The sequence below is a fragment of the Vulpes lagopus genome, chromosome X (genome assembly GCF_018345385.1).
Source record: "Vulpes lagopus strain Blue_001 chromosome X, ASM1834538v1, whole genome shotgun sequence".
Lineage (NCBI taxonomy): Eukaryota > Metazoa > Chordata > Mammalia > Carnivora > Canidae > Vulpes > Vulpes lagopus.
Window position 1 is genome coordinate 48,012,414 of NC_054848.1, and position 72,089 is coordinate 48,084,502.

A 72,089-nucleotide genomic window follows, 5' to 3' on the forward strand; every position below is an offset into this window, starting at 1 on the left:
TTTTACAGCTACTGGTGGCTCTAGAAAAAATCATAAAGGACTCAAGAGACTTCATGACTGCAGAATTTAGATCCAATCAGGCAGAAATTAAAAATCAATTAAATGAGATGCAATCCAAGTTAGAAGTCCTAACGACGAGGGTTAACGAGGTGGAAGAACGAATGAGTGACATAGAAGATAAGTTGATGGCAAAGAGGGAAACTGAGGAAAAAAGAGACAAGCAATTAAAAGATCATGAAGATAGATTAAGGGAAATAAATGACAGCCTGAGGAAGAAAAACCTACGTTTAATTGGGGTTCCTGAGGGCGCGGAAAGGGCCAGAGGGCCAGAATATGTATTTGAACAAATCCTAGCTGAAAACTTTCCTAATCTGGGAAGGGAAACAGGCATTCAGATCCAGGAAATAGAGAGATCCCCCCCTAAAATCAACAAAAACCGTTCAACACCTCGACATTTAATAGTGAAGCTTGCAAATTCCAAAGTTAAGGAGAAGATCCTTAAAGCAGCAAGAGAAAAAAAGTCCCTGACTTTTATGGGGAGGAATATTAGGGTAACAGCAGACCTCTCCACAGAGACCTGGCAGGCCAGAAAGGGCTGGCAGGATATATTCAGGGTCCTAAATGAAAAGAACATGCAACCAAGAATACTTTATCCAGCAAGGCTTTCATTCAAAATGGAAGGAGAGATAAAGAGCTTCCAAGACAGGCAGGAACTGAAAGAATACGTAACCTCCAAACCAGCTCTGCAAGAAATTTTAAGGGGGACTCTTAAAATTCCCCTTTAAGAAGAAGTTCAGTGGAACAATCCACAAAAACAAGGACTGAACAGATATGATGACACTAAACTCATATCTATCAATAGTAACTCTGAACGTGAACGGGCTTAATGACCCCATCAAAAGGCGCAGGGTTTCAGACTGGATAAAAAAGCAGGACCCATCTATTTGCTGTGTACAAGAGACTCATTTTAGACAGAAGGACACCTACGGACTGAAAATAAAAGGTTTGAGAACCATTTACCATTCAAATGGTCCTCAAAAGAAAGCAGGGGTTGCCATCCTTATATCAGATAAACTAAAATTTACCCCGAAGACTATAGTGAGAGATGAAGAGGGACACTATCTCATACTCAAAGATTCTATCCAATAAGAGGACTTAACAATCCTCAATATATATGCCCCGAATGTGGGAGCTGCCAAATATTTAAACCAATTAATAACCAAACTGAAGAAATACTTTGATAATAATACACTTATACTTGGTGACTTCAATCTAGCACTCTCTATACTAGATAGGTCTTCTAAGCACAACATATCCAAAGAAACAAGAGCTTTAAATGATATACTGGACCAGATGGATTTCACAGATATCTACAGAACTTTACATCCAAACTCAACTGAATACACATTCTTCTCAAGTGCACATGGATCTTTCTCCAGGATAGACCACATACTGGGTCACAAATCGGGTCTGAACCGATACCAAAAGATCGGGATAGTCCCCTGTATATTCTCCGACCATAATGCCTTGAAATTAGAACTCAATCACAAGAAGTTTGGAAGGACCACAAACACGTGGAGGTTAAGGACCATCCTGCTAAAAGATGAAAAGGTCAACGAGGAAATTAAGGAAGAATTAAAAAGATTCATGGAAACTAATGAGAATGAAGATACAACCGTTCAAAATCTTTGGGATGCAGCAAAAGCAGTCCTGAGGGGGAAATACATCGCAATACAAGCATCCATTCAAAAACTGGAAAGATCTCAAATTCAAAAGCTCACCTTACACATAAGGGAACTAGAGAAAAAGCAACAAATAGACCCCACCCCCAGCAGAAGAAGACAGTTAATTAAAATTCGAGCAGAACTCAATGATATCGAGACCAAAAGAACTGTGGAACAGATCAACAGAACCAGGAGTTGGTTCTTTGAAAGAATCAATAAGATAGATAAACCATTAGCCAGCCTTATTAAAAAGAAGAGAGAGAAGACTCAAATTAATAAAATCATGAATGAGAAAGGAGAGATCACTATCAACACCAAGGAAATACAAACGATTTTAAAAACATATTATGAACAGCTGTACGCCAATAAATTAGGCAATCTAGAAGAAATGGACGCATTCCCGGAAAGCCACAAACTACCAAAACTGGAGCAGGAAGAAATAGAAAACCTGAACAGGCCAATAACCAGGGAGGAAATTGAAGCAGTCATCAAAAACCTCCCAAGACACAAGAGTCCAGGGCCAGATGGCTTCCCAGGGGAATTCTATCAAACGTTTAAAGAAGAAATCATACCTATTCTACTAAAGCTGTTTGGAAAGATAGAAAGAGATGGAGTACTTCCAAATTCGTTCTATGAGGCCAGCATCACCTTAATTCCGAAACCAGACAAAGACCCCACTAAAAAGGAGAATTACAGACCAATATCCCTGATGAACATGGATGCAAAAATTCTCAACAAGATACTAGTCAATAGGATCCAACAACACATTAAGAAAATTATTCACGATGACGAGGTAGGATTTATCCCCGGGACACAAGGCTGGTTCAACACTCGTAAAACCATCAATGTGATTCATCATATCAGCAAGAGAAAAACCAAGAACCATATGATCCTCTCATTAGATGCAGAGAAAGCATTTGACAAAATACAGCATCCATTCCTGATCAGAACCCTTCAGAGTGTTGGGATAGAGGGAACTTTCCTCGACATCTTAAAAGCCATTTACGAAAAGCCTACAGCAAATATAATTCTCAATGGGGAAGCACTGGGAGCCTTTCCCCTAAGATCAGGAACAAGACAGGGATGTCCACTCTCACCACTGCTGTTCAACATAGTTCTGGAAGTCCTCGCCTCAGCAATCAGACAACAAAAAGACATTAAAGGCATTCAAATTGGCAAAGAAGAAGTCAAACTGTCCCTCTTCGCCGATGACATGATACTCTACATAGAAAACCCAAAAGCCTCCACCCCAAGATTGCTAGAACTCATACAGCAGTTTGGTAGTGTGGCAGGATACAAAATCAATGCCCAGAAATCAATGGCATTTCTATACACTAACAATGAGACTGAAGAAAGAGAAATTAAGGAGTCAATCCCATTTACAATTGCACCCAAAAGCATAAGATACCTAGGAATAAACCTAACCAAAGAGGTAAAAGATCTATACCCTAAAAACTATAGAACACTTCTGAAAGAAATTGAGGAAGACACAAATAGATGGAAAAATATTCCATGCTCATGAATTGGCAGAATTAATATTGTAAAAATGTCAATGTTACCTAGGGCAATTTACACATTTAATGCAATCCCTATCAAAATACCATGGACTTTCTTCAGAGAGTTAGAACAAATTATTTTAAGATTTGTGTGGAATCTGAATAGACCCCGAATAGCCAGGGGAATTTTAAAAAAGAAAACCATAGCTGGGGGCATCACAATGCCAGATTTCAGGTTGTACTACAAAGCGGTGGTCATCAAGACAGTGTGGTACTGGCACAAAAACAGACACATAGATCAGTGGAACAGAATAGATAACCCAGAAGTGGACCCTGAAATGTATGGTCATCTAATATTCGATAAAGGAGGAAAGACTATCCATTGGAAGAAAGACAGTCTCTTCAATAAATGGTGCTGGGAAAATTGGACATCCACATGCAGAAGAATGAAACTGGACCACTCTCTTTCACCATACACAAAGATAAACTCAAAATGGATGAGAGATCTAAATGTGAGACAAGAGTCCATCAAAATCATAGAAGAGAACACAGGCAACACCCTCTTTGAACTCGGCCACAGTAACTTCTTGCAAGATACATCCACAAAGGCAAAAGAAACAAAAGCAAAAATGAACTATTGGGACTTCATCAAGATAAGAAGCTTTTGCACAGCAAAGGATACAGTCAACAAAACTAAAAGGCAACGTACAGAATGGGAGAAGATATTTGCAAATGACATATCAGATAAAGGGCTAGTTTCTAAAATCTATAAAGAACTTATGAAACTCAACACCAAAGAAACAAACAATCCAATCATGAAATGGGCAAAAGACATGAAGAGAAATCTCACAGAGGAAGACATGGACATGGCCAACATGCACATGAGAAAATGCTCTGCATCACTTGCCATCAGGGAAATACAAATCAAAACCACAATGAGATACCACCTCACACCAGTGGGAATGGGGAAAATTAACAAGGCAGGGAACAACAAATGTTGGAGAGGATGCGGAGGAAAGGGAACCCTCTTACACTGTTGGTGGGAATGTGAACTAGTGCAGCCACTCTGGAAAACTGTGTGGAGGTTCCTCAAAGTGTTTAAAATAGACCTGCCCTACGACCCAGCAATTGCACTGTTGGGGATTTACCCCAAAGATTCAGATGCAATGAAACGTCGGGACACCTGCACCCCAATGTTTCTATCAGCAATGGCCACAATAGCCAAACTGTGGAAAGAGCCTCGGTGTCCATCGAAAGATGAATGGATCAAGAAGATGTGGTTTATGTATACAATGGAATATTACTCAGCAATTAGAAACGACAAATACCCACCATTTGCTTCAACGTGGATGGAACTGGAGGGTATTATGCTGAGTGAAATAAGTCCATCGGAGAAGGACAAACAGTGTATGTTCTCATTCATTTGGGGAATATGAATAATAGTGAAAGGGAATATAAAGGAAGGGAAAAGAAATGTTGGGAAATATCAGGAAGGGAGACAGAACATAAAGACTCCGAACTCGGGGAAACGAACTAGGGGTGGTGGAAGGGGAGGAGGGCTGGTGTTGGAGGGGAATGGGTGACGGGCACTGAGGTGGACACTTGACGGGATGAGCACTGGGTGTTTTTCTGTATGTTGGTAAATTGAACACCAATAAAAATTAATTAAAAAAAATAATTTCTGAGTAGCTAATATACAACCTGGTGACCACATTTAATAATGCAGTTTTGTGTACTTGAAATTTGCTGGGAGTAAATGGTAAATTTTGTCACCATAACAAGAACAACAAAAAGTTAATTATATGAAATAATGGTTGTGCTAAATAATTTTATTTTGGTAATTGTTTCACAATGTATATGTATATCAAATTTTACTGTTTAAGGATTTGCAATTGTATTTGGCAATTATTCCTTTATAAACCTGAATGGATAGGAGGGAAGATGACATCACAATAGGAAGACTGTAGGCTCATCTTGTCCTAGGAACAAACTACATAACTATCAAATCATCCTAAATATCAGAGAAATTGACTTGAAGACTGACAGAACAAACTGCATAACTATAGGGAGAGCAGAGGTCACAATGAATAAGGTAAGAAGTGTAGAGACATGGGTTGGGGAAAAACAGAGAGAAGGTGCTTGCTGCAGAGGGGAGGGAGCCATGGTTGAGGGGAAGGGTGAGACAGAGAGGTGCACACAGGGAAAAGCACAAGGGAAACATTTCTCCTAGCCATTGTCTTTTGAAAATGAGAGGGGCTAAATTCCATGAGTTCTTGCAACCAACAAGGCTGAATAACTGGATTTTTTTTAAAGATCTTATTCATTCATTCATGAGAGACACAGAGAGAGACAAAGGCAGAGAGAGAAGCAGGCTCCATGCAGGAAGCCCGATGTTGGACTCGACCCTGGGAATCCAGGATCACACCTGGAGCCAAAGACAGAGGCCCAACTGCTGAGCCACCCAGGCATCCCTTATACCTGGGGTTTTAAAGGTCAGCAAGACTTGGCTGTGCTAGAGCCCTCAGGGCACATTCCTGCTCCTGGAGAGAAAGCACACAAACAGCATAAAGGTAGACATTGTGGAAACAGCAATCTGATGAATGTCTGAGGCACACAAAGGGGAGATTATTCACTCTTCTAGGATCTCCTCCCTGAGAGGCACCCTTCACAGAGATGCCTTTCCATGAAGAAAGGACCTGGCTGGTGCCATGTATCCCCCCCTACTCCTACCATAACCACAAAACCACTTGTGGGAAGCACTGCAGCACCTACACTGGATACCTAACTTACTTACAACAAGCCATACACCCCTGTGCTCAAGTGGGACTGCCTTTCTCAGTCAAACTTACCTCAGTCCCAGCATGGCAGGTTCTTCCCCAAGAAGCCCAGCAGAACCCCATGCCCACACCAATTTTCCTAACTAGAGAGTTCTACAAGTCTTCAGTTCCTGTGAAAGTAGGATTAGGTCTCATTTCAAAAGCAGACCAAAGCACACTTAGTTAAAACTCACCATATTAAGGTCAAGGATGAAGGATTACCCACGGCAAGCAAGGAAAGCCTCTGCATATGACAGGCATGAAGGATAGAGCAGCCAAAACACAATAGCAAAACTCTGCACACACATCAGAAACATTCACTGAAGCACCAGGCCTGGGACAGTACATGATCTTTTCTTCATAAAACCATTACTCTCTGGATCAGGAAATATAACAGACTTTTCTAACACAGAGGAAAAGGCAGAGACTTATACAAAATACCAAGACAGAGGACTTCAACCCAAATAAAAGAACAACATAAGTCCATGACCAGAAGTGTAAGGAAAAAAGATGTAAACTACATGCCTGATGGAGACTCTAGAGCTAAAATCATAAGGATACACAATGGACTTGAGGAAAGAATACAAGATATCAGGGAGATCCTTACCACAGAGATAAAAGAGTTAAAAAAGAATCATTCAGAGACAAAGAGTACAATAAGCAAAGTAGAAAATAAGCCTAATGCAGTGAACAGCAGGCTAGAAGCCTGCTGAGGAATGAATTAGTGCCATAGCAGAGGCACTAATGAATTAGTGCCATAGAAGTAAAAATAATGGAAAGTAATGAGGTAGAACAAAAGACAGAAACAACAATTATACAACACAAGAATAGATGTAGGAAAATCAGTGAGGACATCAAACATAATGACATTTGCATTACAGGAGTCTCAGAAGAAGGAGAGGGAGAAAAGGGGGCAGAAAATTTATTTGAAGGAATAATACATGAAAACTTCCTTATTCTTGGGAAGGAAATGGGCATCAAGATCTGGGAGGCACAGAGAACTGCCATCCAAATCAATGAGAGCAGGCCAACACCAAGACATATTATAGTTAAATTTGCAAGGTATACTGATAAAGAAAAAATCTAAAAGTCCTTAATTTATAAAGCAAGACCCATAAGGCTAGATAGAAATTTCTCACAGAAATGACAAGTCAGAAAGAAGTCTGATTCTATACACCATTCAAAGTGCTAAATGGGAAAAACCTGTATCCAAGAATATTTTTCCAGCAAGAATGTTACTCAGAATACAGGGAGAGAGAAAATTTCCCAGACCAACAAAACCAAAAAAGAGTTAGTGACCACTAAATGGGTAGTGAAAGACATATTAAAGGAAACTCTTTGATTAAGAAAGAGCAAAACTGAGAACGACAAGAAAGGAACAAAGAAAAATCTCCAGAAACAATGACAAAACAACTAATAAAATGGCATAAAATTCATATCTATTTATAATTGCATTGAATATAAATGGACTAAATTCTCCAATCAAAAGACATAGGGTGTTAAGTTGGATTAAAATAACAAGACCCATCTCTATGCTGCCTACAAGAGCCTAATTTTAGACCTAAAGACACATGCAGATTGAAGGGATGGAGAAACAGTTATTATGCAAATGACATCAAAGGAAAGCCCAATAGCAATACTCATATCAGAGAAACTAGATTTTAAACCAAAGCCAGTAACAGAGACGAAGGAGGGGAATGATACCATAATAAAAGGGACAATCCAATAGGAAAGTCTAACTATTGTAACTATTTTTGCCCCCAAAATGGAAGCATCCAAATATATGAAACAACAAACATAAAGGAACTCATTGATAGTAATACAATAACAGTAGAATACTTTAATACCCCACTTACATCAATGGAAAGATGATCTAAGCAGAAAATTAACAAAGAACCAATGGCTTTGAATTACACACTCTACCAGAGGTTCTTAAATTATATTCAGAACGTTTCATCTTAAATCAGCAAGATACTTATGCTTTTCAAGTGCACATGGGACATTCTTCAAAGTAGATCACATATTAGGTCACAATACAGGCCTCAATAAGTTAAAAAAAAAGATTGAGATTACACCATGCATGTTTTCTGACTGCAACACTATCAAACTTGAAGCCCAAAAGAAAAAAAAATGGAAAGTCCACAAATACATAGAATTTTAAAAATATGCTCCTAGAAGAGATAGGAAAGATGGTGGAAGAGCGGGGGACCTTGTTTCACCTGGTCCCTTGAATTTAGTTACATAACTGTCAAAGCATTCTGAACACCCATGATTTCAAACAAGGATATACGAAAAGATTATCTGGAACTCTACAAGTAGAAAAACGAACACTATTTGCAAGGTAGCAGTTGCAGAGAAGTGAATCAGAGGGGAGATATTGGAAGATAAGACTCAGAGGACAGGGAGACTTCAAAAGCCAACTACTGGAACATGACATAGGCCAGGAGGGCAAAATCATAAGCATTAGATATCTGCTCCAGTGAGAGATATCCCTGCCTACAGGTGTTCAGGTGGTGAAACTAGCAGAATTATACATGGGAGAGTGTGTTCTCAGGATCTCTGGAATCATAGAATTAACAGGTGTGCCTGAGCTGGTAGATATCCTAAGCAGCAGAGTGTGGAAACTGGTTATGGTCAGCAAGCCCAGAAGGGGTTCCTCAACTTGCTTAGCCATAAACCACAAGGAACGGCCTATCAAGTGACTGCTCTAAGCCTGGGAACCATGCAGAAAACTGAAATGAGGGGAACCTTCACAATCCCCCAGGAGGGGTAGAGTGGGTGTGCACATGATCTGGTGACCACTCTCAGTACCAGAACCCTACAAAGTGCAGTAACCCTGAACTCTTTGACTTTCCCTGGGAGGATCATTGTGGGCATGTATCCCAGGAGTCTGCAGTGTTTGGCACACAAAAAAGTGAAGACCATTTATCCCAGAGGGATTACTAAAGAGAGGAGACCACAATCTTTTGGATTAGAGGCTGGAGATTGGGGCATTTTTATTTTCATTCTCTAGAGAGGCTTAGAAAGTTCAGGGGGAAAGAAACCACTGAGAGGACAAGCTTACACTGAGTCTGGGCCCCTGGCAAGGGGCTGTGCAAATTGGCCCAGGAAAAGACACCTGAAAGCAGCACAGCAGATCCCTCCCCCAGAAGACCAACTGGAAGAACAGATGCACAGCAAATTTACAGACCCCAAATACTGTAAAACCCCAACCCCAGGGAAATATAATATGTATAATTCAAGATTTTTTCTCATGATTCATTTATCTTTCAATTTAAAATTTTTCATTTCTTTTTTTTCTGTTATCCCTTTTCAACTAGCTTATTTTATGAACTCTTTATTTAAGTCTTTCTTTAGCTTTCGATTTTTTTTACATTTACATTAGATAAATATTTACTTCATTTATGGCTTCATTTCACTGTAGTCAATTTTATGTGTGTGTGTGTGTGTGTGTGTGTGTGTGTGTGTGTGTTTTGCTTTCTTTACAGTTTTGGGATTTAGTGTCTTCTGACATAGAGAACAAAACACACTCAGAAATAAGTGGATTTCCCTGTTTTATCCATCCTGTGAGATTATATTCTTTCTTCCTCAGTTTTAAATTTTATTAAATTTTTAAATTTATTAAATTTTAACCCCCAGTTTTAAATTTTATTTCTTTTGATTTTCTCTTTTGATTTCGGAGCTCATCAGATTTGTCTAGTATGTATTTTACCTGTGTAGTCATTGATATTTTTTATTCTGTAATTCATTCACCCATTCTTCTCTGGACAAAATATCTAGAAGGAGGAATTCACAACAAAAGAAAGAACCAGAAGTAGTACCCTCTGCCACAAATTTACTCAATATGGATTTAAGTAAAATGTCAGAGTTTGAATTCAGGATAATAAATATAAAGTTATTGGCTGGACTTAAAAAAAGAATAAAAGACACTTGAGAATCTCCTAATGCAGAAATGAGATCTAATCAGGCCAAAAATTAAATACTCTGAGATTCAGACTACATTGGATGCTCTAACAGCTAGAATAAATTAGGCAGGAGAGAGAATCAGTGATATAGAAGACAAGTTGATGGAAAGGAAGGAAGCTGAGGAAAGGAGAGACAACCAACTAATAGTCCATAAGGAGATGCTTTGAGAAACCAGTGATGCCATGGAAAGAATCCATATCAGAATTATTGGAATGCCTGAGAGTAAAGAGAGAGAGGGAAGCAAGAAGCTATATATGAACAAATAATATCTGAGAACTTCCTTAATCTGGGGAAGGAAATAGGCATTCACACTCAAGAGGTATAGAGGACGTCTCCCAAAATCAATTAAAATAGATCAACACCCCAACATATAATAGTGAAGTTTCCAAATTTCAGACATGAAGAGGAAATCCTGAAAGTAGCACAAGGCAAGAGGTTTTTAACCTACAATAGTAGACACATTAGACTGGCAAAAGACCTATCCACAGAGAACTGCCAGGTGACAAAGGGCTGCCATGATATATTCACGGTACTAAATGAAGATACCATGCAGCCAAGAATGCTTTATCCAGCAAGGCTGTCATTCATAATGCAAAGAGAGATAAAGAACTTCCAGGAAAGACAGAAACTGAAATACTATGTGATCACCAAGCAGCCCTGCAAGAAATACTAAGGAGGATCCTGTAAGGGAAGAGAACCCAAGAGTAATAAAAACCAGAAAGAAACAGAGACGATCTGCAGAAACAGGGATTTTACAGGTAATACAAATGCACTAAATTCATATATTTCAATAGTTACTCTGAATGTAAATGTGCTAAATGCACCAATCAAAAGACACAGAGTATCGGATTGGATAAAAAAGCAAGACCCATCTATATTCTGTCTACAGGAGACACATTTTAGAAATAAAGACAGCTCCAAGGATGCCTGGGTGGCTCAGGGGCTGAGCATCTGCCTTCCACTCAGGGTGTGATCCCAGGGTCCTGGGATTGAATCCTGCATTAGCCCTCACAGGTGGACTGCTTCTCCCTCTGCCTATGTCTCTGCTTCTCTCTGTGTCTCTCATGAATAAATAAACAAATAATCTTTTAAAAAAAGAAAGACAGCTCCAGATTGAAAATGAGGTGGCAGAGAACAAATTACCATGTGAATGGACCTCAAAGGAAATCTGGGGTATCATTTCTCATACCAGAAAACAGATTGTAAAACAAAGACTATAATAAGAGATAAAGAGGGACACTATATCATATTTAAGGAATCTATGCAACAAGAAGATATAACAAAAATATTTATGCTTCTAATTTGGGAGCAGCCAAATATATCAACCAATTAATAACTAAAGTAAAGAAACACATAGACAATAATACGTTAATAATAGGGGACTTCAACACCATACTCAGAGCAATGGACAGATCTTCTATGCAGAAGATCAAAAACGAAACAAGGGCTTTGAATGACACACTGGACCAGACGGACTTCACAGATATATACAAAACATTCCATTCTAAAGCAACAGAATACACATTTTTTCTCAACTGCACATGAAAATTTATCCAAATACTGGGTCACAAATTAGATTTCAAATGGAACCAAAAGTTTGGAATTATTCCCTGCATATTTTCAGACCACAATGCTTTGAAACTTGAACTCAATCACAAGAGGAAATTGAGAAGGGACTCAAACACTTGGAGGTTAAACAGCATCCTACTAAAGAATCAATGGGTGAACCAGGCAATTAGAGAAGAATTACAAAGTTTCATGCAAAGTAATGAAAATAAAAGCACAACTGTTCAAAACCTTTGGGATATAGCAAAGGTGGTTTAAGAGGGAAGTACGTTGTAATATAAGCCTCTCACAAAAAATTAGAAAAATCTCAAGTATACAAACTAACCTTACACCTAAAGGAGCTGGAGAAAGAACAGTAAGTAATACCTAAACTATGTAGAAGATAAATGATAAAGGTTCGAGCAGAAATCAATAAAATAGGAGGCAGAAAAACACTAGAATATATGAATGAAACTAGGAGCTCATTCTTTGAAAGAATTAATAGCATCAATAAAACCCCTAGCCAGACTTATAAAAAAAAGAAAGTAGAAAGGACCCAAATTAATAAAATCATGAATGAAAGGCAATCTGGAAAAATGACTGCATTCCTGGAAACTAATAAACTACCAAAGCTAAAACAGAAAGAATACCTGAACAGACCAAAAATCAGCAAGGAAATTGAAGGAGTAATAAAAAATATCCCCAAAAAATTAGAGTCTAGGGCCAGTCTAGCTTCCCAGAAAAATTCTACCAAATATTTAAAGAAGAAATAAGAAGCACTCACCAAGATCTAGCCAATAGGATTCAACATTACATTAAGAGGAATATTCAACATGACCAAGTGGGATTTATTCCTGGCCTGCAAGGGTGGTTCAACATCTGAAAATCAATTAACATGATAGAACAGATTAATAGAAGAAAAGAACCATATTATCTTCTCAACTGATGCATTAAAAACACGACAAAATACAGCATCTATTATTGATTAAAACTCTTCAGAGTGTAGAGATAGAGGGAATATAACTTAATATCATAAAAGACATCTATAAAAAGCCCACAGTGAATACCATTCTCAATGAGGAGAAACTGAAAGCTTTTCCCCTAAGGTCAGGAACAAGAAAGGGATGCCCACTCTCATGAATTTTGTTCACCATAGTACTAGAAATTCTAGCGCCAGCAATCAAACAACAGAAAGAAGTAAAAGGATTCAAACTGACAAAGAATTCAAACTCTCACTCTTCACAAATGTTATACTTTATGTGGAAAACCCAAAGAATCTACCCCCAAATTGCAAAACTCATACAGCAATTCAGCAATGTGTTGGATATAAAATCAATGCATAGAAATCAGTTGCTTTTCTATACATTAACAATAAGACAGAGTAAAGACAAAATTAGGAATGGTTCCCCTTTACAATGGCAGCAAAAACCTTAAGATACCTAGTAATAAACCACGCCAAAGAGGTAAAATATTGGTACTCTAAAAACTACAGAACACTTATGAAAAAAATGGAGGAAGATGAAAAAAATAGAAAAACATTCCCTGTTCATGGATTGGAAGGACAAATATTGTTAAAATGGCTATGCTACCCAAAGCAATTGGCACATTCAATGCCATTCATTTCCAAATACCAGTGACATATTTCACAGAGCTGGAACAAATAATCTTAAAATTCATATGGAAACAGAAAATACCCAGAAGAAAGTTGAAAAAGAAAGGCAAAGCTGGTGGCATCACAAACCTGACTTCAAGCTATATCAGAGAACTGTGATAATCAAGACAGCATCATACTGGCACAAAAAGAGACTCAGAGATCAATGAAACAGAATGGAGAATCCAGAAATGGACCCTGAATTCTATGTTCAACTAATCTTCGACAAAGCAGAAAAGAATACCCAATGGAAAAAACTCAGTCTCTTCAAGAAATGGTGCTGGGAAAATTGGGCAGCGACATTCAGAAGAATGAAACTGGACTATTCTCCTACATCACATACAGAGATAAACTCAAAATGGATGAAAGACCTGAATGTGAGACAAGAGTCCATCAAAATCCTAGAGGAGAACACAGGCAACAACTGTTTTGATCTCAGCCACAGCAACTTTGTGAAAAACATGTTTAAAGGCAAGGGAAACAAAAGCAAAAATGCACTATTAGGACATAAAGATAAAAGGATTCTGCACAGCAAAGGAAGCAGTCAACAAAACTAAAAGGCAAACCATGGAACAGGAGAAGATATTTGCAAATGATATATCAAATGAAGGGGTAGTATCCAAAATCTAAAAAGAACCAATCGAAAATAATACCCCAAAAAACATTCAAGAAATGGGCAGAAGACATGAACAGACATTTCTCCAAAGAAGATATACAAATGGCCAACAGACATACAAAATAAAAATGCCCCACATCACTTGCCATCTGGAAAATGCACATCAAAACAAAATGAAAGACGCTTGGGTGGTTTAGCAGTTGAGCATCTGCCTTCAGTTCAGGGCGTGATCCTTTGGGGTCTGCGGATTGAGTCCCTCACTGGGCTGCCTGAGAGGAGCCTGCTTTTCCCTCTGCCTGTGTCTCTGCCTCTCTCTGTATGTCTCTCATAAATAGATAAATAAAATCATAAAAACACAACAACCACAAAAAAATTGAAATGACCTGCCACTTTACACCAGTTAAACAGCTTTAGTTAATAAGACAGAAAACAATAAATTTTGGTGAGGAGGTGGAAAACGGGGCCTCCTCTTACACTGTTGTTGGGAATGCAAGCTGGTACAGCCACTCTGGAAAACAGTTTGGAGGTTCCTCAAGAAGTTAAAAGTAGAGCTACTGTATGACACACCACTTGCACTACTGGGTATTTACCCCAAACATACAGACCATACAGATGTTGTGAAACAAAGGGGCGCCTGCATCCCAATGTTCATAGCAGCAATATCCACAATAGCCAAATGTGGAGGAGCTGATATGTTCTTTGACAGATGAATGGATAAACCAGAAGTTATATATAATATATATATTATATATATTATATATATAAAATAAAGTATATATATAAAATAAAGTATATATATAAAATAGAATATTACTCATGCATCAGAAAGGATGAATGGCTACCATTTACATCAACACGGATGAAACTGGAGTGCATTTTGTGACATTAAACAAGGGAAAGACAATTATCATAGGGTTTCACTCATAGAATATAAGACATAGTTTACTCATAATTGGAATATAAGAAATAGTGAAAGGAATTATAAGGGAAAGGAGGGGAACTGAGCATGAGAAAATGCTTCGCATCACTTGCCATCAGGGAAATACAAATCAAAACCACAATGAGATACCACCCCACAGCAGTGAGAGTCGTGAAAATTAACAAGGCAGGAAACAACAAATGTTGGAGAGGATGTGGAGAAAGGGAAACCCTCTTGCACTGTTGGTGGGAATGGGAACAGGTATAGCCACTCTGGAAAACTGTGTGGAGGTTCCTCAAAAAGTTAAAAATAGATCTGCCCTACGACCCAGCAATTGCACTGCTGGGGATTTACCCCAAAGATAGAGATGCAGTGAAACACCAGGACACCTGCACCCCGATGTTTATAGCAGCAATGTCCACAATAGCCAAACTGTGGAAGGAGCATTGGTGTCCTTTGAAAGATGAATGGATAAAGAAGATGTGGTCTATGTATACAATGGAATATTATTCAGCCATTAGACACGACGAATACCCACCATTTGTTTCAACGTGGATAGAACTGGAGGGTATTATGCTGAGTGAAGTCAGTTAATTGGAAAAGGACAAACATTATATGGTCTCATTCATTTAGGGAATATAAAAAATAGCAAAAGGGAATAAAGGGGAAAGAGGAGAAAATGAGTGAGACGTATCAGTGAGGGTGACAGAACATGAGAGACTCCTAACTCTGGGAAAGGAACAAGGAGTAGTGGAAGGGGAGGTGGGCAGGGGGATGGGGTGACTGGGTGATGGGCACTGAGTGGGGCACTTGACGGGATGAGCACTGGGTGTTATGCTATGTGTTGGCAAATCGAAGTCCAATAAAAATATACAAAAATTAAAAATAAAATAAAATAAATAAAATTTGTATAAAAGGAAAAAATAGAGGGGGAGACAAACCATGAGAAACTCCTAACTCTGGAAAACACAGTTGCAGAAGGCGAGATGGGTAGGGGGATGGAGTGACAAGCTCTGAGGAGGGCATTTGATGGGGTGAGCACTGAGTTTTATACTATATGTTGGCAAATTGAATTTAAATAAAAAAAGAAATACATTTAATAAAATTTAATAAAATTTAAATAAAAAAAAGAAATAGTTCAGAGGACCATAAGAGAAGGGAGGGAAAACTCAATTGGAAAAATTCAGAAAGGGAGGCAGTCCATAAGAGACTTAACTCTGGGAAACAAACTGAGAGTTTCTGAAGGGGAAGTCTGTGGGGATATGTGGTAACTGGGTGATGGACATTATGGAGGGCATGTGATGTGATGAGCACTGGGTGTTATTCACAACTGATTTTTTTAAAACTGCATCAGAAACTAATAATGTACTGTATGTTGGCTAATTGAATTTAAATAAAAAATATGCTACTACGTAATGAATGGGTCAAAAAGGATATGAAAGAAGAAATAAAAAGTAGAAGAAAAAATGAAAATGAATACACAATGACCCAAAACATTTTGGATGTAGCAAAAGTGGTCATAAGAGGGAACTATAGATCAATAAATGCCAACCTCAAGAAACAAGAAATTCTCAAATAAACAATGTAACTTTACACCTGAAGGAGCTAGAAAAAGAAAAACAAGAGTCTCTTCAATAAATGGTGCTGGGAAAATTGGACATCCACATGCAGAAGAAAGAAACTGGACCATTCTCTTACACCATGCACAAAGATAAACTCAAAATGGATGAAAGATCTAAATCTGAGGCAAGATTCCATCAAAATCCTAGAGGAGAACACAGGCAACACCCTTTTTGAACTTGGCCACAGTAACTTCTTGCAAGATACATCCATGAGGCAAGAGAAACAAAAGCAAAAATGAACTATTGGGACTTCATCAAGATAAGAAGCTTTTGCACAGCAAAGGATACAGTCAACAAAACTAAAAGACAGAATGGGAGAAGATATTTGCAAATGACATATCAGATAAAGGGCTAGTATCCAAGATCTATAAAGAGCTTATTAAATTCAACACCAAAGAAACAAACAATCCAATCCTGTAATGGGCAAAAGACATGAACAGAAATCTCACAGAGGAAGACATAGACATGGCCACCAAGCACATGAGAAAATGCTCCGCATCACTTGCCATCAGGGAAATACAAATCAAAACCACAATGAGATACCACCCCACAGCAGTGAGAGTCGTGAAAATTAACAAGGCAGGAAACCACAAATGTTGGAGAGGATGCGGAGAAAAGGGAACCCTCTTCCACTGTTGGTGGGAATGGGAACAGGTGCAGCCACTCTGGAAAACTGTGTGGAGGTTCCTCAAAGAGTTAAAAATAGATCTGCCCTATGACCCAGCAATTGCACTGCTGGGGATTTACCCCAAAGATTCAGATGCAATGAAACACTGGGACACCTGCACCCAGATGTTTATAGCAGCAATGTCCACAATAGCCAAACTGGAAGGAGCCTCGGTGTCCATCGAAAGATGAGTGGATAAAGAAGATGTGGTCTGTGTATACAATGGAATATTACTCAGCCAATAGAAACGACAAATACCCACCATTTGCTTTTACGTGGATGGATCTGGAGGGTATTACGCTGGATGGAATAAGTCAATCGGAGAAAGACAAACATTATATGGTCTCATTCATTTGGGGAATATAAAAAATAGTGAAAGGGAATAAAGGGGAAAGGAGAAAAATGAGTGGGAAATATCAGAGAGGGAGACAGAACATGAGAGGCTCATAACTCTGGGAAACAAACAAGGGGTGGTGGAAGGGAGGTGGGTGGGGGGTGGGGGTGACTGGGTGACAGGCACTGAGGGGGGCACTTGATGGAATGAGCACTGAGTGTTATGCTATATGTTGGCAAATTGAACTCCAATAAAAAATAAAATAAAAATGAAGCAGAAGGGGGATTTGAGGATTCTTACCGCAGGCTCCAAATGAGAGCCCCATCAGACAGCACATAGGATTTTCCTCTTGTGAAACCCTAAGCAGAGAGCTCAGTAAAGCCTGCCTGGACTTCTAAACTACACTATAGCATAATAAATTATGCATAATAATTTTTTTTAGAAAAAAAGACAAAAAAAAGAAAAACAACCAAAGCCAGCAGAATGGAAACAATAATAAATAGAGATACTAGCAAATTGAATACAAGAATATATTAAAAGAATCACTCACCACAGTCAAATGTGATTTATTCCTTGGTTGCAAGACTGCTTCAATATTTATAAATCAATCAACATGATGTACCACATTAATAAAACAGGATAAGAACCACATGATCCTCTCAGTAGATGCATAAAAAGCATTTGACAAAGCACATTCATGATATATTCATTATAAAACCCTTAACAAAGTAGGAATAGGGGAAACATACCTCAACATCATAAAGGCCATATACAAAACCCCCCAGCTAATATCATCCTCAATGGGGAAATACTGAGCAGTTTTCCTCTATGGGTAGGAACAAGACAGGGATGTCTACTCTCACCACTGTTATTTCCCATAGTGATAGAATTCCTAGCCACAACTCTCAGACAACAGAAAGAAGTAAAAGCATTCAAGTTAGCAATGAAGAAGTCAGACTTTCACTATTTGCAGACAACGTGATACTCTATATGGAAAACCTGAAAGATTCCACCAAAAAACTGCTAGTACTGACAAACAAATTTAGTAAAGTCACAGGATACAAAATCAACATACAGAAATCTGTTCAATTTCTGTACACCAGCAGTAGAAATAGAAATCAAGGAATCATTCCTATTTACAATTGCATCAAAAACCTTAAGATACCTAGGAATAAACCTAACCAAGAGGTAAAATATCTGTACTCTGAAAGCTATAAAACACTGATGAAATAAACTGAAGATAAAGAAATGCAAAAACATTCCATGCTTATGCATTAGGAGAAAAAAATCAAAATGAATTACAGATCTATATGTAAGACAGGAAATGACCAAAATTCTAGAGGAAAACACAGGCAGTAACTTCTTTGATATCAGCCATAGCAACTTCTTAGTAGATATGTCTACTGAGGCAAGGAACACAAAAGGAAAAATAAACTATTGGAACCTCATCAAGATAAAAAGCTTCTGCACAGTGAAGGAAAACCATCAACAAAACCAAAGGTCAATCTATTGAATTGGAGAAGAAATTTGCAAATGCCATATCTGATAAATGGTTAGTATCCAAAATATACAAAAACTTATAAAGCTGAACACCCAGAAAACAAATAAATAATTCAGTTAAAAGTGAGTGAAGACATGAATAGGTATTTTTCTGAAGGAGACATACAGATGGCTAACAGACATATGAAAAGACCTCAACATCACTCATCATCAGGGAAATACAAGTCAAAGCTACAATGAGGTACCACATCACACCTGTCAGAATGGCTAAAATTAACAAACTAAGAAACAACAGGTGTTTGTTAGGATGTGAAGAAAGGGGAACCCTTTTGTATTGTTGGTGGTGATGCAAACTTGTGTGGCCCCTCTGGAACACAGTATGGACATTCCTCAAAAAGTTTAAAATAGAATTACCCCATTTTCTAGTAATTGCACTACTAAATATTTACTGAATGATTACAAAAATTCTAATTTGAAGGGATACATGCACCCTGATGTTTATAGCAGCATTATCAACAATAGCCAATTTATGGAAAAAGCCTTCTTCTTGTGGTGATGTCAGATGTTAAAATGCCTATGTGATGAGATGAAGTGATGTGAATGATGTAGGCATTGTGATATAGTGTTAGGCTACTATTGACCTTCTCATGATATGTTAGAAGAAGTATCATCTGCGTTAGGACTTTGGTTGACAACAGGTAACTGAAACTATGGATAGTGAAACTGTGGATAGTTTTAACTACATGGGGGGCTACTGTAATTCTATAGCACTAAGATGACTGCCTGAAGTTCTACCAGTTTTACTGATGTTTAAGTTCTATCCTCAATCAAATAAGTTCCAATTAAGGAATAGATAGCAATAGCTCTCCAACAATCTCTATTACATGAGACAGTGATGCTGTTATCCATAAACTGTATGAACTAGCTTTTGTAGTCTCTCAGTTGATCCCAGGAAACACCCCAGGCCAATCAGTCTGGAATAGAGGTGACCACCAGCACCATCACATTTGGCAAGGAAATGAAGACAGGTAAATATATTTTCTTTTCTGGTGGCCCTACAGATGCCCAGGTTTGGCCCTATCCTATAAGTACCATTTTCATTTCAATAATGAGTCTTCTGTGGTGGGGCCAAGCCTATATAGTGCTGCCTTCCTGAACCAAGCCATATCGGACAACTGGGTCTAGAGCATCTATCTCCAGAAGGACACAGTATGCAGGGAACAGTTGTCATTCTAATAATGTATACTGTAGGGCTAGGGAAGCATTTTTTTTTTTTTACCAGAGCTCCAAGTATAACTTATGGTCATCATTATTGGTCCAGAAAATCTACAATGCATGTAAAGACATTGCTAAGTAAAGGAATCTCTTACAGGAACTAATGGAGGTGTCTGTTGTATTTCAATTTAGAGAAATTCTAAAGCCACTTGTTTCTGAGTAGCTTTATTCAAGTTGGGATGATTTGAAAAATAACATCATAGGTGGGTTTAATTAAATTTTGTAATTAAGAAATATATTGCCTTCAGAACCCAAAAAGACATGTTGTGCCTGTTTTATTTTATTTTATTTTATTTTTTTAATTAATTTTTATTGGTGTTCAATTTACCAACATACAGAAAAACACCCAGTGCTCATCCCGTCAAGTGTCCACCTCAGTGCCCGTCACCCATTCCCCTCCAACACCCGCCCTCCTCCCCTTCCACCACCCCTAGTTCGTTTCCCCGAGTTCGGAGTCTTTATGTTCTGTCTCCCTTCCTGATATTTCCCAACATTTCTTTTCCTTTCCTTTATGTTCCCTTTCACTATTATTCATATTCCCCAAATGAATGAGAACATACACTGTTTGTCCTTCTCCGATTGACTTATTTCACTCAGCATAATACCCTCCAGTTCCATCCACGTTGAAGCAAATGGTGGGTATTTGTCGTTTCTAATTGCTGAGTAATATTCCATTGTATACATAAACCACATCTTCTTGATCCATTCATCTTTCGATAGACACCGAGGCTCCTTCCACAGTTTGGCTATTGTGGCCATTGCTGATAGAAACATCGGGGTGCAGGTGTCCCGACGTTTCATTGCATCTGAATCTTTGGGGTAAATCCCCAACAGTGCAATTGCTGGGTCATAGGGCAGGTCTATTTTTAACTCTTTGAGGAACCTCCACACAGTTTTCCAGAGTGGCTGCACCAGTTCACATTCCCACCAACAGTGTAAGAGGGTTCCCTTTTCTCCGCATCCTCTCCAACATTTGTTGTTTCCTGCCTTGTTAATTTTCCCCATTCTCACTGGTGTGAGGTGGTATCTCATTGTGGTTTTGATTTGTATTTCCCTGATGGCAAGTGATGCAGAGCATTTTCTCATGTGCATGTTGGCCATGTCCATGTCTTCCTCTGTGAGATTTCTCTTCATGTCTTTTGCCCATTTCATGATTGGATTGTTTGTTTCTTTGGTGTTGAGTTTCATAAGTTCTTTATAGATTTTAGAAACTAGCCCTTTATCTGATATGTCATTTGCAAATATCTTCTCCCATTCTGTACGTTGCCTTTTAGTTTTGTTGACTGTATCCTTTGCTGTGCAAAAGCTTCTTATCTTGATGAAGTCCCAATAGTTCATTTTTGCTTTTGTTTCTTTTGCCTTTGTGGATGTATCTTGCAAGAAGTTACTGTGGCCGAGTTCAAAGAGGGTGTTGCCTGTGTTCTCTTCTATGATTTTGATGGACTCTTGTCTCACATTTAGATCTCTCATCCATTTTGAGTTTATCTTTGTGTATGGTGAAAGAGAGTGGTCCAGTTTCATTCTTCTGCATGTGGATGTCCAATTTTCCCAGCACCATTTATTGAAGAGACTGTCTTTCTTCCAATGGATAGTCTTTCCTCTTTTATCGAATATTAGATGACCATACATTTCAGGGTCCACTTCTGGGTTCTCTATTCTGTTCCATTGATCTATGTGTCTGTTTTTGTGCCAGTAACACACTGTCTTGATGACCACAGCTTTGTAGTACAACCTGAAATCTGGCATTGTGATGCCCCCAGCTATGGTTTTCTTTTTTAAAATTCCCCTGGCTATTCGGGGTCTTTTCTGATTCCACACAAATCTTAAAATAATTTGTTCTAACTCTCTGAAGAAAGTCCATGGTATTTTGATAGGGATTGCATTAAACGTATAAATTGCCCTGGGTAACATTGACATTTTTACAATATTAATTCTGCCAATCCATGAGCATGGAATATTTTTCCATCTCTTTGTGTCTTCCTCAATTTCTTTCAGAAGTGTTCTATAGTTTTTAGGATATAGATCTTTTACCTCTTTCGTTAGGTTTATTCCTAGGTATCTTATGCTTTTGGGTGCAATTGTCAATGGGATTGACTCCTTTATTTCTCTTTCTTCAGTCTCATTGTTAGTGTATAGAAATGACATTGATTTCTGGGCATTGATTTTGTATCCTGCCACACTACCAAATTGCTTGTATGAGATCTAGCAATCTTGGGGTGGAGGCTTTTGGGTTTTCTATGTAGAGTATCATGTCATCGGCGAAGAGGGAGAGTTTGACTTCTTCTTTGCCAATTTGAATGCCTTTAATGTCTTTTTGTTGTCTGATTGCTGAGGCGAGGACTTCCAGAACTATGGTGAACAGCAGTGGTGAGAGTGGACATCCCTGTCTTGTTCCTGATCTTAGGGGAAAGGCTCCCAGTGCTTCCCCATTGAGAATGATATTTGCTGTGGGCTTTTCGTAAATGGCCTTTAAGATGTCGAGGAAAGTTCCCTCTATCCCAACACTCTAAAGGGTTTTGATCAGGAATGGATGCTGTATTTTGTCAAATGCTTTCTCTGCATCTAATGAGAGGATCATATGGTTCTTGGTTTTTCTCTTGCTGATATGATGAATCACATTGATGGTTTTACGAGTGTTGAACCAGCCTTGTGTCCCAGGGATAAATCCTACTTGGTCATGGTGAATAATTTTCTTAATGTGTTGTTGGATCCTATTGGCTAGTATCTTGTTGAGAATTTTTGCATCCATGTTCATCAGGGATATTGGTCTGTAATTCTCCTTTTTAGTGGGGTCTTTGTCTGGTTTCGGAATTAAGGTGATGCTGGCCTCATAGAACGAATTTGGAAGTACTCCATCTCTTTCTATCTTTCCAAACAGCTTTAGTAGAATAGGTATGATTTCTTCTTTAAACGTTTGATAGAATTCCCCTGGGAAGCCATCTGGCCCTGGACTCTTGTGTCTTGGGAGGTTTTTGATGACTGCTTCAATTTCCTCCCTGGTTATTGGCCTGTTCAGGTTTTCTATTTCTTCCTGCTCCAGTTTTGGTAGTTTGTGGCTTTCCAGGAATGCGTCAATTTCTTCTAGATTTCCTAATTTATTGGCATACAGCTGTTCATAATATGTTTTTAAAATCGTTTGTATTTCCTTGGTGTTGGTAGTGATCTCTCCTTTCTCATTCATGATTTTATTAATTTGAGTCTTCTCTCTCTTCTTTTTAATAAGGTTGGCTAATGGTTTATCTATCTTATTAATTCTTTCAAAGAACCAACTCCTGGTTCTGTTGATCTGTTCCACAGTTTTTTGGTCTCGAGATCATTGAGTTCTGCTCGAATTTTAATTAACTGTCTTCTTCTGCTGGGGGTGGGGTCTATTTGTTGCTTTTTCTCTAGTTCCTTTATGTGTAAGGTGAGCTTTTGAATTTGAGATCTTTCCAGTTTTTGAATGGATGCTTGTATTGCGATGTATTTCCCCCTCAGGACTGCTTTTGCTGCATCCCAAAGATTTTGAACGGTTGTATCTTCATTCTCATTAGTTTCCATGAATCTTTTTAATTCTTCCTTAATTTCCTGGTTGACCTTTTCATCTTTTAGCAGGATGGTCCTTAACCTCCACGTGTTTGTGGTCCTTCCAAACTTCTTGTTGTGATTGAGTTCTAATTTCAAGGCATTATGGTCGGAGAATATACAGGGGACTATCCCGATCTTTTGGTATCGGTTCAGACCCGATTTGTGACCCAGTATGTGGTCTATTCTGGAGAAAGTTCCATGTGCAGTTGAGAAGAATATGTATTCAGTTGAGTTTGGATGTAAAGTTCTGTAGATATCTGTGAAATCCATCTGGTCCAGTGTATCATTTAAAGCTCTCGTTTCTTTGGAGATGTTGTGCTTAGAAGACCTATCTAGTATAGAGAGAGCTAGATTGAAGTCACCAAGTATTAGTGTATTATTATCAAAGTATTTCTTCAGTTTGGTTATTAATTGGTTTAAATATTTGGCAGCTCCCACATTCGGGGCATATATATTGAGGATTGTTAAGTCCTCTTGTTGGATAGATCCTATGAGTATGAGATAGTGTCCCTCTTCATCTCTCACTATAGTCTTTGGGGTAAATTTTAATTTATCTGATATAAGAATGGCAACCCCTGCTTTCTTTTGAGGACCATTTGAATGGTAAATGGTTCTCCAACCTTTTATTTTCAGTCCGTAGGTGTCCTTCTGTCTAAAATGAGTCTCTTGTAGACAGCAAATAGATGGGTCCTGCTTTTTTACCCAGTCTGAAACCCTGCGCCTTTTGATGGGGTCATTAAGCCCGTTCACGTTCAGAGTTACTATTGATAGATATGAGTTTAGTGTCATCATATCTATTCAGTCCTTGTTTTTGTGGATTGTTCCACTGAACTTCTTCTTAAAGGGGAATTTTAAGAGTCCCCCTTAAAATTTCTTGCAGAGCTGGTTTGGAGGTTACATATTCTTTCAGTTCCTGCCTGTCTTGGAAGCTCTTTATCTCTCCTTCCATTTTGAATGAAAGCCTTGCTGGATATAGTATTCTTGGTTGCATGTTCTTTTCATTTAGGACCCTGAATATATCCTGCCAACCCTTTCTGGCCTGCCAGGTCTCTGTGGAGAGGTCTGCTGTTACCCTAATATTCCTCCCCATAAAAATCAGGGACTTTTTTTCTCTTGCTGCTTTAAGGATCTTCTCCTTATCTTTGGAATTTGCAAGCTTCACTATTAAATGTCGAGGTGTTGAACGGTTTTTGTTGATTTTAGGGGGGGATCTCTCTATTTCCTGGATCTGAATGCCTGTTTCCCTTCCCAGATTAGGAAAGTTTTCAGCTAGGATTTGTTCAAATACATATTCTGGCCCTCTGTCCCTTTCGTCGCCCTCAGGAAACCCAATTAAATGTAGGTTTTTCTTCCTCAGGCTGTCATTTATTTCCCTTAATCTATCCTCATGATCTTTTAATTGCTTGTCTCTTTTTTCCTCAGTTTCCCTCTTTGCCATCAACTTGTCTTCTATGTCACTCACTGGTTCTTCCACCTCGTTAACCCTCGTCGTTAGGACTTCTAGCTTGGATTGCATCTCATTTAATTGATTTTTAATTTCTGCCTGATTGGATCTAAATTCTGCAGTCATGAAGTCTCTTGAGTCCTTTATGGTTTTTTCTAGAGCCACCAGTAGCTGTAAAATAGTGCTTCTGAATTGGCTTTCTGACATTGAATTGTATTCCATATTTTGTAACTCTGTGGGAGAGAGGGCTGTTTCTGATTCTTTTGTTTGAGGTGAGGTTTTCCTTCTAGTCATTTTGCTCCAGTGCAGAGTGGCCAAAAACAAGTTGTATTGGGAAAAGGAGAAAAAGAGAGAGAAGGAAAGAAAAGAGAAAAAGAAAAAAGAGAAAGAAGAAAAAAAGGGGAAAAAGAGAAGAAAAAGAAAAAGAAAGGAGAAAAAAGAAAAAAAAGGGGTGGGGTGGGGTGGGGGAAGCAATCAGAAATCAAGAAGGAAGAAAAAAAAAGCACAAAACAAAACAAAAAAACAAAAAAAACAAAACAAAAAAAACACGGGGGAGTATCTTCCGATTCTGTATACTTTAAGTCCCTTGACTTCCCTTGGAACTGGTCCGTCTCCTTGGTCTTCTGGGGGAGGGGCCTGCTGTGCTGATTCTCAGGTGTTAGCACTTGGGGGAGCTGCTCTGCCCCTGCCTGGTGCAGGGCTAAGTTGGGGGTGTTCACTCCGTGAGGCCCCAGGAGGAAGCCACAGTGGCGGGGGCAGCTCTGGGACCCTGGAGTCAGGTCCCGCAGTAGCTCCGGGGCTCTCCGTCTGCAGGGCCTGGGGGCTCCGGGGCGGGGCCGCTGATCTGCTCAGCTCCGGGCAGGAGCGTCCTTGCTGTCCTGGACCCTCCCAGCCTCTGCCTGTCCCTGGGGGAGGCCGGATCCTGGGCTGTGTCCCGGCGCCCTGTGCTCGGGGCCTGCGCTGTTGAATTCGCTCCCGCCCCGCAGCCCCCTCCGCGGAGCCGCCGCCCGAGCCCCTCCGAGCTGTTCCCGGAGCCGCGCCACCCCCTCCGCGCGGAGCTTCTTCCTCCGCCCGAGCCGCCGCCGCCGAGCTGCTCCCGGAGCCGCGCAGCCCCCTCCGCGGAGCCGCCGCCCGAGCCCCTCTGAGCTGCTCCAGGTCCCGCCGCTCCCTGCAGCCCTTAGGGAGCTCGGCGCATCTCCGGGGCGCAGTTCCTCTGTTACTGTCCCAGGGAGCGCGAGGGCATCCCCGCCCTCCTGGGGATCCTGCTCCAATTCCCAGGGAGGCCTTTCCCCCGGGAAGGTTGGTGCAGCTCCTGCTCCTCCGGGACGGGGCTCTCCTGTCCTGGGGACACTCGCCCTGGCCTCAGCCCGGCTCCTCGCGGGGCCCCTCCCCCTTGGAGGCCTTTTGTTCCTTTATTTCTTTTTTCCCGTCTTCCTACCTTGATAGAAGCGCGAAGTCTTCTCTCTGTAGCATTCCAGCTGGTCTCTCTTTAAATCTCAGGCCGAATTCGTAGATTTTCGGGATGATTGGATGGTTTTCTAGGTAATTTGTTGAGGACAGGTGACTAGGAGACCCTACTCTTCCGCCATCTTGCCCCTCCCCCCTGTGCCTGTTTTAGTATTGGGAATGCAGAGATCAACAATTATTTCTTCACAGTATCATCACTGGGACATTTCTCAAATGCCCAAATAAAACCTAAGTATTTTATTGAGATTGTCAGGGTCTTCCAATTTGTGTGCAGTAATGTCTCATGTCATTTTTGAATTCCACTGTCAATATTTGGATGACTTAAAGGATGTCAAATTAATATCCTTAGAGGAAAATGTCAACAATGTAATGTCATACCTATGCTACTGAAGAATGTTGGATGCTATTAAGATCTTGTTTGCAGAGGTTTTGTTCAATGACAGTGCTGTTGAAATATCTTATGTGCAGCCAGGTAAAGATGCATGTGTGCCTTTGAAGGTGAAGACAAATGGCTGCTGAGAGGTTTTGAAAATATCCTGAATAGAGCATATTAGCTAAATATGTAATAGCAAAATATTTTTGAATTATTGATTGGATCAAGTCAGCAATTTCAATAATATTGTGTAAGTAAGTATTCACTGGCATTAAGGTTGTGGTGGTTTAGTGTTAGGTGTCATTCATTTTCCATTGACATTGAACATTGGCCAAATTTGGCTATTATAATGGTGAAGATAGTAGGAACAATGGTGTCTTCTTTTGTTACTCTTGTATGAGTTTTAATTCCTGTAGGCTTTGTTTTTTGTTTTTTTAGGCTTTGTTTTAATCTATATTGTCCTATATTAATAGGGGTCAAATTGCAGACCTTTATTTTACTTTACCCTCTGTATGAAGGTATTATGTGTCTGTGGAAGAGGTGTTAATGGATATGGAGGATTCTTCTCTACCCTACTCACATTTATGTTTATTCCTTCAGAGTGCCAAATCAATATTGTCAGGATGATTGTTGCCTTACTGAGTTTACGAACCCTGGGCTTAAGTCTTTATTAATCACATGGCTGTTCAGTGAGGTATTATGAATTTTTGCCCTATTATTCTGAGGATCAACCTGTCTACTGGCAACAGAGGCAGAAACAATAGTAGCAAAGCATTTCATAGTCCTAGTAAAATCATCTGTTTATAGAAGTGTGGGCATCAACATTCTTTATGACGGTTTATCCTCCCCACAGGAGTAACCACCAGATGGGTCTGCATGTTACACAGGATATCGTATTTCTCCTGAGCACTCTACAAAACAAGATCGATGCCTTCTTGAGATGCACAGCCAATGGCCACAAGGTACGATTCACTTCTCTTAGTCTAGAGTCAGTCACAGCTTTTGCTGGAATTGATAGACATGATTCAGTTTGAGACACACAGATTGGGCTCAGCCAAGACATACAGCCCAGAGTCATTTTAGGAAGGGCCCAAATTCTATATTTCTGTCACTAAATACCAGTTATTGAAGTTTGTAACTTAGGTCACTTAAATATATAATAGAGGCTCTGGAGAATTTGGAAAGTTGACCACAAAGTAGTAAATCTCAAATTACATACTCACCAGCAAGCAATTCAAAGAGCATGCTAGTAAGCAGGCAGCAGAGCCAAATAGCCAAAAGCAAGAAAACAAAGACTCCCACTTGGTAATAGTCATTTACCATACTCTTCTGTTTACAGTGCCAATTGCTGTGTTTTGCTGAGGTAAGAGCAACCTCAGTGCCCCATCCAAAATCATATTGGGTGTCAAGAGTGTTGATGCCACACACACACCAAGAAGGTAGGAAAACATGTATTATGTACATATTGAAAGTTTCTGAAAAGAATTAGAAGGCAAACAGGTTGATCTAAAATGGTTTAAGTGAAGGGAGATGTGAGTAGATTAGAGATGGGCTGGGTGAGGTTTCCTGCAGGCATGATTGTGTAGGTTTGCACCTTCCCTACTAGTGCCAAAGGAGAGAGAATTCTGAATTTCTTATTGACTAGCCCAGATATGGAGCAAGAGGTCAAGGAGGAATGGTGAAGGTCTGAAATCTGTCATCTGTCAAGCATCAAAAATGAGGTAGTCTTTTTGTTAAAGTGTGTGTGTGTGTGTGTGTGTGTGTGTGTATGAGAGAGAGAGAGAGAGAGAGAGAGACAGCTGGTGTAGGAGAGCTTAATTATTCTTTTTCATAATATAAAGTCAATAGATAATATGTTTGGATGAAAATTCAAAAACCTGGGATGCCTGCGTGGCTCAGCAGTTGAGCATCTGCCCTGGCGTGATCCCGGGATGAGTCCCACATCCGGCTCCCTGCATGGAGCCTACTTCTCCCTCTGCCTGTGTCTCTGCCTTTCTCTCTCTCTTGAATAAATAAATAAAATCTTAAAAAGGAAAGATGGAAAGATATATACCTTGAGAAAAAGATAGAAATTTTAATTTTTTCCCATGAGATGTAACTATCCATTTAATTCAACTTTTCCAGGCACTGTGATCTTCACTTCTGATGTCTTTTAGGGAAAATTAATCCACTTCATTTGAATATTTTATTAACTTCTAAATGTGCTCTGCCTTCTAATTAGAATGGTAAGGAAAATACCTAGGAAGGGCAAATAGTTTCTGATGGGAAAGAAAGAGAATAAACAATTGCATAATACATTGTTGGATAGAGTTAAGTGATATTTGGAAAAATCAAGATAAAGAAAATGAGAGAATGTTTGGGTAGGTGAACATGGTGGAAGTGGGAGGTGGTCTCTGAGGAAGTTACATTTGAAGTGAGATCTGATGAAATGATTTACATGATATTTACAGGGCAAGAGTATCAGAGGTTAAAGGAACAGAAATTTTGTAAAAGCCCTTGGGTGGAAGTAAATGTATTGTTTGATCCTCCCTTCCAAGTACTAACCAGGCCCGACCCTGGTTAGCTTCCAAGATCAGACGAGATCGGGCATGTTCAGGGTGATATGGGCATAGCACTGTTGGTGGGAACGTGAACTAGAACAGCCACTCTGGAAAACTGTGTGGAGGTCCCTCAAAGAGTTAAAAATAGAACTACCCTACGACCCAGCAACTGCACTACTGGGCATTTACCCCAAAGATACAGATACAGTGAAACGCTGGGACACCTGCAACTCAGTGTTTATAGCAGCAATGTCCACAATAGCCAAACTGTGGAAGGATCCTCGCTTTGATGTCCTTTGACAGATGAATGGATAAAGAAGATGTGGTATGTATATATACAATGGAATATTACTTGGCCATTAGAAAGAATGAATACCCACCATTTGCTTCGATGTGAATGGAACTGGAGGGTATTATGCTGAGTGAAGTAAGTCAATCGGAGGACAATCATCATATGGTTTTCATTCATTAAGGGAATATAAGAAATAGTGAAAGGGATTATAAGGGAAAGGAGGGAAAATCAGTGGGAAAAATTAGAGAGGGTGACAAAACATGAGAGACTCCTAACTCTGGGAAATGAACAAAGGGTTGTGGAAGGGGAAGTGGGCAGGGGGATGGGGTGACTGGGTAATGGGCATGGGGATGGCACTTGATGGGATGAGCACTGGGTGTTATACTATATGTTGGCAAATGGAACTTCAATAAAAAATAAATATATTGTTTGGGAAGAATAAATCTGCATTCAGATTAAACTCTGGATTCAGACAGACTTGTACTGCACTGGTACCAGTTCTTACTAAGCTGAGTGGTACTGGACATATTTTTAAATCTTTTGTCTCTCAATTTACTTATATTTGAAACAGAGATAATAAATACCCAATTCAACAATGTCAGAGATAATGTAGATTTATAGTTAGCACTTTACCTCTTAAGCAGTCTTCCATCTTATTCAAAAAGTTAAAAATAGAGCTACCCTATGACCCAGCAATTGCACTACTGGGTATTTACCCCAAAGATGCAAATGTAGTGAAACAATGGGACGCCTGCAGCCCAATGTTCACAGCAGCAATGTCCGCAATAGCCTAACTGTGGAAGGAGCCACAATGTCCTTCAACAGATGAATGGATAAGGAAGATGTGATATATAGATATAGATAGATAGATATAGATAGATAGATATAGATAGATAGATATAGATATAGATATAGATATAGATATAGATATAGATATAGAAATAGACATAGACATAGACATAGACATAAATATAGATATCACAGAATATTACTCAGCCATGAGAAAAGATGAATACCTACCATTTACATTGATGTGGATAGACCTGGAAAGTATTATGCTAAGTGAAATAAGTCATTTGGAAAGATGATTATCATATGGTTTCAATCATATGTGGCATAGAAGCAATAGTGAAAAGGACCATAAGGGAAGAGGGGAAACTGAGTGGCAAATATTAGAGAGGAAGACAAACCAGAGACTCCTAATTCTGGGAAACAAACAAAGAGCTGCAGAGGGAAGGTGGGTGGGGGGATAGGGTAACTGGGTGATTAGGAGGGCACATGATGAGATGAGCACTGCATGTTATATGTTGGCAAATTTAATTTAAATATTTTTTAAATCACTGATAATCAAAAAGGTAGTTTCCTTCCTCCTTTTCCTATGCCTCTGCCCCTCTCCCTCCCTTCCTCTCTCTTCCTCCTTCCCTCCTCCTCCTTTCTTTTCTCCTTCTTCCTTTTCCTTCCTTCAGTATCTTCATCATCATCATCATCATCATTATCATCACATCCCTCAGATACTAATGACTCAGCTTGCTAGGCAAAACAAGCTTAATCCCTTCCTATCAGAAAGGATGGCCATTTTGAAATGGAAGCAGGCAATATCTGGCTCTTTGGTGGTCATATATTTAGTCTTCTCAGAAAAGTCCCCTGCAGTGAGTTAGGAATTAATTCCAAAGTTCCTGAAGGAAATCTCCATGGAGATGTGATATTGGACACAAAATTCCCCTGGGTGTAACTGAGAGTGCTAATGTAAACAGATTTCACTACATATGGAGATTCCAGGAATGGGTTGAGATTTTCTAGACTTCGATACAAAGTTTTAGTTTTTCATGTCCCTCAGGCTTTGCATTTTCAGATAATGAATGCTAATTTTACTTTTTATCTCCTCTCAATCAGCAGGAGAGACATTAACTGAGGCTCTTGTCCTCTGTGTGAAGAAAAATATTTTTTAAAAAGTATTAACATCCCAGAAGGTTAATATTAACCCAGACAATTTTATCTAAGCTACTAAAATTTCTCTTATTCATCCAGCCACCTTTCCTGCTGGCCTGCCAGTCATTCAGCAAATACTTTGAACAACAATCATGTGAAAAGGTGCTAGGAGAGTTTAAGAGTCTAATTGTCAAAATGTACGATTGAATTCATTATGAGAGCTTTAAGAATCAAATAAACATTTAAACAGATAATTAAATACAATAAGCCAAATGCCATGTAGGAATAATTATAATAGTACAAAATATTACAACTGCCATATTCTGAGGAATTACCGCAGCTCAAAGGGAAGAGATTGAGTTTATTTAATCTCTTCCTTGTACTGATAATAAAGCTTTATATGAGATTAAAGAAAGGATTAGGAATCTCTTTCTTCCCTCCATGGAATAAAAGGAGAGAATCTTTGCTCAGGAAGTTCCATAGGAACAACCCAGGGATGAAGTCATTGGCACATATATAAACATTTTGTTTCTTACACCAGTTTGACAGCATCTTTGCTCTACATTTAAATAAAGGCTGAATTGTTTCTATGAAGACTACTGCTCCAAGAAATTCGGGGAATGGAGCAAAACACTTTTACTTCCCTCTGTGCCCTGAAATGCTCCTTGTTCATACTCTCCTTGAGTTAGATGGAAAATATTTTACTCCTCATGAAACATATAGACAATCTTTAATCTCATTTGACCCTCTGTAAAATGGTTGTGACAAACTCAGCAGTATTACCAATAGTAACATTTATTACATTACTTCTGGTTTTATATAATGACTGACATTTCTATGTACCTGAAAACAAGGGAATGGAAATTCTTTTGTTTCTCTCCTTTCTCTCCATTCTGACAGTCATGATTCATCCCTGGTTCAAAAATAATTGCTCTATTTGGTATTAATGGGTTTTTATGTTTCTTCTTATTCCATTCTCATTCCTTGCCATTTGCCTATTAGTTTCTTCCATATTTTTTCCATTGTTTCCCTTGATTAACAGGTCCCTTTCTCTTTTTTTTTAACTATTTTATTTATTCATTCATTCATGAGAGACAGAGAGAGAGAGAGAGAGAGAGAGAGAGAGAGAGGCAGAGACACAGGCAGAGGGAGAAGCAGGCTCCACGCAGGGAGCCTGATATGGGACTCGATCCTGGGACTCCAGGATCACGCCCTGGGCTGAAGGCAGCATTAAACCACTGAGCCACCCGGGCTGCCCAACAGGTCCCTTTCATGTCCAATATTCCTTAACCATTTTCCATTTGTCACAGTTTTTCAGTCATAACACTGAGTGTTCTCTGAACTCTGTGTGTACATTAAGAAGGGTACTTGAAGTAATGACCACTGGGTGTTGTATACAACTGATGAATCACTGAATTCTACCTCTGAAATAATAACATAGTATATATTAATTAAATTGAATTTATTTTTTTTAAAAAAAGAAGTGAAATAAATTATTTTCTGAGCTTAGATGATGCTACACTGCAGTTGGCTGTCTCATTGCTTGTAATTCTTCACACCTACTCTGTTTAAAATTATACATGTGTGGAGGCCGAGAAAATTAGGGCCATTCAAGTTTAACATAGGCACAAGTACTGCCATTGTAGCTTCGGCAGCCATCTCAGGCCACTGTGACCAGGTACTGAACTCTACCTTATCCTGGCTACAGGCAAAATCACAAAACACGCCCTTATCAGAATAAGGAAGCAAGAGCTTGTGAGACCTCTTTACTAGAGATTCTCACACCCCCAACCTTACTGAAAAACCCTACCTTACCCCTAGACCAGCCCATAAAAACCCAGCTGTAACCCACCTCTGGGTCCAAGTCCCTGCTCTGCTGTGTTTGGTACACTTGGATACAAGCTCGAGCTTGCTAATAAGACCCAGCTGTAACTCACCTTGGGGTCCAAGTCCCTGCTCTGCTGTGTCAGGTATACTTGGACCCAAATCGAGCTTGTTAATAAACCCTCATGTACTTGCATCAGTGTCGGCTCCTTGGTGGTTTTCTCGGATTTGCAATCTTGTGCACAACATTTGGGGGCTCGTCCGGGATCCGAGAAACCCCCAGGACCCCATCCGGAGGGTTCCACGCCTGGTGAGTACTTAACGCTTTCCACCTTTTGCGCACATATTTTCTGAGAGCTCTAAACTGTATTTTTACCTGTAGGAATTCCGATCTGTATTAGGTCGACATTGGCTTAGGCGGACGCGCTGGTAGGCCATCAACCGGGGGTCTTGGGAGACGTCCCTTGCCCCCGCCTGGAGGATGAAGTCCTCATCTGGGGGGTCTTGGGAGATGTCTCTTGCCCCCGCCTGGAGAATGGAAGTCCTCATCTCTAAGGAGGGCCGACTGCCAGCCCTTCGGTTTACTTTCTGTTTTGTCTGCCGCACTGGAACAATTGTCTGTGTTACTGTGTCTGTGTTAACTGTTTATGCATTTGTCTGTGTTACTGTGTCTTTGTTAAGTGTCATAACTGTCTGTGCCTCAGTGTGGAAGGGGGACATAATGGGGCAGACAAAAACCACCCCCCTGTCTCTTATGCTCTCCCACTTCTCAGATGCTAGGGAAAGAGCTCATAATCTGAGCATAGACATAAGGAGAGGGAAATTTCAGACTTACTGCATTGTCAGAATGGCCAACCTTTGACGCAGGATGGCCCGGAGAAGGAACTTTCCACCTACCTATTATCTTACAGGTTAAGGCCCTGGTTTTCAGAAATAAATTGGACGGCCACCCTGACCAGGTGCCCTACATCCTGGCCTGGCAGGACATGATCAGGAATCCCCCTCCGAACCCTCTTACACTGTTGGTGGGAATGTGAACTGGTGCAGCCACTCTGGAAAACTGTGTGGAGGTTCCTCAAAGAGTTAAAAATAGATCTGCCCTATGACCCAGCAATTGCACTGTTGGGGATTTACCCCAAAGATTCAGATGCAATGAAACGCTGGGACACCTGCACCCGATGTTTATAGCAGCAATGTCCACAATAGCCAAACTGTGGAAGGAGCGTCGGTGTCCATCGAAAGATGAATGGATCAAGAAGATGTGGTTTATGGATACAATGGAGTATGACTCAGCCATTAGAAACGACAAATACCCACCATTTGCTTCAACGTGGATGGAACTGGAGGGTATTATGCTGAGTGAAGTAAGTCAATCGGAGAAGGACAAACAGTGTATGTTCTCATTCTATAAATAATAGTGAAAGGGAATATAAAGGAAGGGAGAAGAAATGTGTGGGAAATATCAGGAAGGGAGACAGAACATAAAGACTCCTAACTCTGGGAAACAAACTAGGGGTGGTGGAAGGGGAGGAGGGCGAGGAGTGGGGGTGAATGGGTGACGGGCACTGAGGTGGACACTTGACGGGATGAGCACTGGGTGTTATTCTGTATGTTGGTAAATTGAACACCAATAAAAATTAATTTATTAAAAAAAAAAGGAATCCCCCTCCTTGGCTAAAACTATTTTTACACCCCAAAGCAGGACCTACCAAGATCTTAGCCCTGTGAAAGGCTGAGAAGGACACCAACTCTAATATCAAAAAGCCCCTTTATCCAGTCTTGCAGGATTCCTCCCCAGAGGACCTGATTCTCCCACCACTCTACCGACGCCCCCTCACCCTTCTGCACCCCCCCATCAGAGGTACCGGGGAGCTGAAGAAGGGACGCCACCCCTCCCTGAGGAGGGAGTTCCTGTGCACCGGCAGGCAGCTAGGATGCACGGACGGACCCACCGGGCGGCCCCACCTCATAATGCAGGGCTGGCCAACTCCACCGCCCTTCCCCACCATGCCATGGGGCCTCCCGACAAGACTGGTGGACAGCCAATGTTATAGCAGCAATGTTATGTGTGTTATAGCACAATGTTATATAGTTGGCTGTTCTCCACCAGTGATTTATATAATTGGAAAACCCAGAATGCAAAATTCTCTGATAATCCGAAAGATCTAATTGGGCTTTTAGATAGTGTTCTCTTTACCCACCAGCCTACTTGGGAAGACTGCCAACAGCTCTTGCAGGTTCTCTTCACCACCGAAAAGAGAGAACGAATTAAAGTGGAAGCTCGGAATTCTGTCCTGGGAGAGGACAGGCAGCCGACTCAAAACCCGGACCTCATAAATGCTGCCTTCCCCTTATCCCACCCTACCTGGGACTACAACTCTGCTGAAGGTAAGGAGAGACTCCGCGTCTACTGCCAGACTCTAATGGCAGGTCTCAAGGCTGCCATGCACGCACAAGCCTACCAATCTGGCCAAGGTATATGATGTAAGACAGGGTAAGGATGAGAGTCCAGCAGCCTTCTTAGAGGGAATAATAGAGGCTTTTAGGCAGTACACCCCTATGAACCCAGAAGCCCCAGAAACAAAGGCCGCAATTATCATGCCTTTTGTTAACCAGGTCACTCCAGACATCAAAAGAAAATTGCTAAGAGTAGAGAGACTAGGAAAGAAGAGCTTGCAGGACTTAATAATAGTAGCAGAAAAAGTTTATAATAATAGAGAAAGTCCGGAAGAGCAACAAACTAAACTAAGCAACCGGCAGACCCAAAACCTGGCCAAGATCCTGCTGGCCACAACCATGGATGACCCACAGGAAAAACGGAGGCACCTCAAGAAGCTGGCTTCAGGGACTCTGTAATTGTCTGTAATTGTTAAGATACCTTTCAACGTCCTTGGTAGCCTGAAACCTTAGCTACACTTTGATGATAAATGGGATTAAATTCATTGGACATTTAGGTCTTTTCCAAACAGGAAAAAATGCTGAAACATGGATTTGAATCTGTTGGTGAACATGTTTTGTACATAACTGTTTCATAAATTTGCCGTCTAAAGAGTTCTGGTGTGACAGTTCAAAATCGGTTACTCCTTAGTTTTCACTGGAGACTAAGGTTTCTAAGAATGAAAAACTCTGCTAAAATAAGACTGATGACTGATAAAGAAAGCAACTCTGTATGTAGGAAAAGAGATGTGTAAGAAATATATAAGGAATGGGAATATATTTTTGTTCAAGGTAAAAGAAAGTAATTTTGTCCTAAATGAGACTGACTGAAAGAAATGGCTTGGGACAAATTCTGAATGCAAAAGAAGGTGTAGAAGTTTTGTGAAGGGAAATCCTTGGAAAGGAATTTTAGGTGTGGTCAAGACAGACTGTCAGATATGCAGGGGCAGCCATAACCACGGAAACGGAGACCAGCTGGGCAGAGCTGTTGGCAGCGGGAACATTGGCTCAATGGGCAGAACTGATCGCACTGGCCAAGGCGCTGACCATGTGAGAAGGTAAACGAATAAGCATTTACACCGACAGCAGGTACGCCTTCGCCACCGCTCACATCCATGGAGCCCTTTACAGAGAGAGAGAGGGCTTCTGACAGCAGAGGGAAAAACTATTAAAAACAAAACAGAGGTCCTTGAACTCCTGAGGACCCTCTGGCTTCCCAAGGCACTAGCTATCATCCATTGTCTGGGACGCAGAAAGGCAGATACACCAGTAGCCAGGGGAAACTGGCTAGCCAGTTCAAAAGCAAAGGAGGCAGCCCTTTTGGTGACCCAGGTCTTAACAACCACACAACCCGATCTGGGGGCACTGACCCTGCTAGACACCCCCAACTATACTGATGCTGACTTACACTGGATCAAACGCTTGCCTATGACCCAATGTTTGCGTGGCTGGTGGAGGGCCGCAGACTCCAGCATCATCCTGCCAGAGGAACTAGTATGACAAGTCCTATCCAAAATGCATCGGAGCACTCATATGGGAACAAGAAAGATGGAAGACCTCATATGACATGCAAAGATCACTATTAAAGACTCTCGAGCAAAGATCGAGCAGATTGTGACAAGCTGCCATGCATGCCAATTAACTAATGCCACCTCCCATGGATCCAACCCTGGCACCCAGCTCCGGGGGGACCACCCAGGAGCTGACTGGGAAGTGGACTTCATTGAGGTAAAACCTGGAAAATATGGATACTGGTATTTACTAGTGTTTGTAGATACTTTTTCAGGATGAACAGAGGCATTTCCCACCTGACATGAAACAGTACAGACCATGACCAAGAAACTGCTGGAAGACATCTTACTGAGGTATGGTTTTCCTGTTAAGATTGGATCAGACAATGGACCAGGATTTGTCTCTAAGGTAACACGGGGAGTGGCACTAGGACTTGGGGCAGATGGGAAATTACATTGTGCATATACGCCCCAAAGCTCAGGACAGGTAGAGAGGATGAACAGAACATTAAAGGAGACCTTAACTAAATTAGCCCTGGAGACTGGTGGGGGCTGGGTGACTCTCCTCCCCTTTGCCCTATATAGGGTACAAAACTCCCCATATGAGAGGGGACTTACCCCTTTGAGATCATGGTCCTCCACCTATTATCCCCAATTTTAAACATGAGGTGCTTGCTGAGTTTTATGATCAACAACTTCGTTTCTCCCTCCAAATGTTACAAAGAGCCCATGAGCAGGTATGGCCTAAGCTGAAGGCCCTCTACGAGACTGGGCCACCCCCTGACTCCCATCGATATCGACCAGGCGATTGGGTGTATGTGTGGAGACATCAACAGCAGACAATCCAACCTGGCTGGAAAGGACCCCACATCGTGATCCTGACCACTCCCATGGCTCTCATGGTCGACGGAATAACTCCATGGGTCCACTACACCCATGTCCAGCCAGCTGACCCCCACACCATTCTCAAGGACTTTGTTCCAGTATGGAAGAGTCAGCCCAACAAGGACAATCCCCTAAAGCTAAGGCTGCGCCATTCTCACTTACCCCACTAATGTTGCTTCATCTTGTAGCCCCCTGCTTCACTTCACACACACACATACACACACACACATACAGACAGGTCCAAGAATCTATGGCAAAGGTCAGGGAAAGTTTGGCTAAGTGAAAATGAGAACCAGAACAGCAACAAGGTTGGTTCGAATCCTGGTTCAGTCGTTCCCCCTGGCTCACTACCTTGTTGTCCACCCTAGCCAGGTCCCTGATAATCCTCCTCCTTCTCCTCACCTTCGGGCCCTGCATTATCAATAGATTACTTTTGTCAAAGACAGAATCAGTACAGTCCAGCTTATGGTACTTAGACAACAATACCAACCACTAGACCTTGTTACTAGACTAACCTGGACCCATGGTTGGGTCCTTCTTTAGGTCCCGCTGAGAGGGGGAAATGTGGAGGCTGAGAAAATTAGGGCCATTCAAGTTTAACACTGGCACAAGTATAGCCATTGTAGCTTTGGCAGTCATCTCAGGCCACTGTGACCAGGTACTGAATTCTACCTTACCCCGGCTACAGGCAAAATCACAAAGCACACCCTTATCAGAATAAGGAAGCAAGAGCTTGTGAGACCTCTTTACTGGAGATTCTCACACCCCCACCCTTACTGAAAAACCCCACCTTACCCTAGACCAGCCTATAAAATCTCAGCTGTAAGCCACCTCTGGGTCCAAGGCCCTGCTCTGCTGTGTCAGGTATACGTGGACCCAAGCTTGAGCTTGTTAATAAACCCTCATGTACTTGCATTGGTGTCGGCTCCTTGGTAGTTTTCTCAGATTCTCAATCTTGGGCACAACACATGTATGCTCCTTTGCTATGTCAGTCTGCTGCTCTTCCTGAAATGGAAAGAATATGCTGTCCTGTTTCACTGATGCAGGGCTTGGTTATGTGGCTTGCTTTGATCAATGAAATATTAGTGGACATGCCAAGAGAAGAGGTTTGTGAATTTTGGTTTGTGCCCTATGGATTTTGTCAACCCTGTGAGAATATATGTAAGGTTGCCGCAGATCCTACCATGAAAACAGAAAAGAGGAGCAGATGTAAACGTAGCCCACAGCTTAGACTCAAGCTCAGCTAGTCCAAATTAAGTTATCTTAAATAGACAATTATGAGTTTTGTTCTATAGATATGTATGTAGAATGTCAGTATCAAACACATTATTTAAACATAAAAATATTTAAAAATTTTTTACTTCCCTCTTACAAACACCCAAATCAATTTCTCCCAATAAAACCAACATAAGCTATAATCTTTTTCCACTCCTTATGGAATACTTAAAGAGCAAATATTACTTGTCTCAAAGACAAAGCTTCTCAGAAACAGACACGTATTACAGAGAACAAACTGGTAGTTGCCAGAGGGGAGATGGTAATGGGTAAAATGGATAAAGGAGGGGGGGGTACAGTCTTCCAGTTATGGAATGAATAAGTCATGGGAATGCAGGATAGGCACAGCATAGGAAATGTACTCAGTGGTATTGTAACAGTGTTGTATGGTGACAGATGGTAGCTATGCTTGTGGTGAGCAACAAAAAATACTTCAATAAAAAAGAAGTATATGGAGACTCCCAGGTGGCTCAGCAGTTCAACAGCTGCCTTCAGCCCAGGGAGTGATCTTGGAGTCCCGGGATCAAGTCTTGCATTGGGCTCCCTGCATGAAGCCTGCTTCTCCCTCTGCCTATGTCTCTGCCTCTTTCTCTCTGTGTCTCTCATGAATAAATAAATAAAATATTTTAAAAGTATATGATTTAAAAAAAGATAAAGCTTCTATTTGTTCAAAATGCTCAAACCAGAATTTTTTTCTAAAATAAAAGAGGATTTAATACAATAATATTGAAATCTACCATTTACTATTTAAGATGATGAAATATTGGTCCTCCAAATAAGTAAAGAGATGGAAGGACATGGTGTTGAGCAGATGGGTCCCATGCCCATTGTTACCCCTGGACAACAGCTCAGCCCTGAGGTTGACTGTGACCAGTTCTTCCGGTTTGTGAGTTCCGTTGGCCAGCTAAGATCGGGACTCCAGCTGGCAGGACAGGATTTAGCTCTCCTCTACACTGAGCCACTTCCCAGCCTGGAACCAGGCCCTAAATGGATGCTTAGGCTCTATGTTGTAATGATCTGCAGCCACCTGGAGCAGCATGATCTCAGACATGACTCTGTATTCCTTATTCTTCTTCTGGTGGTTGATCTCATTCTCCTCCAGGTACTCCTCCATTGCAGTATCCAGCATGAGCAGGTCAGTGAGGAAGGCGCCAAGGAATGGGACGACACCTTTCTTCTGCCACCCCCTCTTCCATGCTCTCTGGACATTTATCCCCAGGGTTCCAACTTTAGATGGCCGTTCCTGGATAAGCAGTTTTCTGCTCTGCAGATTGTCTTTGGTGCACATTGTTTTAAATGTTCAAAGTTTCTTCCTGGAAACTTTGGCCCATGTATTCTTCAGGCGGTGAATTGAGGCACTCTGCAGAGCAGAGAGGATGGCATGCATGGAGGAGTAGTTACACAAGATTTGACAGGGCTTGGCCACCTTGATCCAGTGCTCCGCCACCATGGCCCTGTCCTGGGCTGTCATGCATGGGTTGCCAAGGCAGGTGGTGATGACACAGTTGGCCACATCATTGAACTGGGTGATGGTGGCACGGACTGTGCATGCTGGGTTCGTTCCGCTTGGACCAGATGGAGCCCAGGCACTGTTGGGGCACCACCTTCTTGAACAGATCTGCATCTATGGATGTCAATTGCTCTGCCACCAGCTTGGGAGCGAAGTCCACGAGACCCAGCTTCTCCTCATGCAGCTGGTGCTTGGGGGGTTATGCACCAGTGGCAGGTAGCCTCTGGGGCTGAAGGGTGGCTCTGTCTCTATGTTTAGGGATGGAGTTACAATTCTCAGGAAAGCTGGTGGTCGAACTGACTGCAGTTCATGCAGAAGAAGACATGAGCTCTTGTTCCAGATTTGGAACTGCTGATGGAGGAGATACTGGCTCTGATGCTGGCGGTGATGGTTGAAACAGAGCTAGGGGTGTTGCTAGCTCCATCGGAGGCCCTTTCTCTTGCTCTACAGCTGGAAGGAGCCATGGAGCTATCACCTCTGACTCTGGGAAGCATCAGAAGCCCAGGGGACCGAAGTATGGGCATTTCTGTGACTACCAAGAGCAGCCCAAAAGCTAAGTTCAGTTTGGTTGCTGCTTCAGTCCTGGACAAGTGACGAGCCACAACCACAAATATTTATACTATCTTTAGGTTCAGTTACATCAAAATACTTGCAAATTGTGAAAAAACTAGCCCCGTCTTTTTGCAGTAATTTTAAATATTTTACTAAATATTTGAGGAAACAGGTTTCTGATGAAATAGAAAAGTCAAGAAGAACTGAAGAATCAAATCCTATATTTTTCAATAAGAATAAGAAAATACAGTGTGGATTATAGCCATATTCATGTGTGTGATGGTTCCACATTTCTTTTTCTTGGGTCAAGCCTTCAGTAGCTTTACACTGTCTGGTCAACTTTAGGTAGATGCCCAGTGATGCTTGGTGGCCTCCAGCATGTCATCATCTTGTTCTATGACGACCCTGGAGATCCACTCACATGGATTGTGCAACTGAAGAGAGGGCTGAAGATGAGGCTTTAAGAATGTCAGTAACTCAGACATGAAACTCTGTAAATCAACTTTTATTTCATTTGCTGAAGTACAACTTTGAAACTTGATTTCTAAGGATTTAATGATAAGTAGGCTTGCTGCTCTGAGAATCACGTGATCTGGACCATGGACACACTCACATGCAGGTTGAACTTCATCTCCACCAGAGCAGGGAGGTTTTCCATGGACAGACAACGTCTTCAATAAGCCCAAATCCACAGTTTGCAAAACAGCATCTGCTAAAGCCAACATGTCTACATCTAAATGCTGGTCTGGTGGCATCAGGGCAGGGCCAGATCCCTGACAAAGGTCTTCACCCACTTTCCAGAGAAGGCACTTTTTGATGAATATGATGAACTTCCTCTTGACAAAAACATCAACAGGCCAAGTAATGACATCTAGCACACAAGAAGGTTTCAAAAATAAAATCTTCTGGCAAGTGAAATGTAGTTTCAGATGGATTCTGGAAGCTATAAGAAGTTCAAGCAATTCCAGGGAACATATCGTGCTGTTTATTATTTTAGAGGTGTCTTGGCAGCTTTTGAAATGCAGAGAAAATAAGGAATTGTACAAAACTTCAAAAATAGTATCAAAAGGAGTCAGGAACTGCTTTAAAATTTCTGTTTCTTGTGAACATGTATCTTTAAAGATTTCTTTTATTATAACAGTAAGGGTCCAGAGGCAATATACCGCCTTCTCATTTTCAGGGTATTCAGAGAAATTATTTTGGCAAAAAGCAACCCAGGAATTACTCAATGTTACCTTTTCCCTTAATTGGAAATATAGAAGTAGCCCAAGGCACTTTGCAGCCATGTGACATAACAATTTATCCGAGTTTTGGAACATACACGTTAACTTAGAATCGATGTAAGATGATTTTAGAAGAATTTTAATTATATCTCTGTATTTTTCCTTTGCATGGGAGTCAGTTTCAACAGACAATATTCTGGTTATCATCACTTTGATTATTGTTAACAGAGTGTTATTTCTGGGGCACTGCATATTGGTGAGTGTTTCTTCAAACACAGAGGCACTACAGAAATGGAAGCCAAATTGGCAGAGGATGGCTGATGCTTGCCCGGGACATCATAGTGGTTTGAGCATTCTGAAGAGGTGGTTGTAGAGCAATATTGATCTAAAGAAGCTGGGTTGAGATAATTTTTTGGGGGGGGTTAATAATTCTTTATTAGGATTCAGGTTCCAATTAAGGTAGAAAGCAGTGGCAAGAGGGGTGCAGGGAAGGGGATGATGAGGGGATACCAGGCCTGGCTAGCTGGACCACTGCCAGAGGCCTAATGGGAGCCCTGAGCTGGGGGGTGGGATGGGGTAGGGGCCAGGGCTGGGGCCAGCCTACGGCCTGGACAGGAGTCAGTGGATGGTGTATCGTACATAGGGAACCTCAACGTCCTTGCCGCTCTCGTCATTGCAGCACAGCTCAAGCACCAGTGCCTGCACATGGCTGCCCAGTTTTTGCTTCCACCCATGGCTTACAATCTCTGTCATCAGCTGATCCAACCATTCCTTGAGCTTGGCAGCTGACACGAAGAAGGAGTAGAACATGGACACACCCTGGTACAGCATGGTGATCTCCAATTTATGCTCTGTCTTAAAGTAGTCAGGAAACTGTTTGAGTGTCATCTCCTCACCATTAGGCTGCAGACCCTGGACCTCTCTTATCCGATTTGTTCAATTGTTTGTTTTTTTCCTATCCTGTTTCTTTGCATGATGGCAGAGAATAGCTTTACACTTTCAAGGTACAACATTCCAAAGAGAAAGGTGATTAGAGAGCACGAATGCTTATATTTGTGGGTGGTGGCACAAATTTGACATCACTTTTTATAAACTATGATTTCTGTTTTAATTTTATCTCAATTTATTATTGCTACTCTTTAGTCATGAGTTTATTTAAAATAGTATCAATTCAAAATATATCCATGAGAATTTCCCTACCGAGTGTCATGTTAAATATATCAGAAAAGTCTTGGCATTTCTACCGGCTGGTATACTATATTCTGATATAATTGACAAACTTGAGTGGTTGGAGTGAAACATCATATAGGATGAGATTTCTGATTTTCTCTGGCCTATTCTTTCCAGCAAAACTCTTTAATGTAACAGACTATTTATTTTAATATTAAGAGTATTGCTTAATATCAGATAATACATGGAATTTGTAAGTAGACTATTTTGAAACAGACAAAAAATCTTGATAGTCTTTTTGTAACAGCTTTATTTAGGTAGAACTCACAAAACATGTAATTCAACCATTTGAAGTATAAATTTAATGCGGGGTTTTTTTTTTTGGTATATCCACAGAGTTGTGCAACTGTCATCACAAAATCAACTTTGGAAGGTTTCCTTCACCTCAAAAAAACACAACTACCCAATAGTAGTCATCCTTTTTTTTTTTTGTCAATTTCACATTTTCTTTAACCAGAAATTCTAGAACAGTGTGAAATATCATGTACACTTTTTTTAAATTAATTTTTATTGGTGTTCAATTTACCAACATACAGAAAAACACCCAGTGCTCATCCCATCAAGTGTCCACCTCAGTGCCCGTCACCCATTCCCCTCCAACACCCGCCCTCCTCCCCCCTTCCACCACCCCTAGTTCGTTTCCCCGAGTTAGGAGTCTTTATGTTCTGTCTCCCTTCCTGATATTTCCCAACATTTCTTCTCCCTTCCTTTATATTCCCTTTCACTATTATTTATATTCCCCAAATGAATGAGAACATACACTGTTTGTCCTTCTCTGATTGACTTATTTCACTCAGCATAATACCCTCCAGTTCCATCCACATTGAAGCAAATGGTGGGTATTTGTCATTTCTAATGGCTGAGTAATATTCCATTGTATACATAAACCACATCTTCTTTATCCATTCATCTTTCGATGGACACCGAGGCTCCTTCCACAGTTTGGCTATTGTGGCCATTGCTGCTAGAAACATCGGGGTGCAGGTGTCCCAACGTTTCATTGCATCTGAATCTTTGGGGTAAATCCCCAACAGTGCAATTGCTGGGTCGTAGGGCAGGTCTATTTTTAACTCTTTGAAGAACCTCCACACAGTTTTCCAGAGTGGCTGCACCAGTTCACATTCCCACCAACAGTGTAAGAGAGTTCCCTTTTCTCCGCATCCTCTCCAACATTTGTTGTTTCCTGCCTTGTTAATTTTCCCCATTCTCACTGGTGTGAGGTGGTATCTCATTGTGGTTTTGATTTGTATTTCCCTGATGGCAAGTGATGCAGGGCATTTTCTCATATCATGTACACTTTTAAATAGAAATACAGGGATACAAGTAGAGCTGGACATTTTTAATTGAATAGAAAATTCAAAAGAAATGGAACTAAGACCACTAATGGAAATATTACAGATAACTCAGCCAATTGGATCTTAAACTTGCTGCTCCTAATCTGGTCTCTACCTGGGTGAAGGAAGCCAATCTCTATGGTACTCTTCAATCCAACAATTTGGAAGTCACTCCAGAATCTTTATATCTAGTTACTTCCAGTTTAGCATCAATTTTTAATTTACTGTTACTTCCTAAATATTTTCCTTCTGAACTATCGGGATTTAGAGCAGATCCTCAACAGCTATAATCAAAATTATTACAATAGCTTCCAAACCTATTTCACTTTCTCTACACAATTCTCTTGACTTTATCTTATGTGCTGTCGATGTAGTATTCTTGCCAAATAAACCTAACTTGTCACATCAATCTGTTGCTTAACATATTCATGAGTACTCAAACAGATACAGAATATTTCAGTAGTAATTCTTTATTTCCAACAAAATCACTCAGCCTTAGCCAACCATTAATATACCTCTTGTCTCTCTGGATTTGTCTACACTAGACATTTCATATGAAAGTAATCATACGATATTGTAGTCTTTTGTGTCTGGCTTTTTCATTTAGTACAATGATTTTGAATTTCATCTATGCCTTTTTATTGTTGTATAATATTCAATTGTATGGATATACCATTTCTGATTTATCCACTCATCAGTTGAGGGACTGAGTTATTTATAGTCGTTATTTATATGTTTGGACTAGTATGAAAGTGCTGTAAAAATTCATGTACAATTTTTGGTATAGGTATATTTTTATTTTTATTAGATATATACTTAAAAGTGTAATGTTCAGTCATATGGAAACTCTATGATTAACCTATTAAAAAATGGCTATACTGCTTTCCAAAATGACTGCACCATTATATAGTCCTATCAGCAAGATATGATAATTGTAATTTCTCAATACTCTCATCAGTGCTTGTTATTGTGTGTACTTATTATTTTAGTCACCTTAGTAGGTGTGACATGATATCACATTATGATTTTGATTTTCATTTCTCTGACAGCTAATGATGTTGAACATCTTTTAATATTCACATTAAACATTTATAATCTCTTTTGGAGATATGTCTATTCAGATCTGTTATCCATTCTTAAATTGAATATTTGTCTTATTATTGTTGAGTTGCAAGAGTTCTTAATGTATTCAACATTAGTCACTTAAATATATCATTTACCAAAGTTATTTTTTCCATTATGAGTTGTCTCTTGACTTAACTCATGATGTCCTTTGAATACAAAATATTATAATTTTGATGAAGTATAATTTATCCACTTTATCTTTTGATGCCTCTGTTTTTTCAACAAATATAAGAAATCATTATTATTATCTTACTTCAGAGTACAGATCATTCATATCTTTAGTGAAGTTTATTCCTAGGTACTTAATTGGTTTTGATGAAATTGTAAATGGGATCATTTCATTGATTTCTCTTTCTGCTGTTTCATTATTGGTGTATAGAAATGGAATAGATTTATATACATTAATTTTGTATCCTGAAACTTTTCTGAATTTATGTATCAGTCCTAGCAAATTTTTGGTGGAATCTTTCGGGTTTTTCACATAGAGTTTCATGTCATCTGTGAATATTGAAAGTTTGAATTCTTCCTTGCTAATTTAGATGTATTTTTTTTTTCCTTTTGTTGTCTGATGGCCGAAGCTAAGACTTCCAGGACTATATTAAATAACAGTGGTGAGGACAGATATAATTGTCTTGTTCTTGACCATAAAGGAAAAGCTCTCAGTTTTTCCCCATTGAGGATGCTATATCAGCTGTAGGTCTTTCATCCATGGCCTTTATAATGTTGAGGTATGCTACATCTATCCCTACACTGTTGAGGGTTTTTTTCTCAAGAATGGATGCTATATATTGACAAAAGCTTTTTCTGCATCTACCAAGAGGATCATATCTGTTCGTTTATTGATTTACAAATATTGAAATGCCTTGCAGACCAGGAATAAGCCCCACTGGATTATGGTGAATAACTCTTTTAATGCGCTGTTGAATTTAATTTGCTAGTATTTTGTAAAACATTTTGTATCTGTGTTCATCAGGGATATTGGCCTGTAATTCTCCTTTATAGTGAGGCCTTCGTCTGGTTTTGGAATTAAGGTAATGTTGGTCTGATAAAAGGAATTTGGAAGTTCTTCTATTTCTATTTTCTTGGAAAAGTTTTGGAAGAATAGGTATTAACTCTCCCCTAAATGTTTGGTAGAATTCCCCCAGGAAGTCACCTGGCTTTTATTTGTTGGGAGGTTTTTGATTACTGATTAATTTTCCTTGCTGGTTATGGGTCTGTTCAAATTTTCCATTTCTTCCCGTAGCAGTTTTGGTAATTAATATGTTTCTAAGAATTTATCCATTTCTTTCAGGTTGTCCAATTTGTTTGCATATAATTTTTCCAAATATTCTCTTATAGTTGCATTTCTGTGGTGTTGGTTGTAATGTACCCTCTTTCATTTGCGATTTTGTTTATTTGGGTCCTTTCTCTTTTTTGTAAAGTCTGGCTAGTATTGAAGAAAGACTCATCTATTTGCTGTCTACAAAAGACTCATTTTAGACCTAAGGACACTTACAGCCTGAAAATGAAAGACTGGAGAATCATTTACCATTCAAATGGTCCTCAAAAGAAAGCTGGGGTAGCAATAATCATGTCAGAGAACTTAAAGTTTAACCCAAAGACTGTAGTAACAGATGAAGAGGGACACTATATCACTTAAAGGACACTTAAAGGATCTATCCAACAAGAGGACCTAACAATCATGAATATTTATGCCCCTAATGTGGGAGCTGCCAAATATATCAATCAATTAATAACCAAAGTAAAACATACTTAGATGATAATACACTAATAATAGGAGACTTCAAAATGGCATTTTCTGCAAATGACAGATATTCTAAGCAAAACATCTCCAAAGGAACAAGAGCTTTAAATGATACACTGGACAGATGTAGTTCACAGATATTTACAGAACTTTACATCTGAATGCAACTGAATATACATTCTTCTCAAGTACACATGGAAATTTCTCCAGAATAAACCACATACTGGGTCACAAATCAGGTCTCAACCCATACCAAAAGGTTGGGATTTTCCCCTGCATATTTTCAGGCCACAATGCTTTGAAACTACAACTCAATCACACAAAGAAATTTGGAAGAAACTCAAACACGTAGAGGTAAAAGAGCACCCTGCCAAAAGATGAAAGGGTCAATCAGGAAATTAGAGAAGAATTAAAACGATTCGTGGAAACTAATGAAAATGAAGAGACAACCATTCAAAAGCTTTGGGATACAGCAGGAGCAGTCCAGAGAGAGAAATACATCACAATACAAGCATCTCTCAAAAAACTGGAAAAAAAAAACAAATAAACAACAAATACATGAGCTAACCTCGCACCTAAAGGAACTGGACAAGGAACAGCAAATAAATGCTACACCCAGCAGAAGAATAGAGTTAATAAATATTGGAGCAGAACTCAATGAAATAGAGACCAGAAGAACTATAGAACAGATCAACAAAACCAGGAGTTAGTTCTTTGAAAGAATTAATAAGATAGATAAACCATTAGCAAGCCTTATTAAAAACAAAAGATAAAAGACTTTAATTAATAAAATCACGAATGAGGGGATCCCTGGGTGGCACAGCAGATTGGCGCCTGCCTTTGGCCCAGGGCGCAATCCTGGAGACCCGGGATCGAATCCCATGTCGGGCTCCTGGTGCATGGAGCCTGCTTCTCCCTCTGCCTCTCTCTCTCTCTCTCTCTCTCTCTCTCTCTCTCTGTGTGTGTGTGTGTGTTTGTGTGACTATCATAAATAAATACAAATTTAAAAAATGTTTAAAAAAATAAAATAAAAACATGAATGAAAAAGGAGAGATCACAACCAATACCAAGGAAATGCAAATGATTTTAAAAACATATTATGAACAGCTATACACCAATAAATTAGGCAATCTAGAAGAAATGGACGCATTTCTGGAAAACCACAAACTACCAAAACTGGAACAGGAAGAAATAGAAAATCTGAACAGGCCATTAACCAGGAAGGAAATTGAAGCAGTCATCAAAAACTTCCCGAGACACAAAAGTCCAGGGCCACATGGCTTCCCAGGGGAAATCTATCAAACCTTTAAAGAAGAAACAATACCTATTCTACTAAAGGTGTTCCAAAAGATAGAAAGAAACAGAATACTTCCAAACTCGTTTTATGAGGCCAGCATCCCCTTATTTCCAAAACCAAAGACCCCACCAAAAAGGAGAATTATAGACCAATCTCTCTGATGAACACAGACGCAAAAATTCCCAACAAGATACTAGATAATAGGACCCAACAGTACATTAAGAAGATTATTACCATGACCAACTGTGATTTATCCCTGGGATGCAAGGTTGGTTCTACACTCATAAAACAATCAACGTGACAGAAAATATCAACAAAAGAAAAAACAAGAACCATATGATCCTCTCCATAGATGCAGAGAAAGCATTTGACAAAATACAGCATCCATTCCTGATCAAAACTCTTCAGAGTATAAGGATAGAGGGAACAGTCCTCAGCATCTTAAAAGCCATCTATGAAAAGCCCACAGCAATTATCATTCTCAATGGGAAAACACTGAGAGCCTTTCCCCTAAGATCAGGAACACGACAGGGATGTCCACTCTCACCACTGCTATTCAACATAGTATTAGAAGTCCTAGCCTCAGGAATCAGACAACAAAAGAAATTAGAGGCATTCAAATTGACGGAGAAGGTAAACTCTCCCTCTTTGCAGATGGCATGATACTGTACATAGAGAACCCAAAAGACTCCACCCCAAGATTTCTAAAACTCCTACAGCAATTCAGCAGTGTGTCAGGATATAAAATCAATGCCCAGAAATCAGTGGCATTTCTATACACTGACAATGAGACTGAAGAAAGAGAATTTAAGGAGTCAATCCCATTGACAATTGAACCCAAAACCATAGGATGTCTAGGAATACACCTAACCAAAGAGGTAAAGGATATATACCCTAAAAACTACAGAACACTTCTGAAAGAAATGGAAGAAGACACAAAGAAATGGAAAAATATTCCAAGCTCATGGATTGGAAGAATTAATATTGTGAAAATGTCATTGCTACCCAGGGCAATTTACACATTTAATGCAATCCCTATCAAAATACCATGGACTTTCTTCAGAGAGTTGGAACAAATCATCTTAAGATTTGTGTGGAATCAGAAAAGACTCCGAATAGCCAGGGGGATATTGAAAAAGATAACCAGATTTGGGGAGCACCACAATGCCGGATTTCAAGTTGTACTACAAAGCTGTGATCATCAAGACAGTGTGGTCCTGGCACAAAAACAGACACATAGATCCATGGAACAGAATACAGAATCCAAAATGGGCCCTCAACTCTATGGTCAACTACTTTTTGACAAAGCAGGAAAGACTATTTGCTGAAGAAAGGATAATCTTTCCAATAAATGGTGCTGGAAAAATTAGACAGTCACGTGCAGAAGAAATAAACTAGACCATTTTCTTACACCATACACAAAGAGAAACTCAAAATGGATGGCAGATCTAAATGTGAGACAAGAATCCATCAAAATCCTAGAGGAGAACACAGGCAATACCCTTTTTGAACTTGGCCATAGCAACTTCTTGCAAGACACATCCATGAAGGCAAGGGAAACAAAAGCAAAACTGAATTATTGGGACTTCATCAAGATACAAAGCTTCTGCACAGCAAAGGAAGCAGTCAACAAAACTAAAAGACAATCTACAGGAGAAGATATTTGCAAATGACCTGTTGGATAAAGGGCTAGTATCCAAGATTATAAAGAACTTATTAAACTCAACAGCAAAGAAACAATCCAATCATAAATAGGCAAAAGACATGAACAGAAATTTCACCAAAGAAGACATATGCATAGCCAACAAGCACATGAGAAAATGCCCTGCATCACTTGCCATCAGGGAAATACAAATCAAAGCCACAATGAGATACTACCTCATACCAGTGAGAATGGGGAAATTTGACAAGACAGGAAACAATAGATGTTGGAGAAGATGGGGGGAAAAGCAAACTCTTTTGCACTGTTGTTGGGAATTTGAAATGGTACAGCCACTCTGGAAAACTCTGTGGAGCTTCCTCAAAAAGTTAAAAATAGAGCTACCCTATGACCCAGCAATGGCACTGCTGGGGACTTACCCCAGAGATACAGATGCAGTGGAACGCCGGAACACCTGCACCCCAATGTTTATAGCAGCAATGTTCACAATAGCCAAACTGTGGAAGGAGCCTTGGCGCCCATCGAAAGATGAATGGGTAAGGAAGTTGTGGTCTATATATACAATGGAATATTTCTCAGCCATTATAAGTGACGAATACCTTCCATTTGCTTTAATGTGGATAGAACTGGAGGGTTTTATGCTGAATGAACTTAGTCAATTGGAGAAGGACAAACATTATATGATCATTCATTCAGATAATATAAAAAATAGTGAAAGGGATTAAAGGGGAAAGGAGAGAAAATGAGTGGGAAATATCAGAGACAGTGACATAACATGAGAGACTCCTAACTCTGGGAAACAAACAAGGGGTAGTGTAAGGGGAGGTCAGCGGGAGGATGGGGTGACTGGGTGATGGGCACTGAAGGGGGGCACTTGACGGGATGACCACTGGGTTTTATAATGTATGTTTGCAAATTTAACTCCGATAGAAAATATACAAAAAAGTCTGGCTAGCATTTTATCAACTTTATTAAATCTTTCACGATGCCTGGGTGGCTTAGTGGTTGAGTGTCTGCCTCGGCTCAGGGCATGATCCTTTGGTCCGGGGATGGATTCCCACAAAGGCTCCCTGCATGGAGCCTGCTTCTCCCTCTACCTGTGTCTTTGCCTCTCCCTCTCTGTGCGTGTCATGAATAAATAATAAATAAAATCTTTTTTAGAAAATTAAAAAAAATAAATCTTTCAAAGAACCGTTTCCTAATTTCATTGATCCATTCTATTTTTTTTTTTTTTGCTTTTATGATGTTTATTTTTATCTAATCTTTATTGTTTCTTTTCTTTTGCTGGATATATGCTTTATTTGCTGTTCCTTTTCTAGCTCCTTTATGTATAAGATTAGGTTGTATATAGTTGTGAAAAGTTGTGACTTTTCTTTGTTCTTGAGGTAGGCCTGTATTGCTATATATTTCCTTCTTTTGACCGTTTTTGCTGCATCCCAAAGATTTCACACTATGGTGATTTCATTTTTATTTGCTTCCTTGTATTTCTTGATTTATTCTTTGATTACCTGGTTAATCCATTCATTTTGTAGTAGGATCTACTTTAACCTCCATGTATTTGTGGTCTTTCCAATTTTTTTCTTGTGACTGAATTCAAGTTTCATAGCATTGTGGTCAGAAAATATGCATCATATGATCTAAATCAGTTTGTACTTTTGAAGCATGAATCATGTCCTAGTATGAGACATATTCCAGAGAATGTTCCATATCCACTCAAGAAGAATGTGTATTCTGCTTTGGGATGAAATGTTCCAAGTATATCTGTTCAGTGCATCTGTTCCAGTGAGTCATTGAAAACCATTATTTCCTTGTTGATTTTGTGCTTAGATGATCTGTCCATTGCTGTAAGTGGGGTGTTAACTTCCCTACTATTATTGTATTATCCATGAGTTTTTTTATGTTTGTTATTAGTTGATTTATATATAAGTGCTCCCAAGTTGTGTGCATGAACATTTACAATTCTTAGATCTTCTTGTTGGATAGACCTCTTCTTTATTATGATATAGTGCCCTTCTTCATCTCTTGTTACCATCTCCGTTTTAAAATCTAGTTTATCTGATGTAACTGTTGCTACTCAGCTTTCTTTTGATGTCCATTTTCATGATAAATGTTTCTCCATCCCCTCACTATCAATCTTCAGGTGACTTTAGGTCTAAAATGAGTCTCTTGTAGGCAATATATAGATGGGTCTTTTTTAAAATCCATTCTGACACTCTTTTGGTTGCATCATTTAGTCCATTTATACTCAGAGTGATTATTGATAGATACGGATTTAATGTGATTGCGTGGCCTGTAAAGTCGGTGTTTCCGGAGATTTTCTGTGTTCTTTTCTAGTCTTTGTTGCTTTTGGTCTTTCTTTCCCACTCAAGGAATCCCCTTTCATATTTCTTCTAGGGCTGGTTTAGTGGTCACAAACTCCTTTAGTTTTGTTTGTCTGGGAAACTCTTTATCTCTCCTATTCTGAATGATAGCCTTGCTGGATAAAGTATTCTTGGCTGCAGATTTTTCCCATTCAGCACGTTGAATATATGCTTCCATTCGTTTCTGGCTTGCCAAGTACTGTGGACAGATCTGCTGCTAACCCTAGTTTTCTTCCTTTGGAGGTGAGGGACTTCTTTTCCCTTGCTACTTTCCGGGTTCTTTCCTTATTATGTATTTTGCAAAATTTACTACACTATGTCTTAGTGTTATCTGCTTTTATTGATTTTGATAGGAGTTCTCTGTGCTTCCTGTATTTGGATGTCTGTTTCCTTTCCTAGATTAGGGAAGTTTTCAGATATAATTTGGTCAAATAAGCCATGTGCCCATTTTCCTCTCTTCTCTTCTAGGAATCCCTTGATACAAATGTTATCCATAAAGTTGTGGAGTTGCTCAGTTCCTTAAGTCTACATTCATGATCCAATACTTTTCTTTCTATTTTCTTTTACGCTCATTATTTTCCATAGTTTTATCGTCTATACCAGCAACTCATTCTTCCATTTCTTCTGTCCTTGTGGTTCTTACATCCAGTTTTGCATCTCAGTTATAGTGTTTTTATTTCTGCCTGACTAGTTTTTAGGTTTTTTATCTCTGTGGTAAAGGACCCCTGATGTCTTCTATGATTTTCTCAAGACCAGCTAGTACCTTATGATTATTGTTTTAAAATCTGATGCAGGAATATTATTTATATCTGTTTTGATTAGATCCCTGGCTGTGACCTCTTCTTGTTCATTTTTTTGGGATGAATTTCTCTGTCTTGGCATTCTGTCTAGGTCTTCTTCATGTTAGGAAAACCTGTTAGGTTTCCTGCTCCTGAGAGTAATGACTAGTAAGAAAAGGTCATATACTGCCCAGGGTCTGACACTTCAGGAAGTGTCTCAGGTGTATACTAAGTGTACCCTGCTGTTATGTTTTGAATGCTCCTCCCCTTAAGTCAGTTCTCTGCAGAGTTTCTCCTTGCCTACAGTGGGGAGTGTTTCGACCTGTCCACTGTGTGGCAAGTTAACTAGGGGTGTTTTGGTCTGCTCACTAAAATAGACTGGATCTTCTTTCCCCTAGAGTTGAAGCTTTGCAGTACTCTATCTTCAGTAGACTTGGTGGGTGTGAGGTGTTTGTGCTGGTCTTCTGGGGGAGGGGCCCACTGCTGCTCTGAGCCTCAGGAAAACTTGCCCTATTGAAAAAGCATGGGCAGAGCCCAAGAGGCAGGAATTGGTGTTAGCAGCTCAAGCTCCCACTGTGTGCTGCTCACTGATGTTTGGTCATGCTGATGGGTAAGGGTAAAAATGGCGTCAGCCTCTCTCTCTCATCCTTTGAGAAGGAAGTTTGATCCTACCTTGGATCAGAAAGGATTAGTTCAGGCAGTCCTTACAGAAGAGCGAAAAATCCATCATTTGTCCCAGGCATCCCTCAGATTCCTGCCTTCATTGTCTGTGTCCAAGCCATCTGCCTACTCAGTGGCACAGCACTCCTATGTTTTATCTATGGCTTGCCAGCTGGGTTTCAAAACTTCAAATTTTAGGGACCCAGTACAACACAGTCCCATACTGACCCTCTGGGGGAGTGTGTTCCATGCTAAAGTTGGTGCTGTTTTGTCCCAGAAGAACAATCGCATGAACAGCCAGGTATTTGGAGTTTATATTAAAGTGCAGCAAAAATCTGTCATCCAGGTTAGTTGCCTTCAGCAGCTGCCTCTGCTTCTGTGCTAACGAATGGGGCAGCTCCATGGTGCCCACTGGGTCTTTTGCCCCTGGAGAGGCAATGCAACCTCTCCCAAAGGCATTCCAATAAGAGCAACTGTCTCTTTCAGTGTGATCCAGGGATCCTCAGACCATGTTGTCCATTTCTGGACCTCTGCCCTCCTCCACAGGAGCTCCTCTACATCTCCTAGGCTCCATCCTGGCAATAGTGTGGACTTCTAAAACTTCAGATGTTGAGATCTGCTGCTTATAAAAACTTGTGATTATCAGCCTCTCTCCTTTTCTCCATCATTGGTTTGGGGGAAGTGTTTTTCCTGTGCAATCTCTCTCTCTCTCTCTCTCTCTCTCTCTCTCTCTTCCTCCCTCCCTCCCTCCCCTCTCCCTGATCAGGGCTTTCTCCTCTCCACAGTCCTGGTAATTATTTTCTCCTGCAAATCATGTCTCTTCCCCTCCTACCTTCCTCAATGTGGCCTCTTTTCTCTCTCTAGTTGTGAAGTTTTTCTCTCAGTCCTCAGATCAATTTCCTGGGTGTTCAGAATGATTTGGTATTTATCTAGCTTGTTTGAGGGACAAGACAGCCATAAGGTCCTCCTATAACTCCACCATCTTAATCCAGATATGATAGTTTATATGTTTCTAGGAATTTATCCATTTCTTCCAGGTTGTCCAATTTGTTGGCATATAATTTTTCATAGTATTCCCTTAAAATAGTTTGTATTTCTGTGCTGTTGGTTGGTGTTTCTCCTCATTTGTGAGTTTATTTCCTTAGGTCATTTCTCTTTTCTTTGATAAGTCTGGCTAAAGGTTTATCAATTTTATTTATTTTTTTGAAGAACCAGCTTCTGTTTCTTTAATCTGTTCTATTGTGTTTTTAAGTTTCTATATAATTTATGTCTGCTCTCATGTTTATTATTTTGCTTCTTGTTCTGGCTTTAGGCTTCATTTGTTGTCCCTTTTTTAGATTATTTAGGTATAAATTTAATTGTTTTTTTTTTTTTTTTTTTTTTTTAGATTTTTCTTGATTCTTAAGGTAAGGCGTATTGCTATATACTTCCCTCTTGGGACTGCTTTTCCTGCATCCAAAAGTTTCTGAACCATTGTGTTGTCATTTTTATTTCCTTCTATGTTATGTTTTATTTCTATTTTTGATTTCCTGGTTGACTCATTCATTGATTAGTAGTATGCTGTTTAACCTCCATGTATTTGTTTGTGGTCTTTCTAGATTTTTTTTTCTTATGGATGACTTCTAGATTCAAAAAGGTGCATGGTACGATTTCAAAGTTTTTTATTTGTTGAAGCCATATTTGTGACCTAATATGTGATGTATTCTGAAGAATGTCCCATGAGCACTTGAAAAGAAAGCATATTCTGTTGTTTAATGTGAAATGTTCTGGATATACCTGTTAAATCCATCTGGCCCAGTGATTCATTCAAAGCTATTGTTTTCTTGTTTGTATTCTGTTTAGATATCTGCCTATTGATGTCAATGAGATGTTAAAATCCTCTACTATTATTGTATTATTATCAATAAGTGTCTTTGTTATTATTCTTTTATATATTTGGGTGCTTCCATGTTGGGTGCATATTTATGATTGTTAGATCTTGTAGGATTGTCCCCTTTATAATGGTTTAGTACCCTTCTTTATCTCTTATTAGTCTTTTTATCAAAGTCTACTTTGTTCAATATATGGTTTATACCCTTTATAATGGTTTAGTACCCTTCTTTATCTCTTATTAGTCTTTTTATCAAAGTCTACTTTGTTCAATATATGTATTACTAGTTCACTTTTGACATCCATTTGCATGATAAATGTTTCTCTATCCCATCACTTTCAAGATGCAGGTGTCTTTATGTTTTTTTTAAAATCTTTTTTCTTTATTTATTTTTTATTTTTTAAATTAATTTTTTATTGGTGTTCAATTTACCAACATACAGAATAACACCCAGTGCTCATCCCGTCAAGTGTCCCCCTCAGTGCCCGTCACCCATTCACCCCTACCCCTCCCCCTCCTCCCCCTCCACCACCCCTAGTTCATTTCCCAGAGTTAGGAGTCTTTATGTTCTGTCTCCCTTTCTGATATTTCCCATACATTTCCTCTCCCTTCCCTTACATTCCCTTTCACTATTATTTATATTCCCCAAATGAATGAGAACATACACTGTTTGTCCTTCTCCGATTGACAATGTCCACAATAGCCAAACTGTGGAAGGAGCGTCGGTGTCCATTGAAAGATGAATGAAGAAGATGTGTCTTTATGTGTAAAGTTAGTCTCTTGCAGGTAGCATATAGATGGGTCTTGTTTTTTATATACATTCTGAGGCCCTATGTCTTTTGACTAGAGTGTCTAGTCCTTTTACATTCAACCTAATTATTGATAGATATGTATTTTATGTCATTTTATTACCTGTCATTTTATTACCTGTTTGTTGTTTCTGGAGATTTTTCTCTGGTACTTTCTTGTCATTATCACTTTTGGTCTTTCATTTCCAATCAGAGTCCCCTTTAGTATTTCTTGCAGGACTGAATTTGTGGTCACAAATACCCTTACTTCTTGTCTGGAAAATTCTTTATCTCTCCTTCTATTTTGATAGATAGCCTTTCTGGTAAAGTATTCTTGGTTGCAGATTTTTACCATTTAGCACTATGAATATATCATGCAACTCCTTTCTGGCTTGCCAAATTTCTATTGAGAAAGCTGCAGTTAACCTTATTAGTCTTCCCTTGTAAGTTAAGCGCTCCTTTGTCCTGCTACCTTTAAGATTTTTCTTTATAGCAACATTCTGCAAATTTAATGAATATGTCTTGATGTTGGCCTGCTTTTTTGTTGAGTTTTATGGGAGTTATCTGTGTCTCCTGGATCTGGATGTCTGTCTCTCTGCCCATATTAGGGAAGTATTTAGCTATTATTTCTTCAAATAAATTTTCTGTCCCCTTTCCTCTTTTCTTCTTCTTGGACTCCTATGATACCAATGTTACTATACTTCATGGAGTCACTGATTTTCCTAAGTCTATTCTCATGTTCCATAATTCTTCTTTATCTTCTTTTTTCAGCTTCATTATTTTCCATTACTTTGTCTTCTATGTCACCAATTTGCTCCTTTCTTTCTTTAGCCTAATATTCATTGTATCAAGCCTGTTTCCAATATCATTTATCTCTGATAAATCTCTGATCAATTTATTTTTATCTCTTCATCTCTGATCAATTTATTTTTAACTCTTTTATCTCTGTGGTAAGAGTCTCCTTAATGTCTTGTATTCTTTCCTCAAGCCCATTGAGTATCCTAATAATTGTTGCTTTACATTTTCCATTAGGGATGTTACTTATATCTGTTTCACCTAGATCTTGGGCTGTGGCCTCCTTCTTGTTCTTTTATTTGTCATAAATTACATTTGTCTAAGTTTCTGCCTCCTTCTATATGTCAGAAAAGCCAGTTATGTCTGTTGCTCCTGAAAGTAATGGCTTTATGAAGAAGAGGTCATGTAGTATCCTAATCCTGGCACTTCAGTGATTATCTCCAGTGTGTGGTGCATGTGCTGTGCTGTTGTGTTTCTTTTTTCGTCTATCCTTCAGGCTTGTTCTCTGAAGATATTTTCCTTCCTTTTTGTGGGCAGTGTGTGTTCTCTGGCCTGAATGTCATAAGTTTTAACTTGGTGTGCTCTTGTCTGCTTTTGAAATGAAATTTGACATCACTCCTACCATAAGTGAGGCCCTGTAGAACTCTCTGGTTGGGAGACATGGTGTGGTCAGGGGTGTGTGCTGGTCTTCTGGAGAACAGGCTCCCCATGCTATGACTGAGGCAAGATTAAGTGAAAAGGGCAGTCCTGCAGAGCACAGGGGGGTTGTGCCTTGGTGTTAACACGTTACACAGCCAGTGTCTCTGCTGCATTACTTTCTGCAGGTGTCTCTGTTTTTATACTGTGGGATGGGTGGGATATACCTCAAAATGGGAACACCTTCTTTGTTCCCAGAAAGGCATCTTCCTGAATGCTTCGGCTCAGTGACATCCTAGAAGAGTGAGTACTCTCACCTCTGAGTGCTCCAGGTATTCTTCAAATAGCTGTTTCCATGCTGTCTGTCCCTGGATTGTTTGACCTCCTTCTTCCCAGGTGCTGGGTCGTGCCCTCCAAGCTTGTTGACCTGTAAAACTTCAGGATTTAAGCCCATTTGGTTGCAACAACTCACAAAATTCAGACCCTCTTGTTTTTGAAGCCAATAGCTTTGGGAGAAACTTCCTCATGCATTCCTGTGTGCTCCTGTCTCTTTCCCTTCTCTCTGTCCCACAGCTCCTTCCCCTCAGTAGCACCCATGAACTGTTTCTACTCCAAACCCCCTCTCCATACTTCTTACCTTCTCCAATGTCACATCTCTCCCTTTAGTTGTGGAGTTTGTTGTGTCAGTATTTGGGTCAAGTCCTGTGTGTTTAGGATTATTTGATAATTATCTAGTTGTGGTTTTGAGTTAAGAAAAGCCTAGGGTCCTTCTACTATACCACCATCTTCCTCTCTCCTTCATTTTTGAAAAAAGTGCAAAAGTGGTTCAGTGGAGGAATGATAGCCCTTCAACAAACTGTGAGCTTTGACCACTCAGGGAAGAAAGCATAAGTGAAAGTATATAAGTATATAAGTATATAAGGTGATGAGTTGACACCAAAAGCAAAATATATAAAGGGAAAAATTGGTAAATTATACTTTATCAGAATTAAAAGATTTTGCTCTCTGGAAAACACTGTAAAGAGGGTGAAAAGAAAAAACCTCATATAGATTACTGTTTAGGCAATAAACCACATATGTGTTAAAGACTAATTATCCAAGGTGTACAAAAAAATAGAAACAACTCAAAATTCAACAAAAAAACTAGAAGATAAACAAGATATATTAAGAAATAATTCAAGGGGGATATACATATGGCAAATAAATGCTTGAAAGATTTTTATTATCATCATCAATTAGTGAAATACAATTTAAAATAAAATGGAATATATTATTACACACCCATCAGAATGGTAAAATAATAAGTTGCAACACCACACTGACAGGGGGGTAGAAAACCTGAGAAGTCATTCATTGCTGTTATTTTTTAATAATAAATGTATTTTTTATTGGTGTTCAATTTGCCAACATACAGTATTCATTGCTGTTAAAGATGTAAAACAGTACAGCCAATCTGGAAAACATTTTGTCAGTTTCTTACAAAAATAAGTATGTAATTACCACCCAATCCAGCAATTGCACTCTTGAGCATATATCCCAGAGAAATGAAAACTTATGAATGTACAGAAACTTGTAATCAAGTATGTATAGCAGCTTTATTCATACTAGCCAAAAACTGGAAATGACATGTATGTATTTCGATGGGTAAATGGTTAAAAACTGTGGAGCATCCAGACCATGGAATGGTACTCATCAATAACAAGGAATGAAATGTTGATATATGGCACAACTTGGACCAATTGCCAGGCAGTTATGCTGAGTGAAAAAAAAACCAATACTCATAGTTGTATACTATATGGTTTAATGTATAAAACTTATTTAAAAAATAAAATTAGAGAAATGTAGTAGACATTAGTGATTTCCATGGTTTAAGGATTCAGGGGAGGTGAATCTTGTGGTGTTCTGTATCTTCGCTGTACTGGGTGATATATGGACCTACATGTCACAAAATTGCATAGAACTAAGTTCATATTATCACACCGATAAATTCATGTAAACCCAGGGAAATCTGAATAAGATTAGTGGATTGTATCAATGTCAATTTTTGAATTGAAATATAGGACTCTTTTTTTGCAATACTTTGCCACTGGGGTAACAGTGAAAGTATATGGGAAATCCCTGTATTATTTCTTACATCCAAAAACTACTTTTGAAATTGTTGCTTTGTGTCTTTTACAAACTTTGGGACATTTCAGTTGTTATTTCTTCAAATATTCATTCAATCCCTCTCTTTTTCTCTTCTTCTTGGACTGTGATTATAAATACAGGACCTTTTGTTATTGTTGGGCAGAGGCTTGAACTATCTTCATTTATTTTCAGTTATTTTCTCACTATTGTTTGGATGGTTAAATTCTGTTATTCTCAAGTTTATCTATCCTGTTATCTGCACTGTACTATTGAGCCTGTGCTGTAAGATTTTTATTTTTTTACTGTATTTCTCAGTTATATAATTTGTATTTGGTCCTTTTCAAATAACTTGTATGCCTTTGCTGAGATTTCCATTCTTTATGTTTCATAAGGATTAATTAATTGCTCATTGAAGCATTTTTATGACTGCTTCTGTTTTTAGAGAGAGAGGTAGATGAAGAGGGAAGCTTAGGCAAGCTCCACACCCAGCACAGAGCCCGATGCAGGGCTCAATCCTACAACCTTGAGATCATGACTGAGCTGAAATCAAGAGTTAGACACTTAACTTTCTGAGCCACCCAGGCTCCCCTATGATTGTTTCTTTAAAATTTTTGTCAGATAATTCCAATATACGATTAATTTCATTGTGCTATTTTATTGTCTTTTTTCATTCAAGTTGTAATTTTCTTGGGTTTTGGTATGATAGGTGATTTTGAATTAGATTCTGGATACTTGGGCATTGGAAGATTCTGAGTTTTATTTAAATCCTTTAGTTTAATAGATAATCACTCTTTAGATTTAACATGCAGATCCTGGCATACTTTGTAGAGTGACTTTTCAATAACAATTTAATGAGATTTTGGCATACTATTTTTCTGCTGGTATATCTGGTGCTGTCATGGACTCCAATAATCCCTGCTTGCACTTCTTGAAAGGATAGAATGAACTTTCCCAGCCTGGGCTGCCTCTTTTGCTTTAAATTTATGAAAGGAGTCTCAGGTTTATTGGACATGGATTACCTATAGGCTGCACCTAGCTGCTTATTCTGTGAAGATCACTGCTGGTGCTATGAAGCCAGATATCATTGTATGCAGAAAGGGAGTCTCAGGTTTGGTGAGGGCAAAGAATGCACTTCCTTGGTAAGCTGCTTGTTGTGAAAGGATTCTCCTTACTGTTACAGTAAGGCCTCCTAGTGTATCTAGGTAGGAAAGTGGTTCTTGGGCCCATGGAAGCAAAGAGCTCTTCCCAAGTGGATGTTTTATATTTTTCTTTTGAAGATCTAATTGGCTTTATTGATTCCTGAATAGAGCAACATATCCTCTAGCCAGTACTGAGATTCTCCCCAGGTGGGTGTTTGTTGTGTTGGATCCCCCTGTCCAGATGCTACCCAGTATCTTTAGGTGGGAGAAGGGATTTCCTGGCCCAGTAAAGATAGAGAGTGCTATTCATTTGTATCAAGTTTTCCCCTTGATAAGAGCTAAGATGGCAGTGTAGTAGGAGAACCCTAGACTTGTCCCTGGAACACAAGCTGATAAATACCAAATCATTCTGAATACCCAAGAAATCTACCTGAGGACTGACAGAACAAACTGCACAACTAGAGGGAGAGAAGAGGCAACATCAAGGAAGGTAGGAAGAGACTTGGTTTGGGGGAGAAATGGATTTTGAGTGCTGCAGAGGGGAGAGAGCCCTGGTCATAGAGAAAGCTGAGAGAGAGAGAGAGAGAGAGAGAGAGAGAGAGAGAGAGAGAGAGAGAAGCACACAGGGAACTGCACTAGGAGAACATTTCCCCAAAGCTATTGGCTGGGAAAACAAGCAGAGCTGATATTCTTGAATTTTTGTAATCAGCAGGGCTTGAAGACTGGAATTTAAAAAAAAGATTTTATATATGTATGTATTATGTATGTATGTATTTGAGAGAGAGCGTGGGAGAGGAGCAGAGGAAGCGGGACAAGCAGACTCCACACTGAGAATGGAGCCTGATGTGGGGCTCTATCCCACAACCCTGCAATTATGACCTGAGCCAAAACCAAGAGTCAAACACTCGGCTGAGCCACTCAGATGCCCCTGAAGACTAGAATTTTAAAGATCAGAAGGCTTAGCTGGGATAGAACCCTGAGGGTACTGCCCTATTCCTAGAGAGAAGGCAGACAACCCCAGTGCAGACAGTGTGATCTGAGGAACACCTAAGGAGCACAGGGAAGAGACTGTCCCTCTTCTTGGAGTGTATCTGTGAAAGATGCACAAAAGAGCCTGTGGGCACCATTTCTCTCCCCCATCCCTCAGCATAGGCACAGACATATATGCTGAGGGTTTTTTACCTGAACACTGGCTGTTTAGCCTACTTGCTCCAATTCCTATGCCTCTGCATTCTGGCACAACTGTCATTCCATATCAAACCTGCATCCATCCCAGTGCAGCAAAACACTACTCCAGAACACCAAGTACAGGCTGCCACCGCAGGAGGTAACTAAAGTTTGGAGTTTTAAAAGTCAGTAGGCTTGGCTAAGAGAGAGCACAAAGTGCAGTGCACTGCTCCAGGAGGTCAAGGAATCCAGAGACACACAGCATGAAAACAGTGTCCTGGAAAATGCCTGGGAAACATGAGTGGAAATTATTCCCTTTTCTGGGAGGGCTTCCCTGAAAACAGCATGCACAGAGACCCTCTCCAGAGAAGAAGGAGCAGGTTGGTGCCATTTCCCTGCTCTACCCCTCAGCATAAACCAGCCTCAGTAAATAGGTCAGCACTTACACTGGATCCTTAATCTACTGACACCAAGTTCTGAACCCCTACACTCTGCTAGCACTGCTTTTCTCAAGCAAGTGTGCCAAAGGCCCAGTGCAGTGCACCCCTTCCCCAGAATACCAGCAGAAACTCTTTCACAATCTCTCAATAGAGAGTTCTACAATGCTTCAATTCTAGTGGAAGAAGCACCAGGTCTCACATAACAAGCAGACCATAGCACACCTAGTAAAAAACTCACCACACTCTGGCCAAAGTCCAAATACTGCCCACTGGAGGTAAAGAGAGTGTCTGCATATGACTGACCTGAAGGATACAGCAGTCAAATCACAATAGCAAAGTGCACATGGCACACAGCAAAGACACTCCCGGAACCACCAGGCCCTGTACATTTTATGACCTCTTCTTCATAAAGCCATGACTCTTGGGGTGCTCTCTCTCTCTCTTTGAAAAAAAATTAATTAATTAATCAATTAATTAATTAATATCTTTAAAGAATAAAAGCATGACTCTCAGGAGTAGGAAATATAACAGACTAGGGACACCTGGGTGGCTCAGCAGTTGGGCAGCTGTCTTCAGCTCCGGTCTTGATCCTGGTATCAGGGATCAAGTCCCGCATCGGGCTCCTGCAAGGAGCCTGCTTCTCCCTCTGCCTGTGTCTTTGCCTCTCTTTGTGTGTCTCTCATGAATAAATAAATAAATCTTTTTTTAAAAAAGGAAATAGAACAGGCTTTCCTAACACAGAGAAGAAGAGAGAGACTTAAACAAAATGCAAAGATAGAGGAATTCATCCCAAGAGAGAAAGCTAAACCGAAAAAAAAAAATCATAGCCAAAACAGATATAACTAACATGACCAATGGAGATTTTAAAGCAACAATCATAAGGATATTCACCAGGCTTGAGAAAAGAATGGAAGATATCAGGGAGGCCCTTACCACAGAGATAAAAGAGCTTAAGAAAAATCCAATCAGTCAGAAATGAAAAAAATGCAATAACTGAGATTTGAAACAGACTAGATGTATTGACCACAGGGTGGAAAAAGCAGAGGAACAAATAAGTAATGCAGAAGTTAGAATAATGGAAAATAACGAAGCAGAAGAAAAGAGAAAGAATTATGGACCACAAAAATAAACTTAGGGAACTCAGTGACTCCATTAAACATATAACATTCATATCATTGGAATCCTAGAAGAGGGAGGGAAAGAAGGGTAGAAGGTTTATTTGAGGAAATAATAGCTAAAAACTTCCCTAATCTGGGGAAGGGGAAAAAAGACATCTAAGTTCAAGAGGCATAAAGAATTCCAATAAAATTTTTTAAAAAGCAGGCCAACAAAAAGACATATTGTAATTAAATTTATAAAATACAGTGATAATGAAAAAATTCTAAAAGCACCAAATCTAAGAAGTCCCAAATTACAAGGGAAGACCCATAATGCTAGTTGTAGATCTCTCCACAGAAACTTGGCAAACCAAAGGGAGTGGCATGATATATTCAATGCACTAAATGGGGAAAAAAATCTCCCCTACAAGGCTATTCAGAAGAGAAGGAGAGTTTCCCAGACAAACAAAACCTAAAGGACTTCATGACCACTAAAGCAGCCTTGCAAGAAATATTAAAGGGGGACTCTTTGATTAGGAAAAAAAGACCAAAAGAAACAAAGACTGGAAAGGAACTGAGAAAATCTCTAGATATAATGACAAAAGAAGCAATAAAATAGCCCTAAATACACAACTATCAAAAATTACTCTGAATGTAAATGGACTAAACACTCTAATCAAAAGACATAAGGTATCAGGATGGATAAATAAGCAAGATACATCTATACGTTGCCTACAAGAGACTCATTTTAGACCTAAAGACACCTGCAGATTGAAAGTGAGAGGATAGAGAAACATTTAACATATAGGTGGATATCAATAGAAAGCCCAAGTAGCAATACTTATGCCAGACAAACTATATTTTAAACCAAAGACTGTAATAAGACATGAATAAGGACACTATATCATAATAAAGGGGACACTTCAACAAGAAGATGTAACAAGTATAAATATTTATGCCCCCAACTTGAGAGCAATAAATATAGAAAACAATAACAAACATAAAGAAACTCATGGACAATAATACAGTAATACTAGGTGACTTTAATACCCCACTTACAGCAATGGACAGATCATCTGAGCAGAAAATCAACAAGGAAATAATGGCTTTCAATGACACACTGGACCAGACGGACAGATATATTCAGAACATTTCATCTTAAAGCAGTAGAATACACATTCTTTACAAGTGCATATGACACTATCTCCAGAATAGATCACATACTAGGCCACAAATCAGGCTTCAACAAGTACAAAAAGATGGAGACCATACCATGCATATTTTCTGACCACAATGCAATGAAATTAGAAGTCAATCACAAGAAAGAGATTGGAAAGACCACAAATATACAGAGGTTAAACAATATGCTACTAAACAATGAATGGGTCAACCAAAATATCAAAGAAGAGAGAATATTATGAAAAATTATATGCCAAGAAATTGAACAACCTGAAAGAAATGGATAAAGTCCTATACACATATAAACTACCAAAACCAAATCAGGAAGAAATAGAATACTTGAACAGACTAAAACTCAGCAAAGAAATTGAATCAATGGGGGATCCCTGGGTGGCTCAGCAGTTTGGCACCTGCCTTCAACCCAGGGCGTAATCCTGGAGTCCCAGGATCAAGTCCCACATAGGGGCTCCCTGCACAGAGCCTGTTTGTGTCTGCCTATCTCTCTCTCCCTCTCTGTGTCTCTCATGAATAAATAAATAAAATCTTTTAAAAATTGAATCAGTAATTAAAAATCTCCTAACAAACAAAAGTCCAGGGCCAGATGGTTTTGCAGAGGAATTCTACCAAACATTTAAAGAATAATTAATACCTGTTCTTCTCAAACTATTCCAATAAATAGAAAAGGAAGGAAAAGTTCCAAATTCATTCTTTGAGGCCACCATTACACTCATACCAAAACCAGATAAAGACTCCACTAAAAAAAGAACTATAGGCCAATATCCCTGATGAATATGGATGAAAAAATTCTCAACAAAATACTAGCAAACCCAATCCAACAGTACATTAAAAGAATCATTCACCATGATCAAAGTGAGATTTATTCCTGGGCTGCAAGGGTGGTCAAGCTTCACAAATCACAACGTGATACACCACGTTAATAAAATAAAGGATAAGAACCCTATGATTCTCTCAGTTGATGCATAAAAAGCATTTGACACAACATCCATTCTTTCTTTAAGATTTATTTATTGGGGGGATCCCTGGGTGGCTCAGCAGTTTAGCGCCTGCTTTTGGCCCAGGGCGAGATCCTGGAGTCCCGGGATCGAGTCCCAGGTCGGGCTCCCGGCATGAAGCTTGCTTCTCCCTCCTCCTGTGTCTCTGCCTCTCTCTCTTTCTCTCTCTATCATAAATAAATAAATAAACCTTTGAAAAAAAAGATTTATTTATTGGGACACCTGGGTAGCTTAGCAGTTGAGTGTCTGCCTTTGGTTCAGGGCATGATCCCAGAGTCCTTGGATCAAGTCCTGAATCAGGCTCTTTGCATGGAGTCTGCTTCTCTCTCTTCCTATGTCTCTGCCTCTCTCTGTGTCTCTCATGAATAAATACATAATTCTTTTTTTTAAAAAAAGATTTTATTTATTCATTCATTTATTTGAGAGAGAGTGCACAAGTGGGGGGAGGAGCAGAGGAAGAGGGAGAGAGAGAATCTCAAGCAGACACCCTACTGCAAAGCCAACTGTGGGGCTCAATCTCAAGACTCTGAGATCATGAGCTAAGCCAAAATCAAGAGTCAGCTGCTTAACTGACTGGACCACCCAGGTGCCCCCAGCATCCATTCTTTATAAAAACCCTCACAAGGTAGGGATAGAGATATCATACCTCAACATTAAAAAGGCCACAAATGTAAAACCCACAGCTAATATCATTCTCAGTGGAGAAACACTGAGAGTTTTTCCTCTCTGGTCAGGAACAAGACAGGGATATTCACTCTCACCACTGTTATTTAACATAGTACTGGAAGTCCTAGCTTCAGCAATAAGAAACAAAACAACAGCAACAAGAAAATAAAAGCATTCAAATTGGCAAGGAAGAATTCAAACTTTGACTACTTGTGATGACATGATACTCTACACAAAAAAAGCAAGACTCCACCAAAAAGCTTACTAGAGGGACGCCTGGGTGGCTTAACGGTTGAGCAGTTGAGCCTTTGTCTCAGGGTGTGATCCTGGATTTCCGGGATCGGGATCGCGTCCCACATTGGGCTCCCTGCATGGAGCCTGCTTCTCCCTCTGCCTGTGTCTCTGCCTTTATCTCTCTGTCTCTCATGAATAAATAAATAAAATCTTTTAAAAAAACTTACTAGAACTGAAACATGAATTCAGTAAAGTCGCCTGATGCAAAATCAACGGAGAGAAATCATTTGCATTTCTATACACCAATAATGAAGCAGCAGAAATCAGGGAATTGATCCCATTTACAATTGCACAAAAATATCATAGTACATCTAGGAATAAACTACCCAAAGACGTAAAAGATCTGTACTCTGAAAACTATAGAACACTTGTGAAAGAAATTGAAGATGACACAAAGAATTGGAAAAATATTCCATGCTTATGAATTGGAAGAACAGATATTGCTAAAATGTCTATATTACCCAAAGGAATGTACACATCCAATACAACCCCTATCAAACTACTACCAGCATGTTTCAGAGCTAGAACAAACAATCCTAAAATTTGTATGGAACCACCCAAGGCCCTGGGTAGCCCAAGCAATCTAGAAAATGATTAGATGCAGAGAAAGGGGAACCCTCTTACACTGTTGGCAGGAATGCAAACTGATGCATCCACTCTGGAAAACAGTATAGAAATTTCTCGAAAATTTTTAAATGACCTAATATTTTTTTTTTTTTTGATGTCATTGTGGTTTATTGGTAAATACAAAGTATAGGCTCTTGCTTTTTTTTTTCTTTGCTATTTTTTTAAAGCAAAGCCAAGGAGATTAGAAACCAAGTACACATATCTTCTTTAGAGTAGAAACATAAATTAGTTTTAAAAATTAGGCACTTAAAATGTAAATGTAAAATGGCATTTTTAGAAGTATAAACTATCATTCCACTCCTAAATTCCTCCTGAAATGTTTTTACAAACACAAACGCAAAAGCACGGAAAACATTTCTAAACAAAGATAATTTCCTCTTTAAAAAACAACAACAAACCTGAACACAAATTCTATATGATAGACCAATGATTAAGGTACTGGGGGTAGGAGAAAAGAGCTTCTGAAATTTACATGTTTGATTAAAATATAAGCATTTAATAAAACTATTACAATAGCATACAGTAATATATCATAATGAAAAATATGTCAGGAAAATAATGAATTCTAGACTTAAAATTTTACTTTACAACAAGGCACTTAACACATTGAAACAGTACGGTAAATTTCCGAAAGAATGCAATTGGCTACCTCTCAAACCTTGTAATGCTTTTTCTTTTATGAATATACTATAACATAACCATACATTTTGCAGCATTAATCATTGCATAGGAGGTAAATTAAATAATGAATTCCAACTTGGCAACTAGATTAGCTTATGTTTACAGTTTCTTCTTTTTCTTTTAAAGGACAGTTTTAAATAATTCCATAATAAAAGAACTATTCTCATTCATGATTCATTTAGAACACAGCATAGTTAGATTAATGAGTAATAAAATAAATCAGAACTTATAAGGTGTGTATGACCTAATATTTTATTTGATGTTTTTAAAAATAGAATTCTCTGAGGCACCTGGGTGGCTCAGTTAGTTAAGCTTTTGTCTTTGGCTCAGGTCATGACCTCGGTGTCCTGGAATCAAGCCCTACGTTGGGCTCCCTGCTCAGTGAAGAGCCTGCTTCTCCCTCTCCCCAATCCCTGGCTTGTGCTCTTGCTAGCTCTCTTTCAAAATATGAATAAGATATTTAAAAAAATTCTCTATGTTCTTACAGCCTATAAGATTATATTCATAGGCCATCTTAATAAATATAAATGGATAATTTAAAATTATAAAATCAACTGTCTTTTTTTCTATAAAGTTGATCTTAGCTACAAGATTCACTGAATGTCTTACTCAAAATTTTCCAAGAGCTCTATCACTCGTCTGTGGAGGGAAGCCTGCCTGTCTCCATTTTCAAAGTTCCAAATGTTCTAAGACTATAAGTCTAAATATTTATTTTAACAGAGTTCTAATTTTTACTGCTTGCAGCATACAAAATGAGACAAACCCAAATAATGTGGAAAAATATGCTCCACATAAAAGAAAATTTGATTTAAAAAAAAATTAAATATTGGCATTCATTTTTTTCTATTATCATTAATGCATGAATCTGAATTATTGTCAAAATTATAACAAAATAATTAATAATAATTAGTTCCCAGAAACCACAACTTATGTGAATTTAAGGTGACATGTTAAATCTTACTAGAAATAGCAAGTGCTAAAGTTTGACTTCAGTAAATGTTAACTAACTAATGCAGCCACTTTGGACAGAAAAGAACTCATTGTGGCATCAACTAAAATCTGAAATAGCTTGATATGAACTGCTGCTACTCTACTTACTGGAATTTCCACTAGGGTTTTCCTGGCCAATGTTCAAGCAGACATGTGGCCAGTTTCCTTCTGACAGTGAGCCAAATCTCACCCTGAAGTTATCTTCCCACTCTATATTATAAACAGAAGAGGGAGGTTAGTCTTGTTTAAAATAAATGACATTCTTTTGCAATTATGCTATAAGTAGAATGTCTGACATTTAAATCCTGCTTGTTTTTGTTACTTTTTTGTGTGAATGTTTTACATCTCGAACACTTAAGTTGCTTATGATTAAAGAAAACTTTGCTATTCTGGAATAGACTGAAAGTGTTAAGCTACTGTTTTACCTAGAAATCAAAATGGTTATTTACTGAACAACCCTACACACACACACACACACACACATACACACACACACACACACACCCTAGGGTACTGGTGAACTTTTAAGTTCCCTCATGTTTAGGTCTCAGCATCAAATGTTACATGAAATTAATTACTCTTTCCTTCCAGCTAGTGTGACTATATAATAAAATTGCTTTCAATATAATGTCCCTATTATTCCAGAAAATTAAATTTTGTCCTCATTAGTATAATAAGAAAATAAATTTCACAAGCAAAAGTGTAGGCTTTAATAGTTTGTTTCATTCATAATAAGAGAAAGGAAAGTATAAAATCTCTAGAGTCACTTCTAACATATCTCAAGTCAAAGATTAGGTATGGAGCCTGCTTTAAGATTTTCTCTCTCTCTCTGCCTCTCACTTCTACCTCTAAAAAATAAATAAAAATTAAAAATAAACTGGCAAAATTAATTTTAATATTACATTTTATTTAAGCAAATATATTTAAAATAAAATGTCTCACTACAAAAAATAAATATATGAGGTGATGGATGTGTTAATTAACTAGATGGTGGAAATCCTTTCACAATGTATACATATCACCACAATGTACATTTTAAACATCTCACAACTTTGTCAATTATACTTCAATAAAGCTGAATAAATTCAAATATTATCCAATGTGTAATCAATATACACATAATCATTAAATACTTTAATGTTTTAAACCAAGCCTTCAAAATCAGGTTTGTATTTTACAGCACATCTTAATTCAGTTATAAAATTGTCAATGATTAGGGATCCATGGGTGGCGCAGCGGTTTGGCGCCTGCCTTTGGCCCAGGGCGTGATCCTGGAGACCCGGGATCGAATCCCACGTCGGGCTCCCGGTGCATGGAGCCTGCTTCTCCCTCTGCCTGTGTCTCTGCCTCTCTCTCTCTCTCTCTATCATAAATAAATAAAAAAATTTAAAAAAAATTGTCAATGATTAAAGGGAAATTTAATACTACTAAA

General features: G+C 39.3%; 1 protein-coding gene and 1 pseudogene across 1 annotated transcript; both read right to left on the reverse strand.

Moving 5' to 3' along the window:
• Positions 1-40,611: 40,611 nt before the first annotated feature.
• On the reverse strand, positions 40,612-41,648 carry LOC121482526 (annotated as a pseudogene).
• A 7-nt stretch (positions 41,649-41,655) lies between these two features.
• Positions 41,656-43,363, reverse strand: LOC121482527 (protein Lines homolog 1-like; the record flags this gene model as incomplete). The annotated part of the gene is given in 3 exon segments (XM_041740416.1): positions 41,656-42,104; positions 42,107-43,186; positions 43,189-43,363. Coding segments are annotated over 3 exon segments (1,704 nt in total), but the record flags the coding sequence as incomplete, so codon positions are not given.
• Positions 43,364-72,089: the final 28,726 nt, after the last annotated feature.